We start from the raw sequence: 63,630 nt of genomic DNA, 5'->3' as shown, positions 1-63,630 counted from the left end.
TCAATTCTGTATCCAGGGCAGCTGTCTACCAACTCCACCTGGTACGCAGGCTGAGACCCTACTTGCCCGCTGACTGTCTGGCCAGAGTGGTGCATGCTCTAGTTATCTCCCGCTTGGACTACTGCAATGCGCTCTACGTGGGGCTACCTTTGAAGGTGACTCGGAAACTACAACTAATCCAGAATGCGGCAGCTAGACTGGTGACTGGGGGCGGCCGCCGAGACCACATAACACCGGTCTTGAAAGACCTACATTGGCTCCCAGTACGTTTCCGAGCACAATTCAAAGTGTTGGTGTTGACCTTTAAAGCCCTAAACGGCTTCGGCCCAGTATACCTGAAGGAGCGTCTCCACCCCCATCGTTCTGCCCGGACACTGAGGTCCAGCGCCGAGGGCCTTCTGGCGGTTCCCTCATTGCGAGAAGCGAAGCTACAGGGAACCAGGCAGAGGGCCTTTTCGGTGGTGGCGCCCGCCCTGTGGAATGCCCTCCCATCGGATGTCAAGGTGATGGAAAACTACCTGACATTCAGAAAACATCTTAAGGCGGCCCTATTCAGGGAAGCTTTTAATGTATGATATTTTAGTGTTTTTTGGTTTCTGTGGAAGCCGCCCAGAGTGGCTGGGGAGACCCAGCCAGATGGGCGGGGTATAAATAATAAATTATTATTATTATTATTATTATTATTTAATAACCTGCTGGTCACACAGTTGGACCATTGTAAGGTGCATTACAGGCTAGTTTGCGCAGGTGAACACCCACCCTCCTGGAGATCCAGGCCTTTGAACGTATCACACGTTGTACTCCTAGCTCATGCCTTTTGGGCACACCTGTCTTGTGTAATGACTTCAGGATTGCCAAGGCAAGAAGGTGGCTTGCCTCTCCTAGCTTGGTACACATTGAAATGCTGACATGGCAAGCAGACTTACAAAGGCAGTTTTGATTTTGGGGATCTTTCTCAAGGGCTGTTGGCATGCTGCCCAAGAAATAAGCAGCAAGCAGGATCACTAGCGACACGATGTGCATCAGGCTTAGCATCCTTGCCACAAACTCGCTGCAGGGAAGGGAGCTGGTCGCTTCTGAAAAGAAGTTTATGATAAGCAGCCAGGCAGTAGGAGGGTGGCTAACAACCAGTCATCTGAGTTATGAGGCTGGTTTGGGCACTAGCTCTGTCCTGCTAAAGGACACAAGTCATATTCGCCCCACACATTTAAAGCCCTCTTGTACCATTTAGGCTTCCCTCCAAAAAATCCTGGGAACTGTAGTTTGCCAAGGGTGCTGGGAATAATCCCAGGATTATTTAGGGGAAACCATGACTGTGACATAATTCCAGTTACAGATAGGTAGCCGTGTTGGTCTGCCATAGTCAAAATAAAAAAATTCCTTCCTGTAGCACCTTAAAGACCAACTAAGTTTGTTCTTGGTATGAGCTTTCGTGTGCATGCACACTTCTTCAGATACACTGAAACAGAAGTTGCCAGATCCTTCTATATAGTGAGAAGGTGGGGAGGGGTATTGCTCAGAAGGGTGGTGGGAATGGGAGATTGGCAGATAGCTGAGATGAGCCTGTTGACGACTCTTAACGACTGTAATAGGTCTTACAGGAAAAGGCAAGGGGGGAGAAGGTGAGAAATGGCTTAGTCATGTATAATGAGATAAGAATCCAATGTCTCTGTTCAGACCAGGTCTCTCCATTGTTTTAAGTTTGGTAATGAGTTGCAATTCAGCAGCTTCTCTTTCCAGTCTATTTCTGAAATTCCTTTGTAGTAAAACAGCTACTTTGAGATCTTGTATAGAATGTCCTGGGAGATTGAAGTGTTCTCCTACTGGTTTCTCTGTTTTGTGATTCTTGATGTCAGATCTATGTCCGTTTATTCTTTGGCGTAAGGTTTGGCCTGTTTGTCCAATATAGAGAGCTGAAGGACACTGTTGGCATTTGATGGCATACGCAATGTTAGACGATGAGCAATCTGGAGGGCCGAATTTGCCTATGCCTGCCATAGGCTGTTGCAAGGATGGGAATGGGTCGGGAAGAACCTTATGGAGTCCATGAGAAAGGGTGGTGGAGTTGCTGATGGACTGATGGGCACTGTGTTCCACTTATGGAGGAGGCATGATGGCAAGAAGATAAAAAGGGCTGCACCAATTATCAGTGAACATCTTGCCCTGGAAAGTACAGATAACCCCCTCTCTGGCCGTCTTTCGCTCACTGCTCTCATTTTGAAAAGAAATCTATCCATATTCTGCAAATAAAAGAATTAGTTTGATACTATACTATATTACACTGAAATATGTTTAGTTGTTTATCTGATGGCCCTTGAACCTTCCTGCCACACTTGCCATCCTCTCCTGCCCCCAGGCCCTTTGAGAACTGCTGAATTAAGATGGAGAGGAGAGAGAGATTTGTGTGTTGTCGGTAGGTTGGCGATTCCATTCTGAATCAGTCTGATATCTGTAATGGAAAAGCTATAAGGCTAAACCAGTCTTTAGACTATGGCATGTCTAAAGTGAGGGAGCGGCTTAAGCACATGCAGGGCTTTTCCATGGCAATGGGAATCCTGGCCAATCAGGGCTCTTGCCCTCATGGAGGTAACTCGGCAGGTGCAGAAGCTGCTCCCTTCAGACAGAGCCAACCATATGGGAGCACAGGGGACTGCCTGGCACTGAGTCAGTCCATTGGTCTCTCTAGCTTAGCACTGTCGGCACTGACTGGCAGCAGCTCTCCAGGGTTTCAGGCCAGGGACATTGCTGCCATATGCAGCAATACCATGGGATAGGGCTAGCCCTATATGTTACTGATGGCCTCTTTACACATTCAGTGCCTAGGGGTTCTGGAAGCTGGAATAGGGTGATAGTGTACTTGTGAGCCTGGGAATTTCCTGGGTATTCCTCCAACATTTCACCAATGAATATAGGGATATCCTAAGGAAAAGCAGGACATTCCGGGATCAAATCAGAAATTGGGACAGCTTCTGTAAATCCGGGACTGTCCCTGGAAAATAGGAACATTTGGGGAGTCTGTTTTCCATGCCTTTACACCTTCAAGATAGCAACAAAGGAAGCTGCCTTATACTGACTCAGACTATAGGCCCATCTAGTTCAGTACCATCTCTACTGACAGTGGCTCTCTAGGGATTCAGACAGGAAATTTACCCAGCTGCACCTGGGGATGTCAGGAATTGAACTCGGGACCTTCTGCATGAAAGGCAAGTGCTGTACCACTAAGCTACAACCCTTCCCTGCGGAAATGTTACTGATAGACTAAAATATCCACTTTGGGCTGCCATCTTACACATACCTAATACAGTGTAGACTCCACTGAGCACAGTGGGTCTTATTTCCAAGTAAAAATGAATAGGATCGGTCTGTTGGAAGTCAAGATGATGCCAACATGCAGGGATGCCAACTTGAATAGAATATTGAGGGGGGGAGAGAGAGAAGAAGAAGAGGAGGAGTTTGGATTTGATATTCCACTTTATCACTACCCGAAGGAGTCTCAAAGCGGCTAACATTCTCCTTTCCCTTCCTCCCCCACAACAAACACTCTGTGAGGTGAGTGGGGCTGAGAGACTTCAAAGAAGTGTGACTAGCCCAAGGTCACCCAGCAGCTGCATGTGGAGGAGCGGGGAAGTGAACCCAGTTCACCAGATTACGAGTCTACTGCTCTTAACCACTACACCACACTAGCAGGTAATCCCTGCCCTGCATAATTGATCATGAGACATGGCACATGCGTACCATTTGAGTGGCAATGCCCATCAACTTTAGGGCCCCCCAGGCCCCTCAAATATTTTATTGGGGAGCCGAAAGGACCTCGGCCCCTAGGAGTTGACTCCTATGCTAACATGTTGCTGAGAGCAAGATAGCATGGTAGTTGTGTCATATTGACATGGATTCTAATGGATTCTGATGTCATGAATTCTAATATAATGAAAGAGGGGGCAAAAACAAAACAAAAAACAAAAGCTAAATACTTAAGCATTTATTTTTATTTTTGCTAACCCTATTATGTACAGTAGCCAGTTAAGCTCCAAATATTTCAAACATTCCCTAGAAACCAACAGTTAGATTGGAGCATAAAATGGCACATATGTTAATTTATCAGCTTTTACCATTTGCTCTTGAAAATCAGCAGCAGAAAAATAATAATTAACTGCTAACAGCCGCTTTGTCTCATCTAATTCAATCCAAATGCATACACGACATAATAATTATACCGTTCTAGTTTTACACAGAATAAGCAAAGTCATTGTTACACTAATCCTTTACCAAATTCTCCCACCTATCAAAATAGCAAAATATTATTTTATACATTTTTTAAAAAGTTAATATGTCCATTCAGGGTAGTTTTACATATTTACACAAAAGCAGCACTTCATCAAAGAAGGTATCCAATTTTCTTAAAGGGAGCATTTGCAATGAAAGTTATGGCTGCAAGTCCTCATCCAGCCATTTTCACACACAAATTCCATTGATTCCTGTAAGATGTATGCATGCATACGCACATGCAGAACCTTAAAATCCCACATACAGCCCCAAATCTTAATAGTAGATAATTCCTAATATTGCAATACTTAATTCCTAAAAGTCAAGTCATAAAAATGTTTAAAGGCTAAAAGTACAAATCCTTGTAATTGAATCCCTAGGTTTATGAACAATTGTTGTAATATCTAGAACAGATTTTTAAAAATTGGGTCACATCTATTGCCCCAGTCCATCTCTGTTTGCAGCCAATGAGAAGAAGGATCCGGCCCTTAATTTGAGGACACATGTGCCAAGAACAAGTGCTTTGATCATTAAGAAATATTTCGTACATTTCAACTAATCATAACATAGAATGCTACCTTGCATAAGGCAATACATGAACCTAACGATATAAATATGCTTAAAGGCTTGCATAAACTGACAATGAACGTTCCCTGGTATCTGTACCTGCAATAACAGTGCCACATCAAAATGCAGTAATAAGACGTCTTCAGCAAATGCAGTTTCTTTGTCTGCAGTTTCCTGAGTCTGATCCAAACAGGCTTTCGGTCAGGTGCTTTGTAAGCAGATTTAAAGAGCTCTGATGAGGACGCTCTATAAAATGCATAGACCCACACCGTGGGGATCGTTCTGTGAAATGAATGATGTGCAGCTTCTGGATCTGCTGAAGCTTACCTTTACAATTATTATACAGATATTGATTCAGCTGATCTAAGAAAACAGCCGTGGTGACTATTCAGGCATTGAGGGAAGCACAGCATATGCTATCCCGAACTGAGAAAAGGGTTGTTGATTTTTGCACTAGTGACTCAAATGCCTCAGATTAATGCAGATGTGTTCTCTAACATGTAACATCTGGTATTCAGAGAAGCTTTTTCAGTACAGATGTAGGAAAAGATGCTCCTACACAGAATATCCTAGGCTTGTTGCTATGTGAGCATTCTGTCAGTGCAATGATTTCTGCTTACACCATTGAATATTCTCCCCCCCCCCCGAAATCTGCTCTAGGCGTTCCTCCAACCCTGTGGAGCAGATTTGAAAAAGGGTGTGGTATGAAAGGGGGCAGGAGGAGAGGGAGGGGGAAAGCAGAAAATCTTGCACTAACAGGACCTGTTAGTTGAAGCCTCCTAGATGCTGATGAGCACATCGGTACACAGCCAACATGTGTACAGAGTCAGTCTGAAGGGGTCCCTACCAGTGGCGTAGCGTGGGGGGTGCAGGGGGGGCCAGCCACACCGGGCGCAACATCTGGGGGGGTGCGCTTGCACTCTCAGCTCTCTGCCCCTACCTGGCTCGCTCACTCACTCTCTCTCACTGCAGTGCTGGCTGTGCGAATCTGATCCGAGCCGTCGGGTCGCTGTCCACTGTGTGTGTGGGGGGGGTGCCAGGCGTGCGGGGAGGAGAGAGAGCGAGGGACTATCTGGGGGAGGGGCAGTGCAGCAGCCACCCAGCGCAGCGCTGAGCGCGGGAGAGAACCACACCAGACCAGATCAGGCAGCAGCAAGAAGAAGCTGGCAGCGGTGGCAGGTTAGGGGTTAGGGGGCGCAAATTACTTGCCTTGCCCCGGGTTAGGGGGCGCAAATTACTTGCCTTGCCCCGGGTGCTGACAACCCACGCTACGCCACTGGTCCCTACACATGTGTGGATGTCCACATAGAGGACTCCCTCCCTGGAAGAAGAATCTCTGCTGAGCAGGAATTGAGTCCCTGAGGGAACCACCCACCCATCCACACATAGTCCGATGATGATTGTGCATCACCCGGGTACATGGCTAACCTATGTGTCAGCATTTGCCAAAGAGCCCATTTGCATAGACGTGCTGAATTTTAGGGAGATATGGCTTCATTATTTATACTTGGATTATATTTTTGTGTTTCTAAAGGCAGGTTTTAGTGTTGTTATTTTTTTCTAACATCAAACTCTTCCCTCCCCACCCAAAAAATTCTTGCTTTTGCGGAAAGATGCAGCTATCTAAAACCCGAATGAATACATCACACTATGATTTGCATGAAATCTATTTACAAAACATGCTAGCCACAATGCAAGCTGCTCATAATAAATGTTAAAATCGCACTCAAATAAACAGTTTATTTTGTTGCAGCTTTTACTAACATCTCCTGTGGATTTCAATAGCGTATACATTTATTGATAAACAGATCGTAAGAAGATTGTATCCAACATTAGTCCTACTTTGAGTAGACACAGTGAAATTAATGGACTTGACCAACTTATTTTGGGTCAATGGGTCTACTCTGTCAATGGGTCTACTCTGAGCAAAATGCAGTTGGCTCCAATCCGTAGTTTGTGTTGATCTCAGACATGCTCCAAGAACCAGAATTAAGGAAGAACAGACATTCTAGTTTTTGACAAGACCAGTTTGTAGTTCATCTGGTTTTTTTTCTATTTGGTTTTGCGAAAGCATACTATTGCACATCATTTCCGTAAGAAAGACAGAGGTTAAAAATGGAATAAACTAGATCATCATAGCTAATCCTACTTACAGATGACTACTGTAATGACTCTGAGCATAGCATGGTACTGTAATGTGTTTCTTATTGAATTTCAATATTTACATGCAGCCACTGGGAGAGATCATCAGGAGGTTTGGGCTGGGTGTTCATCAGTATGCGGATGATACCCAGCTCTACCTCTCTTTTAAATCAGAACCAGTGAAGGCGGTGAAGGTCCTGTGTGAGTGTCTGGAGGTGGTTGGAGGATGGATGGCAGCTAACAGATTGAGGTTGAATCCTGACAAGACAGAAGTACTGTTTTTGGGGGACAGGAGGCGGGCAGGTGTGGAGAATTCCCTGGTCCTGAATGGGGTAACTGTGCCCCTGAAGGACCAGGTACACAGCCTGGAAGTCATTTTGGACTCACAGCTGTCCATAGAGGCACAGGTCAAATCTGTATCCAGGGCAGCTGTTTACCAGCTCCATCTGGTACGTAGGCTGAGACCCTATCTGCCTGCAGACTGTCTTGCCAGAGTGGTGCATGCTCTGGTTATCTCCCGCTTGGACTACTGCAATGCGCTCTATGTGGGGCTACCTTTGAAGGTGACCTGGAAACTACAACTAATCCAGAACGCGGCAGCTAGACTGGTGACTGGGAGCGGCCGCCGAGACCATATAACACCGGTCTTGAAAGACCTACATTGGCTCCCAGTACGTTTCCAAGCACAAGTCAAAGTGTCGGTGCTGACCTTTAAAGCCCTAAACGGCCTCGGTCCAGTATATCTGAAGGAGCGTCTCCTCCCCCATCGTTCTGCCTGGACACTGAGGTCCAGCTCCGAGGGCCTTCTGGCGGTTCCCTCACTGCGAGAGGCCAAGTTACAGGAAACCAGGCAGAGGGCCTTCTCGGTAGTGGCGCCCGCCCTGTGGAACGCCCTTCCAGCAGATGTCAAAGCGATAAACAACTAGCTGACATTCAGAAGACATCTGAAGGCAGCCCTGTTCAGGGAAGTTTTTGATATGTGACATTTTAGTGTATTTTTCATCTTTGTTGGAAGCCGCCCAGAGTGGCTGGGGAAACCCAGCCAGATGGGCGGGGTACAAATAAATAATAATAATAATAATAATAATAATAATAATAATAATAATTATTATTATTATTATTATTATTATTATTATTATTATTATTATTATTATTGCAACTACTGGTAAACCAGTCCCAGGGATGCTTTGTCATCAATTGCAGCTACCTGAAGCAGTTTATTCATTCAATATGCATGGTCTATGGATAATGGGGCTACATTCAGCATTATAACATCTGCTCTTATTCATGCCACCAAGTGTGTTTGCAATCCTGCAAATGGTTGCTGTTGATGTGTGATACTGTTCATGCATGTGTAGCCAGTAGACCACTTCATAAAAATGAGTCACAGCATGCAAAGGCACTGGTTCATTTGGAGGAATGAAGCCTTGCTAGAATAAATAAACTAAAATGCTTGAGATAAGCAATGGAGTCTCACATTATTCACCACCCCTTTAGTATCCTTTGCAAAAATGACATTCGTTTATCCTTTGAATTAACTGCTGCGCCATACAGTGTGGCAAATCAAGGACAATCTCCCCATCACATGTAACTGCTCAGTTACTAGAAACCTGCCACACACACAAACCAGCTGCATTTCTGCGTTTTGTGGAGACAAGAAAGCAAGTATAGACTCAGCAACACTCCATTGCTCTGAAATAGGTAAGTTTTAGCTACCTGAAAATCAGAAACATTTTTTGCTTATGATTTCTGACAAGCAAATTTACAAAGATGATTTATATCTCAAAACAACTCTGGAAAATCTATTTCCTGATGTTTGTATTTGACATACCATATATTCAAAATATTGTTTCGTGCAATCAGCCAGTATCAAATCTCCCCCTACCCCGCCAAATTGTAACATGCCAAAATCCAAGCTGGGGAATGCAAGCCCAACATGCATTAACTTAGCTGTCTACGCAGGACGTTTGATTTAAGAAAAGTACAAGATTAAAGGCCAGTTGGAAAGTGCTATTGGCATATCTCGGCTCCATCTTTCCCTTCCCCCACCACTGGAAAGGAGAAAGTGATGAGATGAGTTTCAGTAGAAATGACATCTATGGATGCAGTGCTAGATTTTTTTTTTAAGTTTTAAAAATAAAGTCTTTGAAATAGTTATGACTAAATGTTGAAATGCTTACGGAGATTTCTGTGGGCCCCATGACAATTACCTGCTTTGTGTACAAGGTTAAGACAAACCATGGTTTAGCATGAACAGGGAAAACATGCAGGTACATGGAGTGTTCCTCCTCAGTCCTGCTGCTACTGTACTTTCTAGGGTCAAGCCATGATTTGGTTTTGCGTCACGTCCAAACCTGGGCTTGCCTCACCCAACAAACCACAACAAAGCATGTGTCCGGGTTTGGCCATAATGCTAAGCCAAACCATGACTTAGTGTTGGATAGTGCAGCAGCAGCAGCAGCAGGACCAAGGGAGAAAAGCACTGCAGCTGCAGTTTCTACTCTGGGAACCTGAACATTTTACTTTGCATTATGTATGTACTGGGTGTGGATGTCTTTCAAAATGTTGCTGGTACCTATTAAAGATGTCTAGAAAAGGATACTGTAATCACCCCCAAAATGCACCATGATGACACAGCTCTACTTTCCCTTTACATTTGCAGGTGAGGCATTGTCTTGCCTTGGCAATGGACTGGATGATGATGAAGAAGAGTTTGGATTTGATATCCCGCCTTTCACTCCCCTTCAGGAGTCTCAAAGCGGCTAACAATCTCCTTTCCCTTCCTCCCCCACAACAAACACTCTGTGAGGTGAGTGGGGCTGAGAGACTTCAGAGAAGTGTGACTGGCCCAAGGTCACCCAGCAGCTGCATGTGGAGGAGCGGAGACGCGAACCCGGTTACCCAGATTACGAGACTACCGCTCTTAACCACTACACCACACTGGATATGAGCCAATGAACTGAAACTTAATCCAGATAAGACAGAGGCAGATGACTATTAGAGGGTGGTTCCCTCAACCAGATGGGTGGGGTGTGGCCTACTCTGGATGGGATTATACTTTCTCAGAAGGAGCAGGAACATAGCTTGCGGGTACTCCTGGATCAATTATTGCAGCTTCAGGCTCAAGTGGCCTTGGTTCTGCTGAGTCTTTTCCCCCAGTGCTTTCAACTTGTGGCCCAGTCGTGCCCCTATTTGGACAGAGACTATTTGGATTACTGAAATGTGTCACACAGGGGGCTGCATACTGTTTGGAAACTGCAGCTGGTCCAAAATTCAGCAGCCTGATTGCTGACAGCCCAAATATATAAACACTCATTCTGGCGCAGCTGCACTGGCTACCAATTAGTTTCTGGGCTCAATTTCTGGTTTTGACCTATAAAGCCTCAGGACCCCAATGACCTCAAGGACTGCCTCACCTCACACAAACTGACCTTGACCCTGTGGTCATCATGTGAGCCTTTCTCCACGCAGCTCCTCCATGGGAGGTGCAGAGGGTGGCAATACGAGAACAAGCCTTTTCAGTGGTGCCTCTCCACTTGTGGAATGCTCTACCCAGGGAGGCTTGCCATCTTTATCTATGTTTAGGTACCAGGCAGAAACCTTTTTTAGCCCTGGATTTTGGCCCCTCTTTTGAGGGGTTTCAGGTCTATCTGATCTCTGTTAATGTGGCCTGTCTTTTTTACTTGTATAGATGTGTTTTAAAACTTTTATTTGTTGGGTTTATATTTTTTTGTAAGTTATTTCAAGTCACTTTTGTGATAAAAGAGACTAACGAACAGATAAACATGATTTTAATTAAACCAGATCTGCCACATAGTCAAGCATGCCAGGATCTGTATCTTATTGTGGTGCAATTTGCATTGTCATCAGTGCCAACAAGTGCTTTGTTTACAAGCTCCGCAGGATTTGGGTTTCCAGCAGAAATATCCTGGTGGAATTGCACCATAGGATTAGTGTATGTTCTCATGGATATGAATCTACAATACACAAAGACCTAGGAGACTGTGGTATGCAAAAAAATCAAACCAAATGAAATCAAAGTCAAAAGCCACACCACCCTGGAAGACAATATTCTCAGTACGACTGGCAAAGTCAATTATGTTGTCTGAAATAGGTGTTTTCCCCCTCCACCTGGATGATGACAGAACACCACCCCATGCTGAAATCCCATTAGATTATAAAAAGGACAAAAGATCTGCAAACATCTTTTACTTTTTATTTCTATACATTAAGGGAATAATCCAGACAAGGTTGAGCACATGCAAGTCCCATTGATTTCAATGAAAAAGTTAAGCCCATGCTTAATTCTCCCCCAATAAAATCAACAGCCCTTTAGCGTATCATGTCCCAAGATGTTTGTTGCCTGCAGGAGCAGCTGGCGGGGTTGAGCTGCATTGCGTACTTGGCTTCCCAACATGGAGTTCGCTGCCAGTAACAGAGGCAGTTGAGTAACAGTTGAGGTTGTGGGGAGTTCAGCAGGTTGTTGGTACTGGAGCCAACCCACTACTTGTGCTACTGTGCCTGCTGAAAACCAAGCTACCTGCAGTCACCCCCTCCCTATTAACAGCAGTGACCCCCACATTCAGAAGCCAGGTGAGCAAGGTCACCCCACCCTACTCTGCCAGCTGCCTACAACAACACCCACCTTTCGGCTCCATTTTGAAAAGCACAAAAGAAACAACCCTAATCAGAGAAGCTACTTGATGGTCCCAGACCAGTTAAGATTTAAGAGATCTGCTGTGTATTTCCACAGTGTCATCCTTAACAGGTTTATTCAGAAGTAAGTCTCACTGTGTTCCATGGGCCTACACCCTAGTTAGGGCTGCAGCCCACGTCAGTATTTTCATACCCAGTTTGGGTTACTTTGGGAGACCAGCCTGCCAAATTAACCTGTAAAGATGATCTGTGTCCAGACATTTATAACCTTTCCAATTATACTTTTGGATTGCTTTGGGAGTGTTTTGGGCAAAACCAATAAGCCAGAGACATAGTAAATATTAGGAAATACGGGGGGGTTTGTTCTCCTATCGTTTTTACAGACAATACAAGATGGGTAAAAGTAAAAACAGAATGTCCTGCGAGCTTCTGTCTCAACTAAATAGCTTTATTTTCATGATATAAAATACATTACTAGAGAGAAATCTCTTTCTCATAAATATATGAGGATGGCTCTGGTATTCAGAGCAGAGAAATCTAACGACCTCCTCAGTTCTAGTTCCAGATGTGCCTCAAACTCAATCCAAGCTGGAGCAAACCATGACTTCTCTCCACATCCATTTCCAGGGCTGTGCAAATGGAGGATCCTTACTGTACTTTCTTCACAGTTGTGCAATAAAATGTATCCAGTCCATAGTGGAGTCGAACTTGAGGTACTCTGACAATAAGCGTTAGAGGCAAGCCATAATGGTGCAGCAGAAGGAATGATGAGCAGAACAGCCATGGAAATTAGACTTAGAGAAGCTGATATGGAAGGGATGGAATCTTAACCAGCCAATATTGCTCTTGCAGTGACATGACTGCAAGAAGGATCAATTACGAGTCTATTTGTACAGTACCTGTAAAAAGATCATGAGCCCGCAAGTATTACAGTACTAGAGGCAAGACCACCTTGTGAGTAAACAGTTCACAACAATATTATCTACAGTGCATTTGCTCATGACATTTAAGCACTTGGGCCCCAATTTAACTAAATTTAATCATGACTTAAGTCCCGCTGAACCCAATGGAACAAGCTGGTCGTGGCTAACTTGAGTTCTATTGCTGGGTGGAGGCTTTCAGCTACAAGACTCTATGCTGATGAATTTCTCCTCTTTATATTTAACATGCCCAGTACTAAATAAGTAGGCCATTAGCAAAATAAAAACTTGAGTTCTGTCCTCCCCTCTACCACAATATAACATCCAACCATTTTAAGCATTAGCACCATGGGTTTCATGCAACTGGAGACAACAAACAATAGTTTCATGACATCTTAGAAACAAGGATTGTCTTAGACTTAGACCATGGTTTGTCATTTGTTTCAGATACAGACCTTTCAAATATGTCCTCTTCATTAATGAGAAAATACATTTTAAAAAATAATAATGAAATACATTTTCCTAATTAGAATAGAACAAAATTTATATTGGCAGACTCTGTATTTCAAAAATTAGTATTTAATGTTAGGTGTTACTTTCAAAAAATGAAGAGGTAGGTGCATTTCCACACAAGAGAAGTTGTAACAGATATAGTGGACAAATTAGGGTAACATGTAGTTTAAGAGACTATAAAACAAAACTATGATAAAAGAGGGCAAGAATAAATCCATGTCCTAATTAGGGAATGATTTGGTCTTAAAACAAATGATAGGTTCAGAAAGATTTATACAATATTCGTATTTTCAAAGAAATGTCTGCTCCAACAAGTCAACTGTACCCTTGGTTAATTGTAGTATTAACCATTGGATTGACAGGATATGCTTCAGCAATTCTTTCTTACATTACCAACACCAGCAGTCTAAAAGTTTACATAGAGATCATGAGAGTCTTAATAATTACATAATTACAATAGAATTTTTTAAGTTGAAGGGTTGTTGTTAAAACGATCTTCATAAATAATGTTTTCTATCTCTTCAATAACCTAAAGGTCAATTGGTATAGATAGGATAACGTTTCTTTCTCTTTTACAACCAATTTGGAGACTCCTCACTGCCAACAATGGTTAAGGCCTGGATCGAGTTACTCTCCTTTTGCTTTTTTCTGCTTTTTTCCATTTTCCACAACTAGACCATTTTCTGGTTTGCTTATACCATTTGCCACAACACCATTGGTAATCTTGCCATTCTTTACAGGCTGCTTGGGCATCTTGTATGTCCGATAGTAGAAGTTACCAAACAAGATAATGAAAGTGCTGGCATAGAAAATGACGCCCCAGTGCATCCATTTAGGAAAGGGACAATCAATATAAATAGACATGGCCGTGTGGCCAATTGTCACGTGGAACTGAATCTGAAAAGGTAGAAAAACAGAATGTCAAAGATCCTGATCAATAAGCTTCTGCTCAATTGCATTTTATAATGTTTTTTTTGGGGAAATCTGAATACTAGACAGATATTGAAAAGAATTAACAGGCAAATTGCAAAACTGAAGGTATACTTTTAAAAAATGATTCACCAACACGTCACAGAGAAATGATAATCGCTATTAGGTGGAAACGGAAAAAGAAGACATGTTTCTCCTATTCTGCTATTCATAATATTCATGACCAACTAGGCTTTACTGTACTTTTCGGAACTGTTCTGCAGTGTCTCTTCAAGCTCTGCTGAGTGACAACCACCACAATCCCTGGTCATTGCCCATGCTGCCTGATGGGAGATGGAACCCTGAAGCTGGAGAGCCACAGGTTCCCAATGCCTGATCTACAGCCATGTATTTCGGAGAAGGGGGTGGTGGTCCATAAATCATCTCCCCTAATCTGGGTTGTTCCTCTGCCAGCAATATGGAGGGATTAATCTGGTCTTTAAAATCCAGAAAAGACTTGCATAAGATAATAACATAAGAATAGCCTGCTGGATTAAGCCAATGGCCTAGCATCCTGCTCCCCCAGTGGCCAACTTTTCATGTGTAAGACAACTATTTCATGGAGCCAAACCCTTTGTGCACAGTGTTATCACTGGATTCAGTGTGAACAGATTTCGATGAATTACCGTGTACTTTCCATTCTACAGTTATTTCTAAGAAATTCTGCATGCAAATAGGTATGTAAGATACTGTTTTGGTTCATACTCATTACCTGGAGCTATTTCTACACATTTCATTTCATTGTATTCAATTCTATTCTTTCATCTGGCTAGAATACCAATCTCATTCTTGGTTGCTCTTTCATGTCTATGGTGTGATCTGAGTACAGAGCATCTTGCTTCAAGAGGTACATGGGGTGTGTGGATGCATGACATCCACCTAGCTTTAAAGTTCTAGCATTCAAGGTTCTAAGTATCCTAGGTAATAGGTGTTTTTTTTTGAAAAAAAATTACTTACCAGCTGCATTATGGTCAAGTATCGTTTCCACCAAAGGTACTTGTGAAATTTTGGGCCACAGGCAGCTAGTCCATAGTACATGTACATAATAACATGGATAAAAGCATTGATTTGTGCTCCAAAAAAAGCTGTCGAGAGGAAGAAACAAAGAACGATGTTATCTGAAAGTTGCAAGAGGTGTAACCTCATATTCTCCTTATTTCTATTATTCCCGTTACACATTAAAGTAAAAGCTTAGATAATTTGGTTTCATAGTACATTATAATAATTACAGCCTAGTATTCACAGTGGAAAGGTATTTTCTGTTCTAAATATAAACTATGGGAAACATTTGCAATATACATCATATATCAGCTCATGGGGGGCAACCTCAGTGGCCGACAGAGATCTGTTCTCCCTCCTTCCGTGTGAGTGCACCTGCACATAGGCAATAAGCTGAACCATCGTGGACAACACCCCATATTGACACTCAGTCCTCGCCTTTTACCCTTCTCCTCCATTTGCAGGCACTGTACCCAGTCTAGCAGAATGTCCAAATTCTTATTCTTAGTTGTATGACATCATAAATATACATGGGGCTTTATAGAGTATAATATAAACAGGAAAAGGCGGAGGTTCCTGTCTTGAGGATCTTACCATCTAAATTAGCCTCTGTTGCATTACAACCCTGCTCTGACCTTTTACTCCCTTGCATGACACCCTGTGGCTCGTCTTGAGCCACACATCACCTGTAGGTAATAAAATGAGTGTTCTGGGATGGGGGGGAGGTAAGGGCTGGTGTGTAAGCTGCAAAAGGTTGCCAAGTTCATTCAGTCATGCTTGCCAGGTCATAATGTGTCAGCAAAGCACCAATGTTGGATGCAGCTCCACTGCTGTAAGTTGTCCCCTCCCTTTTGGGTTCTCATACCAGTCTCAAAGTAGACCCAATGAAACCACTGGACTTAATTAATGTCAGTGAGTCCACTCTGAGGATGACTTATTCAGTTATCACCTGAAATATTTTAACCACAGTGTATTTGCGATGTGCTGACTGTTAAATAATACCAACTGTTTTAAAAATACAGGGGGCATAAACAGAAATCACTCTTATTAGTTTACAGTGAACTCAGTAAGGAATGATGCCCAGGGAAGTCTGCACAGGATTACAAACTGTTCTCAAAATTCCAATATAGTTGCAAAATCAAATTGCATACTCTGAAAAACAACAAAAACCAGAAAAAGCCCCAAACCAAAACTATTTTGCAAAGGGCATTTTTCTATCTGGATCCAGAAGGAAGAAGTCATTCCTGTGCTCTCCTAATTAATGATGGTTATCAAGCTGTATGACATGATTAGCATGAATATTCTTTGAAGAACTTATAATTTAAGAAAGGCAAAGCAAACCAAGGCCAGAACTACGGTATTACAGGAAATGAAGATGTTCCAAAGGAGTTGATGTGAATATAAGATGAGCAAAATGTCTGGGAAATAATTACAGGGTTCTGCATTGTGTGTTTGCAAACAATTTCTGTGTTTAGAGTATAATTTATAGCTGTTGCCTGCTATATATACTAGGCTTGCTAACAGACACACATACATATATATATATACTTATGCATATATAAAATGTAGTGAATCTGCTGATCATACTTTTCTGGAAGTAAATCCCATTGAAATGAACAGGACTTAATTCTGAATAAACATGAATAAGCTTGGGCCTTACATCCTTTAATCACCATGGAAATATTCTGGAATAAGCAAGGCAGAATAAAATAATCTCTTCTTTTTCATGGTTGCTGAATTTTAGATTGAGCAAGCCAGATGTATGTGTTGCTTCGCACAGCAAGTTTACTTAAATGCAAAAAAGAAGAATTTGCATGCAAAATCCGAATCATGCATTCATGCCCATGTGAAGTGTTTCCTAATTCCTAGTAGTGCAATCATATACTGTATTTTTCGCCCTATAGGACGCACTTTTTCCCCTCCAAAAATGAAGGGGAAATCTGGGTGCGTACTATGGGGCGAATGCAGGCTTTCGCTGAAGCTTGGAGAAGCTTGGAGTTCCCGCAGGGCTGTCTAGGCTGCGGGTAGCAGTTTGCCTCCCGCAGCGCCGGGCGCACTGGAAGCAGAGCGCCCAGCGCTTAGGGGACACATCCGCAGCCTAGGCAACTCTGTGGGAGTTCCCGCAGGGCTGTCTAGGCTGCGGATAGCAGCCTGCCGCCCGGCGCGATGGGCGTCCTGAAGCAGAGCGCCCCTCGCGCCAGGCAGAAATCCGCAGCATGGGGAGCCCTGCAGGAGTTCCCCGCAGGGCTCCCCACGCTGCGGATAGCAGCCTGCCGCCCAGCGCGCGGGGCACCCTGAAACAGAGCGCCCTGCGCGCCGGGCAGACATCGGCCAGCCCCACAAGCTCGGGGGACAGCAGGGAGGCGCAGCGCCGCCATCCTGCTGTTCCTCAACCTGGTTCGGTTTCCCCGACCTGGTTTTGGGGGGGAAATAAAGGGGAAAAAATTTCCCTTTATTTCCCCCCCAAAAAAACTAGGTGCGTCCTATGGGACGAAAAATACGGTACTTCTTTCCTCCCCCTCATTTCCCAGAGAAGGAAGGAATCTACCCTTTAACTTTAGCATTCCAGAATTGAAAGGACATTCCATTACTCCAGAAGGAAACAATATTTACAAGCTACTGTCAAAATGAATATTCGCTTCCAGGTAGAGTCCCCACTTTGTACTCCTTATTTGGGAAGATAAACAAGACTACTCACCTTGCCCTCCTGCAACCCATTTTATGCCAATCCACCACAAAGTAAACATAGTGTAATGGTGATAGACATGAAGAAAACTGATTTGGTTAAATTTTTTTCTTAGGATGAAGAATACTGTATCCAGATACTCAATTCCTTTTGATACGAAGTACCACCATAAAGCCCCAGCTATCTGTAATACAGAAAGAAGAGCGTAAGAATTCATATACCAATTTGGAGTTCAGATACACGGACCATGTAGCCCAGTGTCTGCCATTACATAGATCTCTAGAGCTGAAGTCACTTAACTGAGGTTCTCCAAATATTGTACTACAATTCTCATCAGCCCTCACCAGCACAGACAATTGGTCCCCAAAGGGATGCTGAAATTCAGTAACATCTGGAGGGCCAAAGATTCCCCACGTTTGTCTAGAATCTTGTTCACTACTACCTGATTCTTTGTTTAGAGTTTCTACAAGTTTATTTGTGGCTTCATTTCAAAGAGGTAAATAAAAAAGAAATCGTTTTTGTGCATTCTCTTTCTCTTAGGGGGGAAAAGGGCTTTTATAAACAAGATTGTGTTCTGTGAAGCCATTCATTGTGTGCTGTTCACTCCTTGAAATTAATAGACATTAATATATACACACCCCATCCAGCCCCCTCATCTCACAACAACAAAGATAAAACTGTAGCTTCAGAGACATGAATAGGACTTCAACTTACAAAACAAAACAAAACAAAACAGAAAAACCCTCTCAAAACGTATTGTAGTAATCTGACTATGAAAGAGCTAAATGTAGAACACAGTTTATTATTATGAGCTGGAACAAGACTCCAGTCAGTTTCTCCCCAGTTTCTCTAGAAAATAAACAGCCAATGTTGTTAATCTACAAATAAAGTGAATTTTATTCATACTGCAGTCTTTAGCTACTGCTGGAAGCAAGCCCTATTTAATTCAATGGGGCTTATTTCTGAGTAGACATGTATAAAATCATGCTGTTAAACGGTGTTCCTATAACAAACAGCTGAAGCCTTGACTGATATTAATGTATTAGGAAAATGGACTTTGAAAAGACAACCTTCTCCATATGCCCACCAAAATGGCTGCAGAGGGTGGGGCTCTTACGCAGATGGAGGCAAAAAGGAAGGAGAGGGAGGGGGAAATTGATTGTGAGAATGGATGCTTCATTTGACAATGGATTTCACCCTTTACATTTTGTTATTTATTTTATTTTAATTCTTTAGAAGCTGAGTGTACCACAGCTGCAGCACTGAAACCACAAGACACTAATGCAGATCTTTTAAAAAGGCCATTTTGTGACTCTTTTGCTTTTTTAATCTTTTAAAAATTCTTTTATGGCTATAAATAAATAGGTAAACAAAGGGCCCATGATTCCAGATTTCACTCCTCCCCAGTTTTATTTTTCAAAAGCAGCAAGCATGTCGTCTTGGAACAAGGCAACCTCCCTCTACAAAAGAAAATATTGTTACAGTTCACTTTGACTGTCCAAATAACCTGTGGCACACTTTTAATTTAACCCCTTTAGGGTAAAACACCTTAGATTTAAAGTACTCATAACAAAATAAATGCACACTTACAGGTGTTCTAAGTCTGTAAACTGTTAATGGCACAACCTTATGTATGTTTATTCAGAAGTAACTGCTACTGAGCTCAGTAAGGTTTCTTCCCAAATAAGTGTGCATAGGAATTGAGCTTAAAGCACTTAAACTGGGCTGGGGTGACCCTATACACTATGCATGAAGTTACATCCTTTGAGTATATTGGATTAATAGATTATTAATAGGACAAGCAACAGGATAGTAATTATAGTAGGTAACTCCTTCCTGGCTGTTCAGTCTTTCAACACTGCAATACTAATAATAGGTAGTTATTCTACTTGGTGACCGTTAGTTCTTTTGTTACAGGAAAAGTTTTTTGTAACGGTCCCTTATTTGATCTGTCTTACACATGAAGAAGGCTGCAGGATCTAGTCAAGATTCTATAATCTACCATGGAAACCCGATGGATCCATACCTTTATTTGTTTTTTAGAGCTCCACTCATCTTTACATTTAAAACAGCATTTTACAAATAATAGTGTATTACCACTCTGCCATTTTTTCAACTCGAAAGAGTGAAACAGTTTTTTCTTTTCTCCATATTTTGAACATTTCTTCCTTGGGCATTTCTAATTAACACTGAAGAACCAAAAAGACCAACTACTTTGGATAAGGTTTAGGAAGAAAGAACATGTCAAAGAAGCATTAAAGAGTTTAGCTAATTCTGCACTGGTGATCTGGCAAATCAGATGAAAGCACTTTTTGCTTTTGGTTGACTATATTTATCACATTCTGAATTCTTGCCTCTTTCCCTAGACACTTTTGATATCAATGGTCCTCAAAATTGAGTGGGATATAAATAAAACCAGTTTCCTTCCTTCCCTGCTTGTTGCCAGACTTGCTCTGAGTCTTATAAGGCAAACTATTTGGGATACATGCGGGTGTAATGGGAAAGGAGAGGGAAGATGAAGGGAGACTCCTACAGAGCTAGGAGTTCCCAGATATAAAGGTTATTCAAAAGTGGTTTTAAAATGCACATTGCTCAAGAAGTAGCATTGTTTGCCCTGAGCCAGATAGTCATGTATTTAACTCCCACATCAAAGCCTGTGCTAACACCCACTAATGATAGCTATAGTAGCTCTGAAGAGCGCTGCATGGATTAAGACACCACCTTTTGGGAGAAGATAAAAAACAGAATGCTACATTCATTTTCATTAACTGATCAAATAAAGTTGTGACACTTACAAAGAATATTCAAGATTCTTACTTAACATATATACAGCAAGTACTAAGGGTTGTTTCCAATGTTAGTCTTATTCAGAGTATACCCATTTAAATTGATAGGCATGACTACTAACATAGGTCCATTTATTTCAATGGGTCTACCTGGAGTATGACTTAGTTGCATACAACCCTAGGAACTTTAACATGCTGCTTCTCTTACAGGAACTTGAGTGACACAACCTGTGCTTGAAAGATGGATGTTTAGGAGACTTGCAACTTCTGGATAAAAGTTTGTAACTTTTATATTACAAACGTTTACTATTACTATATGATCCTAACTAACCTAAAAGGAATGATCAATGCTTCTCTTACCTACGAAAAGTACTATTGTGGGTGATTGTGCAGTCATTTCCAGAAATGCATACCTTTCCCTTCTCTGTTATGCGGAGTGCTTGCATTCAAAGTACATCTATATTAGGTTTGCCATATGTAAAAAAAACAACACCAGAAATGTACAGAAATTGGACGCTGGGGAAACTTTTTTAAATGTTAGAGATCTCCGGAATTTCCTGAACGTATGGCAACTCGGGTGTTTTCGGTTTTCTGGTTTTTTAAAAAAAAATCCAGGGGAGGTTGTGACCCAGCAGCAGTGGAAGTGATGAGAGCTCATTTCCCTTAGCCAGGGAGGGGGGGGGCAGAGTGAGGAGATGTGGGACAGAGGAAGGCGATGCAGAGGCCTAGCCGCCCCTAGCGTGTTGAAAAAGGGACCCTGTGCCAGGGGTGTCCCGCAGGTGGCTCAGTCGCAGCAGCAGAGGCCGTGAGAGAAGGTCTGCAGATGGGCACTCGGGAGCTGCTAGAATGGCCACCTCACCCAAGAGGGCTGAGGTGGCCATGTTGGTTTGGCTCACCAGCCAGGCACCTCCTTGTTTTGCCGGGGAGGATGCACCATCTCCTTCCAGCTGCAGCACCGTCAAGGCGGAGATGGGGGCCGGGCAGGTAATGGTGTGTGTGCGTGTGCAGGAAGCAGTTTAAATGAGACATGGATAGGCCTCGAAAGCGAGGGTAGCAAACTGTGTGGAAGAGGAACAAAACCGGCTGTGGTAAGTTCAAGGTTGGGGGGGGGGAGGTGGCAGTGCCTCACTACACATTTCTGAGGGTTGTTGGGGGCCTGAGCAGCTGGGTGGGGTATAGTAAAGGGGAAAGTAAGGTGAGGGGCTGTGTCAGAGAAAGGGGTGCATTGGGGCCTGGCCAAAGCTCAACAACTTTGGCCAAAAAGAAAAAGAACAACAATTTCGGTGGTGTCAGGAATTTTACTTTTTGAAATATGGCAAGCCTAATCTATATATCAAGGTGTATTTGATGGTGTGCACCACGTGGATGGCCAAATAGCTGCCCCTGTTGTTTTTTTACATAGCAATCTCCGCCCCTTCAATATACAATATAGCTGTGTTTTTAATTAGGTGACTTTGCTAAGGTAAATATGCTGGCTTCTTTGCATTAATTTTTTTCCCGCAGTCACTTCTGCTGTGGACTGAAGGTGCAATTATCACCACTGTAATATGCTTCAGAAACCTAACTCTGGAAATGTCAAGGGGACAAGTAGAATCCACATTATTTTTAATATGTATATAAGTTGAAAATATACTATTAAATCTGGAAACGTTTGCCCTTCTGGATCTGGAGTAAAAATGTGTGACAAGGTATAGACTAGACTCTCTTCAAGGGTATGTACATATCTTAAATAAAATTATAAACAAATACCACTTGGGTAGAAAACTTTAATTGCTATGGTCTGGGTTCACATGTCATCTAAACTATAATTTAAATAAACAATTTAATTTCATTTCCCCAAAGCAAACTATGAGCAGTAAATGAAGACCAAACCTTGGCTTCTGCGTATGATTTGTTTAAAGAAAAACAAACTGTGAGCCTGGGTTCAGAGAACATGGCAAGGCACACCATGGCTTTCTTCCCACCTGCAAAGTAACAGCAGAAGGAGAGGAGGAGCAAAGCACCCACCATTTCAGCAGCATGCGCCAACACACTAATGGTTCACATTAAACCATGGTTTATTTTAACTATGATTTAATGTGACATGTAAACCATGGCCATATGAGAAATCGCACTGTGTTTTAGCAGAAATGACTAAAATTTAAGTGCATTTAGGAACAGAGAATAACAATTCAATCAGAAGGATGTCCTGATTGGTTCAGGTAGGACTGCAGTCTTAATATCCTAGAGGAATTATCCAGAGAAAGTTAAGTGTGCCTAAGGCTGCCATTCATGCACCATGGGATTAATATCCATTGAGCACACTGAGCTTATTTCCAAATCAACTGATCAGGCCGCATGCCTGATGGGGATCAAAAGAACATTGTTAACTGCTTCAGTCATAAACCTATCAATCATTCTCTGTATTAGCAAACTCACTATGGTTTTGCTCTGACCAGAATGAAATGCCAAACCAAAACTGAAGAGCAGGTATTCCTAACTGTGGAAGAGTGATTAAAAAGAAATGAGATGCACAACATTCTATCTGCCTCTGTTGCATTCCATAAGGACTTTGCAGCTAGGAGACAGAAATGGTGAGTGAAATCAAACAGGCACTGTTCTCTAAAAGGGTCTTCATGATCTGTAGCATTTGGTTCCTTTGTTTGATAGTCAATAAGCTCAGGACTGTACAAAGTCTAGAACTCTGCCATTCAGATGCACAATTATTCTCCTGACATGGGAACGCAACTGACCACATACTTCCAAACTCCTTTTAATTTTCCAGCTCCAAATAATTTAAATTCCCCATGACTGCTTATGCCTAGATTTCCCACAGCTCTACAAATACACCTTGTGACCTTTCAGTCCAAGAACATTAAATAAATGCAGATTTTATTTTACTACCCCGTTGTAAGTCGTCTGCTTTACTTTTTTTTGTGGGGCTTTTTTTTTTGCTGAGATCCAAAGTGCAATAAAAACTGTAATTTAGCCAGCATTATACCTGAGGATATATGTAACTATTATTATCTCAGTTTTCATATGAGCAAGAGAAGAGGGGGCAGGGGAGATAAAGTATTTAGCAAGATTGCCCAAGGCCAGAGACGCAATCACTGAGACAGATGAGAACATACAGTTTTACATGTATTATGCTTTCTGCACTGTGGTAATAGGTTAAGAGCAGGCAAGTTGCATTGTTGGAAACAGCAGCAAAAAAAGTAGGACACAATTGTTGAATTGTGCTATAAACTTATAATAAAAGCTAGTTTGACAGACAGTAATGACATAATAACACATTCTAAAATGCCTAAAATGTTCTAAATATCAGAATTATTTCAGAAATGTGTTTAACTATTCCCCTGTCCCAGCAAGCATTGATACATGTAAAATCTAAGTCTGTTAAGACACCAGATGGCATAGAAAGATTACATTAACAACTACGATTAAAGGGTCAGTGAGAGGTCCCTGATCTTCATACCTTGCACATCAGAGTCAACTTCACGTTTGTGATAACTGATTTCACTGGGAGTTCTTTTAACAGTAGGTTTTTGCTTCCTTTGTTCTATGCCTGAGTAGTGCCAGCACTAGCCTTTTTTGAATGGGTACTACATAGCTTGTGGTGGGGTTTGCTGGGAGGTGGGGGACTAATGACAAGAAGGGGGGAAATAATAAAGTACAATCTACCAGTAAGCAGAATTTGCAGAGCACAACTTCTTTTGCATTGTTTCATTTTAAGGAAAAGAGCTACACTTTGATCTAGATGAACACAGAGCACTTTTGTGCACAGAGAAGCACAGTTTTAGTAACTCACCTGTGTAAACTGGCTTCCTCCATTTAAATGGTTGGGAAAGTGTTCTCCGAAAGGTGAGCTTGTGTGCACATAGGCCTGGTTTGCACTTAATGCTAAGCCAAACTATAGCTTAGTGTGAATAAGCAAGTGTGTTGGCACCCTTAGCAAATTGTAGCCATCAACCCTCCCTTGCTTCTGCTGTTGCTGCGGTACCATGAGCTAAGCCATGGTTTGGCTTAGCATTACATGAAATCACGGGCTTGCGGTTTGTCTTGCTCCAAACAAACCATCAGTAGCAACCAAGGCATGTTCTTAGCTAACTGAATGTAGTTTAGGGAAGATAAATCACAAGCCTAGGTTTGCGTCTATGGGTTGGTTCCCAGTGACAGGGAGGCACTGGCGGGAGTAAAGGAGGAGCGATGTGGGTATGTTTTTCTAACTGTGCACCAGCACACTTGCTTATTCAAGCTTAGCTTTAGCATTATGTGCAAACCAGGCAATGAAACATTGCTGGGTTGTGGCAGGGCATTACAATACCACCCTTAATTATAAGGCAGGATGCTGAACTTTTAGAGTCAGAATGCCACACGACACAAACGTTAAAGAAGGATGATTATTTCCTAGTCTTTGCTTCCTAGTTATTTCAATATTTGCAAAATTTTAGTTAGAAAAATTAATCACACTTAGTCAATATTAAAAAAACAAACACAACACAGAGATCTGTAATATACAAGTAATATAGTCCTTGATCCAAGCATACATCTTCCTTGATCCAAATATTTAGCACCATAGAACATGTCGCACCATCACCAATATTGTGAACATTCTGCCTGAAAAGATGACACACACATCAAAGCATCATAAGTTCCTCAGCCTACAGTGTTCACAGAAGTCTTTGCTGTGAAGACAGTTCCATTATTGGTCTACTACTCCCTAAAACCCTTTCTAAAGTGTGAGCAAGGTCCATGGGAGACTATTCAATGCTGCAGAGAGATTCTTCATTTTAATTCTTAATGAATGTTGCATAGCAGCAGAGGCTACTTGATTGCGCCTATAGTATTTCTCAAGGATAGCTATCTGTGCTTGAGTGTAGGTGTTTTTCTGAACTGAGGCCAAGTGGAAATTCTGCTTCTGTGTATGACATACTAGAATTAACAGGAGAGAGGAAACTTCTAGTCATTCGTTTGTTTCAGGGAGGGAACTAAATTATTGTTGCTAAATCCCATGATTTTATCAGTAGATTCACGTAATAGCAACTAGAATTAAGGTCCGTCAAAACATGCTGAAACAAAACTCAAATGTTGCCTCCCTAAATGTAATACAATGCAGTTGGTAGAAGCTGATACAGTTAATTTATAAATAACTAAGTACTGGAACTCCTCATTTTGAATCTGTTTTCCAGCTTTCAGTCTCTCATGGATTCACACAAATAACTGGAAATCAGTTTACAAGAGGCTATGTACAGAAATTATTTGTACATCTACATCAAAAACACAGCTTGCTGTTACTGCAGAATTTTGGTTATTATTTTTAAAGATCAGATTCACACTTGTGTTCTGTGACTTAGTATTAAAGCCAACTGGCTGCCTACAGTGGTTCAGGAGATTTTCACCACGGCAACACAAACCCAAAGAGGAGTTGAAAACATGAGATTAAAAATGCCTGAATTATCAGCATCTGATCTTAGGTGTGAAACAATATTTGCATTTGAAGCTTTATCTGAATCTGCATCCCTGGGAGAGCTTCTTATGGAGCAACCTAAAGCGTCTTTCATTTTCTATGGAGTAACCTGCAGCAGCATCTTCATATCGCAACCAGGACATAAAAATTGTATAGAAATAAATGGTAATTGGGGCCCATTAACTGGTAACCCAGAAACAGTCACCATGGGGTCACTGACGAGCATGAGCTGGCACTTACTAGCAAGGAAATGTGTTTCAGCTAGGAGTGTACAACTGTCAATGAAGACAACTTACTATGAAGTAGTCATATGATTTTTATCTATAGTAGGTGTTATGGGTGTGCAGAAGACTGTGATGATGCCTTAGCCAAAAGGGAAGGATTCTGGCCTTGTCCAAGGTGAAGTTGGATTTGTACAAGGTGCCCTGAACTGAAGCAGGGACCCTACAAAGTGCTACATGGAGCCTTGGCAATTTGTGCATCCAAAAAGCAAGTGTCTGCTAAATGCAAGAACGATAGCTAAGCTTAGCATATTTGCACTCACTGTTATAAGCAACTAAGAGCCACATACTACACCTGTACAGTCATACCTCGGGATAAGTACGCTTCAGGTTGAGCGTTTTCGAGTTGTGCTCCGCGGTGACCCGGAAGTAACGGAGTGCGTTACTTCTGGGTTTCGCCGCTTGCGCATGCGCAGACGGTCAAAATGCTGTCACGCGCATGCGCAGAAGCGGTGAAACACGACCTGTGCACGCGCAGATGCGTCTTACGTTGTGTTCGGGATGTGAACGGGGCTCCGGAATGGATCCCGTTCGCATCCCGAGGTACCACTGTAATTTGTCACCATCGTTAACATCATACACAACCACACCCCTACAGGTAATAATAATCCATTATTGTGTTTGATCATATGTGGTGCCAACAGTAACTCAGAAGGAGGGGTGGGGAAATGGGCAGAGGTGTTGGCAGCAGCACTGGATGTTTTCAGTTTTCCCCTTGCCAAACTCAAACACACCTTTATTCCTGCAGGCAACAGCAGAGTTACATAGCAGCTACAGGTTTCCAGGAGATGTTGGGGACTGAACCTGCGACCTTTTTCATGCAAAGCAGATGCTCGGCCACTGAGCTACGGCCCTTCCATAGTGGGAGCAGCAGCAGAGCCATAGTCTGAGACGAGTTTGAGTTAGCAGGGATCCAGCTATGATATCGACCTGCACTGCAAGAGCTGAGCAGGGGGAAGGTTCCTGGGCACTAAGCCACTACCAGCCTCATCCTGCACCAGCATCAGAGCCTCTTGCTCAGAGAAGAGGCAGAGAAGCCAGGCAGGAAGGGGAACAAGTGTGCAGAGAGAGCAAGCGAGAAATCTCCCTCTCAAGAAGCAGAAGCAACTACAAAGGATTTCGGGGTGGCGGAGGTATAGGTCTACAAGACTGAAGTTTTTCAATGCCAGCACTGAGACACTCAAACATACTGCTCAGTGTCCGACCAAGAGGCACTTATCAAAACCACTGAATTGGTGCCCCAAAACAAAAACACAGTGGAGAAAGCAAATCCCATTTAGTTCATCTGTGAAAGGTGCCTAGCTGTATTTGAGTTTACCCATTTGGGATTTCCCCCTCCTAAGGATTTTTTGGAGGATCAGCTAACCTCAGACCTAACTTGAGTTTGCTGAATCTTTCTTCTTGTATGTAACTTGTGCATTTTTGGCTTTGTCTCTACAAGCATGGGATGACTTGAATTGGAAATATAGAGAATGACAGATATGCTTAAGACATTGTATCACGATTTTAAGCAAAACAAACCAACAAACCATGAATTTTTGGGTGAAACGACATGTTAGCATGCTTAAGCCAGACACTGTTATTCCCATGGAAGAGTAGCTGTGAGAGGTCCAGTCATCAAGGCCCACATCCAGGGCTCCACTGAAAATTGTCCCCTGAGTTGCTATTTCTCTCTTCAAAGTCACTGTTTACAGATGTGGGATATTATTTTTGGTGGGAAACTGGCACAGGGCCCCAGTCTAGATTTACTGCACTTTTTGTGTAAAACGTAACATGGTCCTTTAAAAAGTAAGTGTTTTGTGACAGCTTTGTATCAGTAATAGTTTGTTCTCAACAGAAAAAGAACTAGTAGCAGAAAACTGGCACAGTATGCTAATCATTCAAAAGCTGAGTTATAAATGGCAGACTTCACAATGGACGTAAGTTACTACTCACCCTGACTTCATATTCATTATCTGAATAATCCACACTCTGACAGATATAGCTGTATCCTCGAGCTTTTGATGCCAAAAGTAGCTGAAAATGTTAAATTCACAAATTAATGTTTCATAGGCTTGTTAACGATTATTCATAAAAGCAATCACTTCTTTAATTTAAATATTTCTTTGCAAAATGGCACAAAGAGGGGTCACAGTGCCTTGTAAAAGGCCTGCAGTTTAACCATATGTTCCTTCTTATTGCGAAGGACAGATGCACATTTAAATCCCCTTCAATGCACATTTAAACCCCCTGATTCTTCCAAGGAATCCTGGGAATTATTAGTTCCCCCTCACAGAACTACAGCTCCCAGCCCCCTTAACAAACGAGAGTTCCCAGGGTTCTTTGGAGAAAGCCATGAGCTTTAAATGTGTGGTATGGATCTGCCCAAAGCCTCATCTCCAGTGTGATGTGGCAATTCGCTTCCAACTGAGGCCCTCACACACCTCGCCTTACAGCCTCCAGCAGCCTGTTTCTTCTCCATGTCCCTAGCATCCATATTGCTCAACAAAAGCAGGACGAGAGAGCTGCTCACAGGGCCTAGGCAAGCCTAGGCAGCTTAGTGTCCCAAGGTGAGGTGCAGACTTGCCTTTAAGTGACTGGTTTGTCAAGCTGATGCACTAGGCATGAGGGTGGCATTGCAGGTGTTAAGGATCATTCATACTGGAGTCTCATAAGAAGCTACTCCACCCCTTCTTCAGAAGGGCAGGGTTCTGGCCTGTGGCCTTTATGTGCAAATCGAAAAGGCAAATTAAAAAAATTAACTTCTCATTTCATAGCGTCCCTCATTCAGGCATCAAACCACAGTCAACTAACTCTAAGCCTGCAAAACAACAAAACAAACTATAAAATAAATAGAAATTCTGAAGACACCTTCTTCCATTATTGGCTAGCTATTTAATATCTCCAATTCAAGTTTGCTTCAATAAAACTTTCACAAGTGGCTTATAGACTGCGCATAATTTAGAGTGCTCCCATACAGGGCCGGGTATAATCTTAACTTTGCTGGACCATAAAACCATTTGGCTTTTCTGTTGGAAGGATGAAGTGTTTGATTATGGTTCTGTACCCAATATTAACAGATGGGATTATATTTACAAAATTTCTCTGCTTCATCGTTGAACTGCAACAGCGTTGAATACAGTTTTGGGGAGGATTTGTAGAACTGACTTTTGAAAACTAGCCTAAAGAAGAATTTCTCCCAATTGAGATAATCTCCAAAATAATGATAATAGCTATTGAAATATTTCAATTTAATTTTCCGAAGGTACAGTATTACAATAATGATCTTGAGGAGAAGAAATGAAATTGGGATTCACAGTCCTATCAAATAGTTGTCTTGTTAATTTCAACTGTTACAAATTGCTTTAAAGTAAGTATGTCACCAATTCAGCCCATCATGTACCAGGTGTTAGGACAAGCATACAGAGCACTCAACTCAGCAGAGCAGCAAGATGGAAAGTCTAAGAAAGAGGGAGAGTCCCCCCAGAGTTAAATGGTGGGGTAGGAGAGCTGCAAACAATGGCAATATATTTCACACCTGGCAACCAATGCGCCCCTTTGGTTTTAGATAGTACATGGGTGGACAAGTCTAAAAAGCCTGGGACACAGGAGGCACTTGTTCTAGGAGGCTTAGTTTGATCAGAATTAAGTACTTCCAGAGTTAACACTAAATACATTACTTCTGGTAAATGAGCCACCATAGCCACTAAAGGGCTGTGAAAATTTATGTCCAGGGCTTTTTAGACTCATCTTCCCATTTTGAAAACAAAGGGCCACATTGATTGCCTGATAAGAATTTTTTTCAGCTCTCCTATCCTACTATAAAGGTTATTCTGCAAGTGCAACCTTTTACGGTGCTCAACATTCTCCAAATCAAAGCGAATCTCTCTCTGCATCTTAGATCATTATTAATGCATTCTTTATATTTTCTAAAACAATTATTTAGATTCAGGCAAGTCTGGTTTCAGACCTAGGACTGAGTCTGCCTTGGTTGCCCTGAAGGATACCCTTTACAGAGACCATGCAGCTTTCAGTACCATTCACCTGTTGGATAAAAGCAGCAATGCAAAAGCCAGCTCCAGATGGCTGGAATGCAAAACAGGATGTTGTGGTTTGCAACTGTACTGTTGGCAAAAAGGAGGAGTCTATTCTCTGTACTGAGCACCGGATGTTAGCTCAGAGTGTCATCTGACCTGTGCTGGAAGTACAGGGGAGGAGCTGTGACTCTTCTGATGGAGTCTGAAGGGTGCAGTCACGTTTCCTATGTACTGCTGAATGACAGGAATAAAACATGTAAATAGGACTCCTGTCTGTCTCATTTCCCCTCCCTGGGGAGGAATGCAGGGAGGGAGAGAAACAGTGAAGCAGAGGGTGTGTTCTCTTCACATCTAATGAGGAGAATCGCCGGTTTACGACCTAGCCTGCCGGGAGTAGCAGATGGAAGGTAAACAAGTATCCAGCTCAATTGCCCGGGGGAGGCCAGTTTACCTCTGACTGTGAGCTGAGATACTGACATCACCATGATATTCTCCTAGATCACCTCTATGAAATGGGAATTGGGGTCACTGTGCTACAGTGGTTTTGGTCTTACCTATGGGACTGAGTCCAGAGAATAGCATCGAGAGATTGCTTTGGCACTGGCATTGGAACTATTTTATCTCCAATGCTATTACAAATTTATATGTAGTGTAGCCACAGGCGTTTCGGTGTGCTGCTCTGGTTTCGGTGTTCCATTGAGCCAGAAGCGGCTTAGTTATGCTGGCCACATGACCCGGAAAAACTGTCTGCAGACAAACGCCGGCTCCCTCAGCCTGTAAAGCGAGATGAGTGCCCCAACCCCAGAGTCGTCTGTGACTGGACTTAATTGTCAGGGGTTCTTTACCTTTTTTAGTCACAGGGAACAGTAATTAGGAGTTTGGGGACAAGGTGTTAGCAAGTAGGCTGACAACACTCAACTCTATTTGAATCAGGAGAGGCCTTGCACCAGTGCCAAGACACATTGGTGGGATGGATGAGGGAAAATAAGCTGAAGTTGAATCATGGCAAAACAGAGGCTCTGTACAACAGCTATGTCCATTCCTGGACCAGGAGAGCTTGATCATAGTAGTTCAGGCACTGGTGACTTCAAATTTGGATTGCCACAATGCACTCTATGTAGGGCTTTCCTTGTGATTGACCTGGAAACTACAGTAAGTGCAGAACGCTACAGAACAATTGCTGACATAATTGAGACCCTGTCAGCATATAACATCTCTACTCAAGAGATACGCCCTGGTTGATGGTTTCTTACCAGGCAAACTCAAAGTGGCCCAAATCCGGCCCAGCAATCTGCCAAGGCTCCGTCTCCCAATCCTAGCACTGTTGTGCTCAATGCTGAGGACAAGAGATAAGTCCTCTGTCCACACCCTAGAGAGCCATCTTTAAAGAATTTGTAGAACTATTTATTCTCCTGATTTGACATTGTGGCATAGTTTGCCGCTCAGTTTCTTAGCTTTTATGAATGCAACCTTCAGCAGAACCTAATGTATACAAAGTCAAATCATTCCAGTGTTAAATCACACACAGAGACAAAAACAAAAGCCAATGTAATGACCCCAAAGGTATTTTGTGGCAAATTAAAGAATTTATGAAGAGTAAAACACATTAATCAACAGTTTGATTCAAATATACCTGAAGACACATTTGCTTTTCACAACAAATAAAAACCACTACAAAATTCTGAACTGTAAATAGCAAATCATATATGTAAAAAGAGTGGTACCTCTTTGAAAATATAGAAGTTAAGTAGAACCATTCCAAAGTTGTAAAAAATCAATAATGAGCGGAACTGGAAAGGCTCCCTTGTCTTCATCCATTTGGGACCAAGCCAAACAGTGAGGAGGTAAAGAGTACTTATAGCCAATGTGGGAAATGGAGACTGCATCAAGGGCCAGTCATCAACGCGTTTGTCTAGGAAAAAACAGACAAGAAATTATTGAGAACATGCTTTCTCATTTAAATTTGCAAAAAGCTTTCAGTTAAATAAGATTCATTGGTATAACTGCAGTGTTACACCTTGTATAACATTATGATAAAAATGTGCCTATATACAATTAAGCCAAACAAGTCGTTAAAACACTTTCTGTTTCTATTACCAGTTGTAAAGTAAATTACATTGTTTAAAGTTCCAGCTGGATAACATCAGCCTTGTGCTTCCCACAGTCAAAATAAACAGTAAGAATACTTGATATTTAGAATCAGTGCTAGTCAGCGTAAAGTATATTTTCACAACATGGGTCACACACATGGTAGGAAGCAAGAGTGTGCCTTCCTTCTTCACCCACAGATCCCTCCTCTGAAATCCTTGGCTGCTCACAGGGTGGTGGTGGGCAGTTACCTTTCACATCTTATTTCTTAACTTTGATTCTGCTGATAGTTGTTTTTTAATATAGCTGTGGTATCTGTAGCCTTTTAAAAATGTTTTATCGCTATCTGTAAGAACATTTAAATGAGACGTAGGTGTATAAAATCCAATATGTCAATCCACCACATGATTGAGGCCCTTGCACATTAGAATTTATGCATGTTGATCCTGTCAAGTATGCAATCCCCTCATGGGAACTGGGACAGTCTCACTGGGGCTGTGGGGGGGGGGAGGCGCATACTTGCTCCCCACCATGCCCCTAGGACAGATGAAGGGGCAGGCATCATTCAAACTGAATCAGCCCCAGATAGCTGAAGGCAGGCAGTGCCTTCTAAAAGTATGTACAGTCGTACCTTGGTTCTCAAATGACTTAGCTGCCGAACAAATTGGCTCCTGAACGCCGCAAACCCGCAAGTGAGTGTTCTGGTTTGTGAACGTTTTTTGGAAGCTGAACATTCTTGAACTTAATCCATTCCGGGAGTCCGTTCGACTCCCGAAATCGTTAGCAAACCAAAACGCAGCTTCCGATTGGCTGCAGGAGCTTCCTGCGCTCAAGGGGAAGCCACGTCTTGGTTTGCTAACGGTTTCGGGAGTCGAATAGACTCCTGGAATGGATTAAGTTCAAGAACCAAGGTACCACTGTATAGTAACTCTAGAGATATCTCAGTTGTGAACTAATAGCTGTTTCTTATCTGATTGCCATATATATGTGTGTGTGTGTGTGTTTATTTTATGAAAAACACGCAAACATAAACACCAAATGCCCTAGCTGTCTGCAGTACAAGCAGCGCTCTTTTCCTAGAAAGTGTAACCCCTGAAAAAACAACACTGAGTACAAGTAATTGACTAATTCAAAGCACAAACAATGTGCATTGCTTTCCCCATCCCCACCCCCAACCTATGGTCCATTGGGCTTTTCATAGAAGAGAGGAATCTATGGGGAAACATGAAAAACAGCTGAAAAGAACAAACAGAAAACTGATGTGGAACAACGCTTGGGCATTGGACTTGCTATAAAAATGACAAATTTTGTTAATAACTCTGAAACTAAAAGTAAAGAAAGGGACATTCATGCTGCCTGCATCCAGTAGGGATAAAGAAACACTGCTTTAATGAGGCAGCGCTGAGAGGTGGGGTGGGCATGGGTGGGAACCCAAGCAGCACAAAATGACATAAAATACTATTATTATTTATTAAATTTGCATACCGCCCTTCATCCAAAGATCCCAGAGCAGTTCACAACAGGAAAATACAAAATGAGAAAACAAAATACATAATAAAATGAAAGGAAAAACAAAAGGATATCAATACACCCCACCCCACCCCCCGGGCCACAGAAATGCAAAGCAATGGAAGCAACAAGAGTATGTCTGCTCCAGCAGTCCCTTGGGGCCTGAATGAATTAGTATTCACCTATTTCTGATATGCATCTGCTTCCGCCTTCTCAGAGTGATGCTTGAGTTAAATAGTTAAAGTTCTGTAATTGCACCTGTGTCAAGTGCAAGAAAATTGATGCACTATGCAAAGTTTCTTTTAAAAAAAGGACAGGCATTCAGAATGCCATGGAGACCTTGCAGCGAAGCTTTGGTTTTATTTTATTTTATTGGCTTCTGCAAGCAAATAAATGAGTGCCTTTCCTTTCTTTATTTTATTTATATTAGGGATCATGACAAAAACAGGAGCAGAAATTGCTAGTGATTGTTTATTTAGCCTGTGTCCAAAATGGAACTCAGTCCAGTGAACAACTGGCATAGTTGCTTTTAGCCTGCAAGCAATAGATAATTGATCATGCTTTCTCTCCATTTGCATTGTGTTTCCTTCACACTAAAATGAATGGGGTGGAATAACGCTATGACACAGATGACATAATATTGCTATGGTGAACAATGAAACAAATAGTGCAGTTTGTGTGGAAGACAAACTGCAGCGCAACAGAGGCAGTGCTGCATGTGGGGATCTGGGGCAGAATGGAAAGGGGTGCCTTCTTACCTCCCTAATTTATATACAGTGGTACCTTGGGTTACATACGCTTCAGGTTACTCCGCTAACCTGACTCCGCTAACCCAGAGACATTACCTCGGGTTAAGAACTTTGCTTCAGGATGAGAAAAGAAATTGAGCTCTGGCAGCGCAGCAGCAGTGGGAGGCCCCATTAGCTAAAGTGGTGCTTCAGCTTAAGAACAGTTTCAGGTTAAGAACAGACCTCTGGAACGAATTAAGTACTTAACCTGAGGTACCACTGTACTTTTTTTTCTGTTAAGGGTTCTAAGGTGGCCTAAAATTTATAATATTAACATATTTTAATTTTGTGTACACAAATTCAGCGATGTAAATTTATAGTGAACACGAAAGAGAGAGAGATACATATAAAAGGGCTCTGATAGGTTGCGAGTTAGAATGGTAAAATGGTCAGGAACAGGACAATTCAAGATTTCATCCAGATCTGTCTTGCAAAAGCTTGGATAGATCCATATTGAAATAAGGACTGCTAATGCACACTGAATGTGCTTTTGAACAGGCATATGTTTGTAGTACAGCAATCAAACTGAAAAGCAGTAAGACAGAGCACTGCTAACTCCTCCACTCCTTCCTCCTGTTGCAGAATAAATTGCCCCAGTGTTACCTGCCTGAGATGAGAGGAGACATTCCACACGCCCCAGCATTAACAGACAAGAGGCGGCAGTTGAGGGGGCAGGTGAACAGTGTTATGGCTGGAAGGCTGGTCTAGATGTTAGCTTTGGTTGTTTACAGCTTGTAAAACGGGATTATGTTTAATAATAGTAATAATAGTAAAAGAGGCTGCTGAAGTAGCGAAACCAGTCTCTTTGTCAAGTGAAGGTATCCAGCCAAGTCTGTTAAGTAGGTTTGTGATTGGTTGCCACCCAGAAACTACCAGTTGAAGAAGCTTCCAGAAGGTGGACTAAGGAGGGCATGCCTTGCCCCCTACACCAGCAGTGGGTGGCATCATCAGCAAGTGTCTCACCAAGAGAACAACAGACCAGACTTGTCTTGAAATGGGCTGGGAAGAGACACAGAGGCTTGGCTTGATCTCTGCGCTGAATTCAAAGCCATGGCTTTGGAGGGCCTCTGTGGGAGCGTTAATGTAGTGGGCTCTTCCAACTGATGCGCGGCTTGAATATATATGTGTAATACAGGGTGCCCCCCTGCACACTCTACTCACCAACCCTTTCTTCTTGCCTCAGTTTCCCTATCCACAACCACAATATCCCCCATTCGTCTGCCTTAGTTTCCCCTCAGGTCCATCTCCCTTCTCCATTTCTGTTTCCCTCTCCAAGACCACAGTATGTTCTTCATTCCTCAGCTTCTGAACCTATAAAAGAGTCACCACATATCCCCCCAACTTCCACATACCGTCTCCCCCATCCTCAGCTTCCCGCCAAAAGGACAATGATGCATCTCCCCATCAACCCCAAGACCACCCTCTCCCCCTGCAAAAGGACAACAAAATTTCTCCTCTCCCTTTTTCTCTTTCATTTTTTCTCTTTCTCTCTCTCCCCTGCCAAGAAAACCTCCCTTGGTGCCAGGGAGTAAGGGAGGGAGGGAGGGAGGGAGAAGAGTCCCCTCAGCAGGTAAATGACAGCACCTCCCCTTTCCCGTTCTTCTCCTAAGGAGACCCATTTGGGCTCTGAGGTGAATTCCTGCAAGTCAGATTCCAAGTTTTGGCAGGATTATGGAGAAAGCTAGAGAGTTCCAGAAAGACATCTACTTCTGCTTCATTGACTATGCAAAAGCCTTTGACTGTGTTGACCACAGCAAACTATGGCAAGTTCTTAAAGAAATGGGAGTGCCTGATCACCTCATCTGTCTCCTGCGAAATCTCTATGTGGGACAAGAAGCTACAGTTAGAACTGGATATGGAACAACTGATTGGTTCCAAATTGGGAAAGGAGTACGGCAAGGCTGTATATTGTCTCCCTGCTTATTTAACTTATATGCAGAATTCATCATGCGAAAGGCTGGGCTGGATGAATCCCAAGCCGGAATTAAGATTGCCGGAAGAAATATCAACAACCTCAGATATGCAGATGACACAACCTTGATGGCAGAAAGTGAAGAGGAATTAAAGAACCTTTTAATGAGGGTGAAAGAGGAGAGCGCAAAATATGGTCTGAAGCTCAACATCAAAAAAACGAAGATCATGGCCACTGGGCCCATCACCTCCTGGCAAATAGATGGGGAAGAAATGGAGGCAGTGAGAGATTTTACTTTCTTGGGCTCCATGATCAGTGCAGATGGTGACAGCAGTCACGAAATTAAAAGACGCCTGCTCCTTGGGAGAAAGGCGATGGCAAACCTAGACAACATCTTAAAAAGCAGAGACATCACCTTGCCAACAAAGGTCCGTATAGTAAAAGCCATGGTTTTCCCAGTAGTGATGTATGGAAGTGAGAGCTGGACCATAAAGAAGGCTGATCGCCGAAGAATTGATGCTTTTGAATTATGGTGCTGGAGGAGACTCTTGAGAGTCCCATGGACTGCAAGAAGATCAAACCTCTCCATTCTGAAGGAAATCAGCCCTGAGTGCTCACTGGAAGGACAGATCGTGAAGCTGAGGCTCCAATACTTTGGCCACCTCATGAGAAGAGAGGACTCCCTGGAAAAGACCCTGATGTTGGGAAAGATGGAGGGCACAAGGAGAAGGGGACGACAGAGAATGAGATGGTTGGATGGTGTTCTTGAAGCTACTAGCATGAGTTTGATCAAACTGCGGGAGGCAGTGGAGGACAGAAGTGCCTGGCGTGCTCTGGTCCATGGGGTCACGAAGAGTCGGACACGACTAAACGACTAAACAACAACATGTGCCTCATGTGCCCCCTAGCAGTAAAGACTGTCATTACAGCATGATACAAAGATGTAAAAAAGGTAAAGGTCCCCCTGACCGTTAGGTCCAGTTGCGGACGACTCTGGGGTTGCGTGCTCATCTTGCTCTAAAGGCCGAGGAAGCTGGTGTTTGTCTGCAGACAGCTTCCGGATCACGTGGCCAGCATGACTAAGCCGATTCTGGCGAACCAGAGCAGCGCATGGAAACGCCGTCTACCTTCCCACCGGATTGGTACCTATTCATCTACTTGCACTTGACGTGCTTTCGAACTGCTAGATGGGCAGGAGCTGGGACCAAACAACGGGCGCTCACCCCGTCACGGGGATTCGAACCGCCGACCTTCTGATCAGCAAGCCCTAGGCTCTGTGGTTTAGACCACAGCACCACCCGTGTCCCCTTGATACAAATATGTAGAAATAAATAAAAACATATTGCACAAAGACACCACCATCTTCAGAGACCATCATTCCAAGGAAACCAAGCCTGAGGTGTGTGCTGCCTCCCATGAATCTGCCACTGCCAGGGATTGGGGTATATGCAACAATACTTTTTGCCAGACCACAGGAGAGGAGGTGCCTTGCTAGACTGCTCCATGTGCTGCCTCTGCTACCTCCTTCCACGTCCTACTGCTGAGCAGGACAACCTCCTCCTGCCTCAGAGAAGTATCTGCAGGGCTCTTCAGTCCCCTACATGAGTAAAGAGAGGAAAATGTGGCTGTGGCCAAGAGGTCCCACAGTGTCTGAAGCATAGCAGTGTTTGATTCAAAGTTATGCTACTGACACACAAACATATTCTTTTTTTTAAAGAGAGGACAATGTGCATTCACAGTTCACAGTGCTGTACTGTGCTCCTCTTTTTGAATGCCTATCTCTCTTGTCCCATTAGACAAGGTTGAAGCTCTTTGCACACAAAAATCATAACGTGAAGTGCAAAGAGCAACAGATCTTATGCTGATCTTATCATAGAGTTAGAAGGGACCCTGAGGATCATCTAGTCCAACCCCCTGCAAAGACAGGCAAATGCAGTTGTCCCATACGGGGATCGAACCCGCAACCTTGGCATTACCAGCACCACGCTCTAACCAGCTGAGCTATCACCCTTCTCCTCACACAAACAGACTTGGGAGATTCCTTAACAAATTTCTGATTTTCAAGCCCTTGTCAGACCAGTTAAGCTTAAGTGTGGGGATATTTAGACATGCAAGACCAAGAGGCAACACCCAGCAAAGTGTACAAATTCCAAGTTAATTCCAAGTTTTAAATACGACTGTCGGGGGGGGGGGAATGGACCAAGAAACAAAACAAAGATAAATTAAAATTCAGTGGATATAAAGCTTTGAAAAACCCACATTACAAGGAAGTGTTCCATCATTATCCCAGACAATGAGCCAAAATGACTTAAGAAGAACCAGAAACTTACAAATTGTTCTGGTCCAGCAGAACCACAGCTGTAAAAATGATAGCACTACATAATTTCATATTTCTGTTCCATATCATATCAGCTACTATATCCAACACCTTTTATAAGTTTGATTGCAATGATTATATCTAGCATAGAAACATATCAAGACTTTAAAAAAAAGCTATTTTAAATTATGTTTATTACAGCGGTACCTCAGGTTACATACGCTTCAGGTTACAGACTCTGTTAACGCAGAAATAGTGCTTCAGGTTAAGAACTTCGCTTCAGGATGAGAACAGAAATCATGCTCTGGCGGCGCGGCAGCAGCAGGAGGCCCCTTTAGCTAAAGTGGTGCTTCAGGTTAAGAACAGTTTCAGGTTAAGAACAGACCTCCGGAACGAATTAAGTACTTAACCCGAGGTACCACTGTATATGTGAAAAAGCAATAAAACACCTCATATATATATATATATATAAAAAGAGAATTTGAAGATTTGGGGGATTCTACCTTATGCCTATGAATTGGATCACTTAATACAAAACCCTAAACATTCTCTGGTGCAAATGGAACAAAATAACTATGAAGAACCATTGGTAAGTGAATACCACCCCAAAAGACTGAAAAATATAGGATTGGTATCACGTAGGGATGTCAGAGTATTCTGACAAAAAATGGGGGGGGGGGGTTTTGAAAAAATGGCTGCAGTTTGCATGTTCATCTGTGGTCACACACATTCTTGTGGATTTTTGAAATGGTATGTGATGAATAACTATTTAAATTTTGTTTTGGCATTTCCTTTTTATTGAAATGAATGTAAATTACACAAAAGTTTACGTAAATTATGAAACTTACGTTAAATAGCAAACAATGAGATGAACAACCTAGTAGTTGGAAGAAACAAACTGTAGTGGAATAGAAAAAATGCTGACTTTGACAAATACAGGTCAGAATGGGAAACAGCTGCTTTCTTGCACCCCCAGTAGCAAGTTATCTCATAAAATCCACTCTTAGAAATCATAGAACAAATGTTATCACCCATTTCCCTCTTTCAGTACAAGTTTAAAACATCCCTCCCATGAGGAAATGAACTGAAAAATCCTATTTACATTCTGGAGGGGGGGGGGAGAAGCAGATCCCAGATATAATCTACAGTGGTACCTCAGGTTACAGACACTTCAGGTTACAGAAGCTTCAGGTTACAGACTCCGCTAACCCAGAAATAGTACCTCGGGTTAAGAACTTTGCTTCAGGATGAGAACAGAAATCGCGTGGCGGCAGTGGGAGGCCCTATTATTAGCTAAAGTGGTGCTTCAGGTTAAGAACAGTTTCAGGTTAAGAACGGACCTCCAGAATGAATTAAGTTCTTAACCCGAGGTACCACTGTATTAGGAATTAAGGTAAAAGTCTAGGTCCTTAGATGCTGGTATTTAATTCCATTGGGGATGCACTTAGTAGACCACTTTATTTCACAAAAGAGCCAATTGCAGGAGTTTGGGGGACACATGGAGAGAGGAGAGCCAGGGAAGCCTCACTGTGCAAGCAGAAGTCCTTGTACAGGCTTCCCTTGATGGGACTCATCAAATCCCACCCTACGTGTATAGCAGCTCCATCTGCTTTTGGCCCTACCTTTGCTATTGTGATGTGCCCCCAGAGGATTGTCCAAGACTAAATGTGCCCCTCAGTCCAGTAAAGGGTTAGCCATCCTTGACAAAGACTGACAAATTTATGGCAGTACAGGATAAACTGTAGAGAAACATTGAAACAACAGAGGCAAAAGGCTATAGTGAGAACTTTGAGGAACCTGCCAATACTTTTCCAAGTGTATAACACCCTTCCCTTTTTCTTTTTTTTGGCTTTGTTTCTTGCAATAGAACTTTTTTTCTAAATTTATTGGCTGTTATCTTACATCACTTTTAGTTTTAGAGAACAAATTGAGTAGATTCCTGCCCTGTTTTATATTAATATGCAAATTTTTGTTGTTGCAATCATAGTGCTGTTAACTCTGCGCTTGTAAGAAATGTATCACAAAAATCTTATCAAGAGGTACCGTATGTATTGTGCATGGCCAGTCTCTAAGAAAAAGATAAGCTTGATCAGTAACAGAAAATCCCCTCCTTGGGTGTGGTTCGCCATAAAACTCTGCAAGAACTAACTGGAAACTATGTAGCAAGTCCTAGTTGCGATTGCTGCTTTATGTTATTAAGGCAGATCTGTTGCAAGGTTTCCTCATAAAATAAGCAACCTTCCCTGTGGGATACATTGCAGATACTTTCTACTGAGAACATTGCTGCTAGGCTAAGAACATTCCTCTACCATTCTTCTGAGTCCTGTTCTCGACATGGCTGCAACCTCGCCACAGGAACATCACAAACTGTTTTCATTATTTAAATCAGTCCTAAGGATCCTGAAGTGAGGTGCAACCAACCACCTCCTTTTCTGTGGCTCAAAGTCTTTCTGCTTTACTCCTTTTCTCTCCAGAGGCAGATAAATACAGTGGTACCTTGGGTTACATATGCTTCAGGTTACACACTCAGCTAACCCAGAAACAGTGCTTCAGGTTAAGAACTTTGCTTCAGGATAAGAACAGAAATCGTGCTCTGGCGGCGCGGCGGCAGCAGGAGGACCCATTAGCTAAAGTGGTGCTTCAAGTTAAGCACAGTTTCAGGTTAAGAACGGACCTCCGGAACGAATTAAGTACTTAACCCAAGGTACCACTGTATAGGCTTCACTGCCTGTTGGAGCACAGCCTTGTGGCCTTGCCTCATTCTCTCTTCATACATAAAAATCCCCCCCCCCTTTTTTGATCCCATGATGGAAGAAAGGTAAGGTCTCCTTTGCTTATTCACATCAGGTAGGCGCCCTTACTATATCAACAAAATATATCAAAAATATAAACAAATATTTTTGTTTAGGCAAACCTATCCAGACACATGGAATGCTGACATGTGCTTTAATCTCTTCTTAGTTTTACTGTTGATTTTAACTATCTTTTGAATGTTTTCAAATATCTGTTGTTAGCTGTTTTTACTGATAATTTTAAGGTTTTACTTTTTTCTGGAAACCACTCAGAGGTTCTTTACAATCAAGCAGTATATAAATTTTGTTAAATAAAAACAAACAAACAAACAAACAAATAGAAAAAATAAGTTTCGAGAAGAAATGAGAGCTCGATGTGCAGTCTTAGTAGTATAAGTCCTTTAGGCTGCATACGGCAGCAAAAAGCCATAAGAAATAGCAGAGAATAATTGGGGAGAAGGATGGTGAAAAATGGCAGTCCCTATGGAAGTGCAACCCAATATATGTTTACTCAGAAGCAGGTTCCGTTTTATTTCCCAAGTGGGACATAACCCCATATAAGCATTTTAAGACTAAAGTCTTAAAGGTCAGTTTCACCTTTGATACCAATGCCTATTTTTTGTTTAGCACTTTGTAAAAGATTAACCATAAATGCCATCCAAAATGGGTGACAAAATGTCCCTGGGTTGGAAAGGAGTGGTGATGGGTTAATCTGCCTGATGTATCACTGAATACAACAAAAACGAGACTCTAAAGGTGCTTCAAGGCAGGTATTTATTGTGGGACAGGTGTTCCTTATGTATGCAAATTCATTGCAGCAGCCACATGACATCATCAGCATTAAAACGCCAGCCCATATTCAATCCTACCCCATTTAATCAGGATTTCCCCTTTCCCAGGAAAATCTGACATGCTGCAACAACACATTTTTTTAAATATCTCAATGACCTGCAATACAAAGCCCCTATTTGAAAGCACTCTGAGAAAGGACTTAGGGATGGTGTTATGAATTATCTATCTATCTATACAGGTGTTATGTTATTGTTCCTTTCTTTTCCTTTTCAAGACAGATTTTCCACAATCTCACAAAAGTCAGAAGAAGCGCAGTGAAAAACACAGGAGGACAACATCTTATGGATGCCCCATAAAACAAGAATGAACAAATCCCGTGTTCAGATACATGACGATGCCTTACAGCCACATACAGATTTCAGTTTTGCTTCCACAAGGTGTCATGTGAGCGTATCAAGTCAACACTGAAACTAAACAATGGCTCCCTTTCGCCTATCTATTTTGATAATCTGTTTTATTTCCATCACACAGATTAGGGATGCAACAGGTTAAATTGCAGAAACTGCCAATAGTCTATGTCTGGGTCTAAGCCCTTGTATCACACAGGACCGCTATTGCACCTTCCTAGGCACAAAAATAAATGATGCTTATTAATGGTGACCTTTGCTTCACCCCTGTCTAGTATCCTCTAGCAGATCATGTCACTGCATCATAGGAAAAAGTCCTATTAATGTAAAATTTCACATTTTTTCCAAGTCTTCAATTGGTGTTAAAAGAACCTAGTTGTCTTCCCTCCCAAAAGGGCAAGGAAAGACCCCCATTTATGGGTCTCTATTTTAGTTAATATTTCAATCTTAAAAGTGTCCAATGAAGAATAATATGTTCTGAAAGGGCCTTAGGATAGAACTACATACAGTGATATATATATTAAGCAATTTCTATGCATGAGAAAAGAAAGGAGTGGTTATGAATGCTGCTGCAGCCACTGAAAATGAGTTGAGAGTTCCTTTATTAACAAAAAATAGTCCTGTACATATTTACTAAGAAGTAAAGCCTACTCTGTACAATAAGGCTTACTGTCAGGAAAATGTGTACAGGATTGTAGACTTCTGACATATAATTGTCTTAATTTTTATGTAGCCTTTGAGGGTTCAAATATATACTTACATGCAAAGTACCTAAGAAATGCCAACAATGTTTCTTTCTTATAAAGCACCTTTGAAAGGGGTGAATTCAAGGGAGAAATCAGGAGAGGAGGGGGTTGCAAATGAGGGTGTCCACATTTGGTGGACTGCAATATGGAAGCTTTATTTAAGGCACAAATTGTTTCCAGCTTTTCTTACAACTCTTACAAGTCATACAAGTACAATTGTAAATTAGCTGATAATTGTTTTTCCTAATCATATGTTCTATAACAAAACAGATTTGGGAAAAACACTGCATTTTCATTTGTGGGTTGAAACACATGAGCAAAGTTTACAAAAAGCTATTGTGTTATGTGCATCTGTCTCTTTGTTTCATGTCTCGCCAGCCCAGTAAATTTGTTCTTAACCTAAATTATAGGAGATAAAATCAGAATTACTCTTACATCTTTATTTTCTGCTCTGCTGAATGGACAGAATACATGACTATAAATTTTACAAGACTGGCTGGATGACATATGAGCATTTGTAAAAGATCACACAGCTACAATATACTAATAAATTAGCAGCTTCCGATGTCAAATGCATATATTTGCTTCATTTGACAATTGCCTATGCCTTTTCCTGATTAGCACTGACGGAGTGACCGAGTGGTTCAGTGGATTAATGCATTTGTCTTTCAAAGCCTAAGACCCAGATACTAATTTGATCACAAGCAAAATGGCTGCGTTGTTAGGAAACAGTTCAAAACAAATCACACATGTAAGCCTAGAGATATATCAGCTCTCTTTATGTCGGTAGACTATGTGTATGTTGTATGGCTAATATACCAGCTACAATAAGTATCTTCCAGCATTAATTTTCACAATGTGTCGAAGGATGAATGGAAACTAACTCTTACAGTCAGTGTAATAATAACACATTGATAAATGTTCTATATATTTTGTATTTAATATATTAAAATTTAATTAAAATGCTTTAGGAACCCATAATCGTATTTTCAAAGCATTGTAAGTTTGGCCTGTGAGAAAACTGTATTTCACCTTCCAGTGCTCAATATAGTAAAAGTAAAAAATTCAGAAAAATTAGCACAATCAAGCCAAAATCCCACTCATCTCAGTGGGCGAGGTTTAAGTATGCATATAACTATCCAAGTTAAAATCAACAGGATATGGAAGTACTGGATCGTAAGTGTGAATTGCATCCTGAGTCTTTTTCATCTCTACTGCCATACTTAATTTGAAAAGCATTTTATGGTGGTTGTTTTTTTTTAAAGAAAGCTGTAATAGATCTTGGTAAATGCCCCTCATATATTACATCAGCATTTTTAAAAGTTAAATATTCATACAAAAAGCAAATTAATTCCTTAGCTATAAACCGCTACATGTTAATTCATCTGGGAAGCCTTACTAAGTATTAATAGCGATGGCTGCTATTTTCAGAGCAAAGGCACTTACAGGGCCAATCTAGCACATGCCTCCGTCCAATCAGCATGGCTCCTTATGATGTCTGCAATTGCATTACTAAGAGGGAAACATTCACTGTGAATAAATCTTTATAGCCCTTCCAGGATGCACTTTTCTCTGTAATGGCTTTTCAAAAAATCTTTGCGTATCCATTAGAACAATTTTAAATAACTTATCAGTCCAAAGTACATTCTGACCGATATTACTGAAACATCTGATCTTCTTGTTATGATAGTGAATAAAGAGTGTTTTGCGGATATTCTTCTGTCACTCTCCATTGGTTCTGTTATCTCACTGAGAGTCTATCACTAATTTTAAAAATGACAAAGAAATCCAGAGGCTTCGTGTTTGTTTGTTTGTTTGTTTGTTTGTTCATATATATTTTAAAACTCACACAAGCATTTGTATTTGACAGCGACAAAACATTTCACAAGGCTCCAGCTAGCATCCTGTAAGTAACTGGGCATACAATGTTTATAAGAATATGTTCTTAAACTTCCAAATAAATGGGAATGGCGCTATATTGAAGAACATGGATGAAGCTTCACTACAAATTTTCAACTCCTCTTAAATCAAATAACTTATTGTAGAAAGCATGCCTGTCATAAAAAATTGTAGAACTGCCTGTCAATCAAATGCAACGCAGATGCTCATCACTGCACCTAATTTAACAATATTCTCTTGGGCCATTCCCCTACCAGAATCAATTTTAGTACTACAATTCCAGCATACATATTTACTGAAAATGACTTTTGAACTTATTCAGTTTCTTTTCCTTTAGATATCAGTGTGCTGGTATCTAAAGGAAGTTTAATCTGAAGGGAGTTTAATCTGAAGGGTCACCATAAGGACTGGGGACCATGCTAAATGGTGTGGGCTGTGGTGGTGGGCAGAGGGAAAAGGGAAGTTTGTGAAAAAAATGGACAAAAGGGCCTTCTCTAAGAAAGAGGACGCATGAAGCTGCTGAGGAGAGCAGGAAAGTCATCTTCTGCTAGGAATGCTCAGGAATTTTGTTTGGTCTGCATTTCAAAGTAATTATTTGATCTGCACCTCCTGGATTAATGTGCAGATTGGAATAGAGTTATCTGTCATGGACTGGCTGGATGCAGAGGAGCGATAGGAGGAACACCCAGGGGGAGAAGGCTCAGAGCCCAGGGAGTGGTGGTAGGACAACAATGAGTGGTCAGAGGGAGATGAGGGAACACACTGGGAGGAGGAGGTGTCGGAAGCTGAAGAGAGAGCAAGGTTTAGTGAGCAGGAAGAGGTTGTGGCACAGAGCAGTCCAGAATCAGAGGCAGAAGTGGAGGCTGGAGAAGTGGAGGGGGGCCCAAGAGGCAGAGATTAGGCAGGCTGCTGAAGAATCCAGGGGGTCTCCGTCTCCTGCTGTGGCCAGTTTCCCTTCCCCTGGTTTCCCAGAACCCACAAAGGTATGAAGAGAGCAAAGCAGAGACTGACAAGGAGTCAGAGTCTCAGATTGCTTGGGAAGGACCCAGGGAACAGGAGCCTTAGATTGCTGTGGAAAGGTGAAAACCTTCTGTGCTCACAACTGCTTCATTGGGGTAAGATCTTCTGGAAAGAGTTGCTGTGCTCACTAGGCCTGAGCTGTTTTGTTTCTTTGAATAAAAAATTAACTTCACTGACACCTTGTGAGTTATTGCTGACTTGCTTCTGACAGCCACCCTGACATTATCCTTCAGATTTTGTACTTCTTAACTCAAAGAAATCCCAAAATGTGTATTTTAATTTTCAATATGTTTCATAATGTATACACCAGGGTTTCCCAAACTTTGGTTTCCAACTCTTTTTGGACTACAATTCCCATCATCCCTCACCACTGGTCCTGCTAGCTAGGGGTGATGGGAGTTATAGTCCAACAACAGCTGTAGACCCAAGTTTGGAAAACCCTGGTGTACAGTAAGAGAAAATACATTTAGAATGGCATAGTTTGTTAGAAAATGTGTTCCAATTTATGTATTTAAACTGCCAATTTCTGTGCCAAGCTTTAAAAATAAAGTTGCAGATTAATGTGGAAGTGGAACAAAACAGACCTATAAATGAACACATTCAAAACTGGCATGGATAGGAAATGGTGATCAATCCATTTCTAGCTTCCATCCACCCCCTTCTGCAGGTGCATTCAACATTATCTTCATCTGGCATAAGCATGTATATGTCTCTGCACATGTATGTACACACACTTTTGGTTTGGCATTAGAGGGTGAGCCCAGCCTTCCTTCCACCTCACACTATGCTCCTCCCCATTCCTTCTCTGGCACAACAGCAAGGAGACTGGAAGCTTCTGCTTCTGTTGTAGTGTGTCATTCAAACCATAAACTGTGGTTAATCTTAGCTATGACTAGTGAAAACAAGCCAGCTCCAAGTGAAGCACAACGAACATTCAAAACAACACTCACTGGCAAAATCAACAGCTTCCTAGCTTTAATGTACCGTACCAAGTTAACAATTGTATTGGAACAACAACCAAAATGTGGTTCCAACTAAATCCTGAGCAAACACAGTCAAAATGAAACCCGCTGACACACACTACCACAAATGGGGTCATAAAGTTGAATACAGATATCTGCCCTTTAATTATAGTGACATTCCCGGAATAACTCCGCCTTAATGAACTTGAGGCCAATTGGAGGAAAATTCCAGCCACATGGCTTCTGATGCCACCACAAACCTGGATATGGTAACTACTGAATGCAGAATTCCTACAAATGCAGTTTCAGCAAGACCCTACTTAAGTTTGACACACTGGGTGAATGAAAACTGCTGCTACAATTTAAGGCACTCTCTCCAAACATTTGCTCGCAGAATGTGAAAAACAATAGAAAAATTAATACTATTGCTGTGGATACTTCCCCCTCCATACTTCTGCCACTGTAGAATTAGGGGGCGCGGGCACTAAAACTCAAAATGCATCATTTCAGAAATACCTGGTAGTAATGGCAATAATGGAAATGCAAAGGATAATATAGGGAAAGCATATTAGTTCTAGCTGAAAATATAATGAATATTTATTGCAAAAGCAATTAAATAAAAATTGTCAAGGACTGGCAGGACTCTGACAAGTGCATGACAGAGGTGGGGGAGCTGGAGGTGGACCGAGTAGAGGGGCTAGTGATTTATGGGGCTTGGTGCCAGCTGTGAAACAGGATACAGGATGGGGGAAAGGATCCATGCAGTCAAAGGTGGAGGTGGGGCTGCAGGATGGGTCACAGGCAGAGGAAGAGGTGAGGGGTGGGCCAGTCGAATTGTCACCATCCCTTTCCCCAATATCTCCTAAAACCAGAAGGGGCTTGAAGAGGGAATAAAAGCAATGACTTATATGCAGGAGAAATTATTGGGCGGTATTCAACACTAGTCCTCCTCTAAGTAAACCTGCTGAAGTTAATGGGGATGGTTAACTTAGGTTAATTGATGTCAATAGGTCTACTCTGAGTAGGACTTAGTTGACTACTGCTCTTTATTATATTAAGGAATCTAGATTTAGTTTCCGTAAAATAACTTAAGCTGCAAATACATTTTGTGGCATTTAAGAGATACTAGTGTCATTAAGAGATGCCTGTGTCATTAACTTGGACTCCTGCAGCAATAGCACCTCTGAACTGCAAACATTCTGATTTCCTTACGTAGGCTAGGAGGGAGGACCTTCTGTTTTTTATTTTCCTTCAGTTCCTTCAGTAATCATATACATGCTGTCAACTTGACCACACAACTGTTGCAATGGTCAGAGTAGGATTTTTGCAGGCACAGTAACTTGAAGGGGAGTTCTCCCTGCATTTCATTTTCAATTTGTATACCACCACCTTTCTACATCACTGTATTTAAGGCAGTTTAGAGACCACAGAAATGGCAAAATGTGCAACAGCAAAAATCATGCTGCCATCCTATCAATCCAAAAGACAGCAACAAATTAGGAAAACAAATTAGCAAAAGGCAAGAATCCAATTCACATGTGGCATTACAAGATAATGAAAATAATAATAAAACAAACAATAGAACTAAAGAATCACCATCAATTAAAACAAGTTAAATCATTATAAACAACTAAGACAAACATCTGGAAAAATGCAATGCAGTGTGGCTGACCCTGTTCTGTGGAACAACATCCCCACTGAACTGGTTAATTCAACAATACATGCTGTAGATTAAATCCTAGAAATTTTGCCAAGCTATGCTTCTCAAAACATATGAAAAACACAACACAGCATATGTCTGTCACTGAGATGAAAGGCAGTAATGAATTGTCAAACACACAAAAATCACATGCTATATCACAAACATGCATGTTACAGTCCTATGGTTTAAACTACATCAATCAAATCTTCAGATATCTTAAGGGCTGTCACATGGGAAAAGTTGCATGCTTGTTTTCTCCTGCTCTTGAGGGTAGGACTCGAGGCAATGGCTTCAAGTTACAAGAAAGGAGTTTCCAACCAACATTCAGAAAACTTTCTGACAATAAGAGCTCTTCGGCAGTGGAACAGACTCCCACGAGAGGTGGTGGACTCTCCTTCCTTGGAAGTTTTTAAGCAGAGGTTGGATGGCCATCTGTCATGGATGCTTTAGCTGAAATTCCTGCATTGCAGGGGATTGGCCTAGATGACCCCTTGGGTCCCTTCCAACTCTAAGATTCTAGGAAACCACTCAGTTACCTTTCCTTGTTTACAGTAGCAATCCGCTGCATGCTGATGCATACGAGCATCACCTTTACCAAAGATGACTAGTGCTGCTACCTCTGATTTGTTTATTCACCATGTTTATATTGCATTTCTCTTCCATAAAGCTCAGATAATCCAAAAGAGAAATTGTATTTTAAGTTCACAATAACCCATATGACTAAAGCAAGGCTAAGAGATTGTGACTTGTCTAATGACCACTCTGCGAACTTCTTGACTGGTGTTGGCTGACTGCCATTTGTCCCTTAGTAGGACAATAGGAAGCTGCCTTATACTTGGTCCATCTAGCTCTACCCTTGGTTCGTCTAGCTCAGAACTGCTGAAACTGATGGACAGCGGCTCTCCAGGACTTCATAGAGGACTTCATCTTCCTTGGGATGTTCCATATGCAAAGCTGATGCTTAAGCACTGAGCTACATTCCTTCCCCTGTGTTCCACTACACACACACACACACAATGGGGTGTTGATTTGGAATTTCCACTCTTTAGTGTTACTCTTGCAAAGATGATCCACATATGGAGGAGCCTATTATTGAAACACTATCCTTGCTAGACTACGGCAACAAAGTAAGGATACCAGCAACTTGAAATGAATGTGAGTTGTACAAAAGAGCAATTGCACAAAACCTACTGGTGTCCTAGGCATTGTTACATTAAAAGTTTCTGCCTTTCTGAAGCTTCCATGCATTTCAATAGAAATGTTACACAGAAGAAACTCCCAGGTAAACTACAATCATAATATCCAGCCAAGGGTGGCATTAGAAACACCCACATACCTCCTGCCAAGTGTGCTTAAAAATCTAATTGTGACCATTTGATTGCTAGGCAAAGGTAATTTCCACAGATTGAGCTATTTCTTTATCCACTGGTAATGCTGTAGCCAAACAGCCCACAAAATACATAGAATATGGATGCTTTAGTTAGGATTCCTGCATTGCAGGGGGTTGGACAACATATCACTCGGGGTCCCTTCAAACTCTACGATTCTATGATAATACAAAATATATAAGCCTTCTGTATTAAAATGGGGTTGATGTTATAAGAATGAGGCTTTAACTCGTCATATACATAAGAACATATCCACCATGACTGCCAATTTGTTTCTGGGTCCCAATTCAAGGTGCTTATACTGGCATTTAAACCCCTAACCAAGCTGGTCCTCAAATATCCTTCCCTACAGACTCTCTAGGATCAGATCAGCAGAGGGTGGTGACTTGGTAGTTTCACTGTACTCAGAAGTTCATGGTGGTGGTGGCGGCCCAGAAGAGGGCATTCTCTGTGGCAGTAACAAGTAGATATCCCTGAAATAGCATGTTTGGGAGGTGAGGAGAAGGCAGGGCTGGTACAGCACAGAATCCACCGCAACCTGAGACAGCCTTCTAACATCATGTGATTGCAACAGCTCTGTCTCCTCTCCACCCCTTTGTGTGGTGGCAATATAGTGTTTGTCCATTGGGGCAGGTGCACTGGGCTGCTCAGCAGCTGGTCTCCCCTGGTGGTTCAGGCCAATGAAATCAGGCACAGTTGGGCAGAGGGACACATTTGCCTCATCCAAATCAGGGGTCTGGATCACTCTTCCCAATCTTACCTGAAACTGCTATGGGGAGAATGTTATTTGTTGTTTCTTGTTATCTGAATGGTAAAAATTTGCTTAGGATCAATGCAAGCTGTCTGTCCACTTGGTCTTAGATATAGCTTTGGTAAGCACAGGGTGGGGAGGGAATTTATAGTGAAGTCTGAAGCACCTCAAAATGCCTCTGGCAAGTAAAAGAACATGATCCTATGCACACTTACTTAAAAGTAAACTCCAGTGATCAGTAAGGGACTTCTGCGTAAAAAGGCCCAATAAACGTGAAATCTAATGGATCATTTTGTGTAGTGTAACACCACCAGAATTTGTTTTTTAACATTCTGTGTGGCACCTTCACTAATAACTTCTATGAAAAGAGGAAAGGGCGGTCACTATTTCTTCTGTCAGCACACTCCCTAGGCTAGGTCACGTGTGAAAATGTATTGCCACAGGGCAAGAAATTTGCAAAGCACAATGAACTGTATCTCAGGATTAGATTTCCTGGAAAAATATATAACTGAATAATACTTCTTTAATCACCTGCAGACCTGTAGTCCTTTGAAGTGTGCACTGAGTTTCTGATGAGAAACATCTCTCCACCCCATTCCTATCCCAGCACTATAAGCTAGGAAGGATATTGAAATGCACAGAGATCAAACTGAAGGGATGTATGAATACTGCCTCTGCAGCAATTGCTCAAAATCATGGGTGGGGAACCTGTGGCCCTCAAAATGCTGTTGGGCTCTAGCTCCCACTATTCCTGATCACTGGCAATGCTGGCCAGGACTGATAAGAGCTGGAGTCCAATAATACCTGCAAGGCCACAGGTTTCTCCTCCTTGATTTTAGTAAAATGCTGAGGAGCAAAACAGTTCCATTTGTTCTGCTCATACAGCCATTAGCCTCCTGAGAGAACGTCCCTGCAAAACTAGAAGGAACATGGAGCAAAGTTACATTGGAGTCAAAATGCATAGCTATTCAATTACTCTACTGGCTGTAATATTAACTATTATGCGTTGGACCTATCTAGGTTAAGTCACGCTTAGAGTAAGCCCATCAAAATCAATGTGACTTGATATTTGTGATGAAACTTCAGCCTCAGTGATTTCAATGGCTCTATGCAAAGCACAACTGAGTTGGGATCCAAACCTATATTTTATCCCCGCAAATTACCACAATAAATGAGACTACGAGACAATGTGTTGTGGAAATAAGAACTCTGATTTACCCATCATACCCAATGAATGCTCAGCCAAAAACAATATAGCAGTGGCAGAGAACAAAGAAGCAGGTACAGTTCTATATCACCTTGCTTGGGCATAAGACCCAATAAACTCAGGAGACTTATTCTGAGTGAACACGTGTAGGTATTCAGTATAGCTGCCTTCCTAAACCTGGTGACCTCCAAATATTGTGGACTACAACTTCTATCATCCGTAATTGATGGCTATCAAGGCTGGGGCTAATAGGGGTTGTATCTAAAACATCTGGAGGGTACCAGCTTGGGGAAGCCTGATGTATAGGATTTTGCTGTTGAGTTCAGTTCATTGTTCTATCATAAAACAGGATCTCCCCACCCTACTGATGGTGCAATTCAGGTGTTAAACTTGAAATGTTTGAAATGTTGAAATGCAATTCTGGGCTGCATCAATAGGAGTATAGCATCTAGATCAAGGGAAGTAATAGTGCCACTGTATTCTGCTCTGGTCAGACCTCACCTGGAGTACTGTGTCCAGTTCTGGGCACCAAAAAGGTTCAAGAAGGACACTGACAAACTGGAACGTGTCCAGAGGAGGGCAACCAAAATGGTCAAAGGCCTGGAAACGATGCCTTATGAGGAACGGCTAAGGGAGCTGGGCATGTTTAGCCTGGAGAAGAGGAGGTTAAGGGGTGATATGATAGCCATGTTCAAATATATAAAAGGATGTCACATAGAGGAGGGAGAAAGGTTGTTTTCTGCTGCTCCAGAGAAGCGGACACGGAGCAATGGATCCAAACTACAAGAAAGAAGATTCCACCTAAACATTAGGAAGAACTTCCTGACAGTAAGAGCTGTTTGACAGTGGAATTTGCTGCCTGCCAAGGAGTGTGGTGGAGTCTCCTACTTTGGAGGTCTTTAAGCAGAGGCTTGACAACCATATGTCAGGAGTGTTCTGATGGTGTTTCCTGCTTGGCAGGGGGTTGGACTCAATGGCCCTTGTGGTCTCTTCCAACTCTATGATTCTATGATTCTATTCTATGTAGGAAGAGGTACAAGAGGTACATAAAACCTAAGTTTGCATAGCAATTCTGGGGAACCTGCCAGTTGGACTGCTTTTTCAAGCATCCCAGTTTATCTTTCTATCTGGAATAGGTCAGATTATCACTGAGACCAGAACAATCCCCTTGGTGAACTGAAACTATAAAAGGGATTTATCTGTAATCTGTAAACATGAGGTTTTCTCTTTACTTGGCAACCCTTCACACACAAGCCCAAATCTGCTTCTGAGCATCAAGGGACGCTCAGCATCAAGATGCTGAGCATCTGATGTTGCGCAAAGCTATTCATACTGTACACACCTGGAAGTGCTCTCCCGTTTGATCACTGCACTCAGATTTGCACATTGATCTCTTGCCCATATGGACCACCCCACAGATTTCAATGAAGGCACCTGATCCATACACAGAAGGTATGCATGTGTGGATTTGGTCCTTCCAATGAAATGAATGGAAAATGTTCTGGGGAGAGTTCTGTGTGCCCATTAACTTGTAGTCTATGGTTTTAGAAGTTCACTTCTCCCAGTATTATTATTAACTTACTATCATGCTCAAGTGCTTTGAAGTGAAGAGTCTACAGGTTAAAAACAAAAACAAAAAACAAGAGGCAAAAAATATTCTTGGACAAGGGCTCTCCTTAGCTGGAATAATGGCCGAGAATTCTTAGATTTTCTTCCACCACTACTTTTCATATTGCTTAATAACTGGGTGCAAATATATTTACTATAAAGCTATGTTCATTGAATATATTGGGTCATTTTACCACTTATTCAGAACTGCTAGTCAGAAATCTGCCTTTTCAGGACTAATGCCTTTTTTAAAATAAAGTGATCACATGGAACTAAAGCCATAAAGATGCTGTATAACATTGATAATAATAACTTGGTATATATCAGTATTACTAATAATCTTTCAGAAGACTTCAGATTTATATTAACCTCCGAGTCAAGCAATAGCTGCTCAATTTCTAATTTATAAACACACACACACACACACACACACACACACACACAATTTCACCCAACATTCTTTCTTATCTCTTACATCCTGCAGGTTCTCAACTTATAGAAAGCAAGAAATTAGAAACACAGCGAACAATTTTTGAACATTAAAGCAGCTAATTCACCTTCCGCTTTACCATGATGCAATTTCTGAGCAGTCAACTTGTGACAGAAATTCATGCTATACTCTGTGATTGATGAAATCTCTTCCAGAAAGCAACTTCCAGAAAATTATCACATTGTATGAGTGATACAGTTGCATGAGTTGGCCTCGAGGGACCTAATTAGAGTTGCGAAAGAACAATAAAAAATACTTAGGAATCTGATTTTAGAAATATGAGAATGCTGAGAACAATGAAGGGAAACTGTGTAGGTGTCTGAGGGAAAAAAAATTATTCATTCCTTGTGCAATGTTGCTGTATAGTGATGTTTCCAACATGGTGAAATGTCTTATTCATTGAGCAATATTAACACATGGCAAAAGCCTTTACAATATGACTGTTGGGCAAGGCCACAGCATGGTATAATTTCAAGATGATGTGGATTGAGAAATGATGCTGCGGAGCAACAGATGATCTGATTCATCTGTTGAGTAGCATCACTGCTATTATCAAGGAGCTCTACAATCTGATAGACAAACCCACATTTTTGAAACAACAAACACAGTATTTGCATGCATCAGGGATTAGTATTCAGGAAATATTACAACAAGCATGAGAATGTGGCCAGGAAAATATGGAGTAAAGAGTAAAGGAGTGCCCATCCCATTGAAAGCATCATCCAACACCTCAAGCTTTCCTGACTCTCTCAGTAGCATAGACAGTGACACAGAGTTATAGCATATAATCATATCACAGAATTGTAGAGTTGGAAGGGACTACAAGGGTTATCTAGTCCAACCCCCTGCAATGCAGGAATCCTTCGCCCATTGGGGGGCTTCAACGCGTGACCCTGAGATTAAGAGTCTCATGCTCTACCAACTGAGCCAAAATTTGCTCCATCCTTGTTCTAAAATAAAGCTTCGGAAAAGGAAGGCAACAGTTAACACTGGGTGGTAGTTAAATGCATGCTGGAAGCCCACAGATCAATGTTGTCTTCAGCCATTAAGGATGGGGAGGGGGCATTAGCCACCCAGATGTTGGGACTCCAACTCCCATCAGTCCTAGCAGCATGGCCAGTAGTCAGGGATGATGGGAACTGATGTCCAAAAACATCTGGAGGAGCACAAGCTACCCACCCCTGTAGTAAATAAATAGCTGTACGGTTATAAATTTAAAAACGTTGGCGCTGTATAACCAAATGATCCAGCACATTGCACTGTAATAATGTTACTTGGTGAAAGAGAAATCAATCTGCCCTAGCAGTACCGCTACATTTATTTCAAACAGCGTTGGTGTGTGGCTTCTTCAAGAACCAATTAAATGAATGGAGAGATGCAGCTGCAGTGCTTGGAGGACTCCTCCTACAGTACTGTGACATCAGGATACAAATATTATTTTGATTCTAAAAAACTGCATGCGCCGATAAGGGCTGCAAGAGCACACTCTCAGAGCTTGCTTACAAGTAATTTTGATGGATTTGGAGGCCAGTATGTTTAGGAAAGCAGCTGAAATCTCATATAGTTCCTCACCCACAGCTACACTATGTCCCCACAATCTCATGGTTCTCCAAAGAGCCCAAAAATGAATAAACTAAAATGTCCTACTTTAACATTTTTAACTGGGGTGTGTGTTCTTTTGTCACAGAGGCATCTCAGATTATGCCATACAATTGACACCTATGTATGACAATGTCAAACAGTTGACTAAGCAAGATAAGTTAGGCACTATTTTCTCAGCAGTCTAAATGATAATTAGTATTCCCTCAAAGAGAGGAAGAGTCCATATCATAGCATTCTGGTTTGCTGCCAAATTCTTCCACACTAATAGTCTACCTTCTTCTATAAGAGCTGATATTTTGGCTGTTGCTGATTTGTGCAATGTAAACTCTAACAATTCTGAGGCAAAGTAGTTATTAATTAGGACCATAAAACTACTTTGCTATTAAAACCTTGTCTTTAAAAGTTTCTTAGAGATGACTAGCGCAGCAGTTTGCTTTTATGTTAAATGAGAATCAGATAAAAGCACTGTAGGAATGAAAATGGCTCATTGAAAACATACAACTACAGCATTTTACTCAATCTTTTACATTTTGGGGAAATGCAGATGTTGGTTAATATATCTGAAGTATGTCTGAAAGTGAGATGAGATGAAGTGCAATAATGCAGATCAAGCAAGAATGTGGCAACTGAAAACATAAGATTAATTTACAATCCAACAGATGGCAGAAAGGGATGGGAATAGGAATGAAGGCAGCTCATGCAATAATGAGTTACTGGGATCTATAACCAAGGCCACTTGGATTCCATAGCAGTGAAATTCATCATAGGTTCATTGTAGAGCCATCTTGGCATTCAATAAGTACCTGACAATCTTTACAGCTGTGCAGAAATGATACTTAAGAGTAAAACGTGTACATAAAAGACAGTCCTGCCTTCTTTAAGATAAATGCAGTCATACACATTCATTAAGTGCACCTCTGCCCTTTAATGAGTATGTATTAAAAATATTGTTTAGTGTACTGTTCAGGTATGCCCTTCATAAACCAGAATTGTATGTACAAATACTGACAAATACTGCCCAACATCCTTGCCACTGCATATGTGAAGCCACTCAAAGACTGCAATCCTATGCCCATTTACCTGGGAGTAAATCTCACTGACCTAAGTGGGACTGACTTCTAAGCAAACATGCACAGGATTGCACAGTACCTTTCTGACTCTTTGGCCTTGTTCCAAATTCCAGCTGTAGCTATTTTATTACTGATCCTACTTGATGGATATTGATCTATCCAGCATCAATTCTGCAATAACATCTCATCTTGAAAACGGGGAAGGGAAGGGAAGGGAAGGGAAGGGGGGGGGGGAAGAGCCTACACCTTATAAAATGAAATGTGAGACCAGGCCTTGAACTCCATTTCATTTAAATTAAACCACACATAGCCATCTCACGAAACTCTGCTATAGCATTCAGATTACAATGCAAACCAGTCTATCTTACCAAAATGGGATCTGCCTTAAGCCTAATATCTAATGTGTCATGATGTTATGATGGCAAATGACCCCAGGGCTGTTTTCCCAGTGTGTCCTCCACATGTTCCCAAAGCTAACCCTGTAACAATGGGAGGTGGGGAGAGACACTTTGCAAACATCTCCATTTCTCATTGTGGGCCTGGGCCCAAGAGCAGCAACGTGACTGGCACGTTCCCAGTTTGCTCGGAAAGCTCTGCTATGCAGTGATGGAACACAGTGACCAGCAATTAACATGGTTACCATCGAAGCCAAGTCTCCAGTAACAAAGGATTTGGAATCAGTCACAATGGGGTGGGGAATCTTTTTACATTTAATATATACAGTATCTGTATATGTATGCATATTTGCAGTTTCCGCCCAATATTCAGGCAGCTGCGTGGGAGCTGCTGGAAGAAAACCTTATGCAGCAAACTTAAACGGAGCCTGCTCCTCCTGCTGCACTTTTAGCTGGCGGTCCCCCTAAGGGGAATGACGGTGAAGTGAAAAGAAAAAGAAGACAGACCGCACCGAAAACATCCACTTTCAGAGCTATTGGCTGCTGGGGGTGGGGTGGGGGAGAGAGCGCTTAAACAGGCCCCATCTAAAGCCAGATCCAGATCCGCGTCGCAACCTTCCTTCCCAGACCCCCCGCTTTCCCAGAAGCCACGGAGCCATTTTGACCGCTGTGTGACAGTGACAGCAGGCGAGGAATTGGAGACGGGGCGCGGGTGGGGGCTGCTGCTGCTGCTGCCTGGCCGTCTCTTTGCGGCCTGGACGAGGGAAGGGGATGGAGGGAGACGGGGATGGAGCTGAGGCGGCGGCGGGAGCAGCAAGAGATGGCAGAGGAGGAGGAGGCGGCGGCGGCAGGTGCCTTGTGGCCAGCCAGGCGCGCTAAGAGGATGCAACTTGGCCTGGGATCAGGGGCCTGCAGGAAGCGCGGCTGCGGAGAAGGAGGCTGCGGGGAGCTTAACAAAGGCTTGGCAGCGCGTCGCTTGGCCGGCCGGCCGGCGGGCGGGCGCGCACACAGGCTCGGTTACCTCGGATGGTCCAGGTCCAGCGGTAGAACTCCAAGGTGTCGTTCACCACGTTGGCGATGAGGCCCGGCTCCCCTGCGGCGGAGTGGCCCATGGCTGCTTGGCTGGCTGGCTGGCAGGCAGGGCAAGCGAGCGAGCGAGCAGCGGCGGCGGCGGCGGCGGCAGAGGAGTCGGCGGGACTGGTCGGGGCGCGCGCGCGTCTGTCGCTGTGCGCCGGAGCTGCTGCTGCTGCTGCTGCCGCTACTGCTGCTGTTCTTGCTGAGAATGAAATTTAAATCTCTGTCTCTGGGTATCTATCTGCAGGCCCCGCCTCGCTTCAGACGACTCCCGTGCCCGGGGCCAGGGAGGGAGGGAAAAGGCAGAAGAACAGGAGCCGAGGCTGGAGGCACCTTGGGATGGAGAGGAGCGCTTAGCTCGGCTTGCGTCACGTGGCCGTCGCCTTTCCCGGGGGCAGCGCACAAAAGCGCCTGTCCAGGCGCACGCGCACAGACCCGGGGCGGGGGCGCGCGCGCTCAGAGCTGAACCACCTGCTTTATTGATCACGGCGGGGGCGGGATTGCTTGGTCTCTTCGCTCGATCCCAGTGTGGGGCGTCCATAAGGTCAGACGCATAAGGCCCCCATTGCAGCGCCTGGCGTGGGTGGGTTTCCCCCGTTGCCATGTCTTGACCAGCTGCCACGGAGGAGCGCTGGCACTGGGGGACCCTTCAGGCGGTGTGACCCCCCCCCACACCCCAAAAGAGACCGTGTCGCCCCACTCCTTTGCCTGTTTATTTATATTCCTTTCCACCAAGCCACTCCGAGTGGCATGCACCCTCCTTCCGCCCTTGGTCCGCATGTGTTGAATCCTCACAACAGCCCTGCGAGATAGGTTGCGCCGAGAGACCTAAATGGGGATGTGTTGCCTTTTCGCAGTAGCAACTCGAAGCCACTAAATGTAGAAACAAACGTTTAAAACTACAGTACTGGTAGAAGAAGAAATAAGGACCTTTTGTGGGGGCTTTTGACTCCAGAGTGATCTTGATTCTGCACTTGTGGCAGCTCCAGCTGAAGAAGCGAGTGCCACTGTTGAGAATGTGTAGTGGGATCAGGTTCCGCTTGCGCAATCCGCTGCTGTGGGCACGGTGCTGGCAGCTTTTAGCCACATGCCCTCTAGACATTTAGCCACATGCCCTCTATTTCTCCCTAACATAATTATCAGGTGAGGGCCACCTTTCCTGGCTTATTAAATCTAGCAGACTTGGTGGGCTGACTTGGTTGGGTCCACACTGTAGTTAAACACTTCATTACCTGTGGGTGTGGTGCAACAGTTCCCAAACAAACCAACTCTGGACCCCTTAGACTACCAGTCCATGACACAGATTAGTTTGACCCATTCCAATTTGGGTTCAGGCCTGGCCGCAGGACTGTGTCGGGCTTGGTCACCCTGATGGATGGCCTTTGCAGAGAGTGGGACAGGAAGAGTGAGACCTTGCTGCTACTGCTTCTTGATCTCTTATTGGAATTTGATACCACCCATCGACCATGGCGTCTTCCTGGACTGGCTCCAAGGAAATGGGAATTGGGGGCACTGTACTACAGTGGTTCCAATCCCACCTTTGAGACCGTGTCCAGAAAGTAGCATCTGGAGAGTGCTTTTCAGCAGTGGCGTAGCGTGGGTTGTCAGCACCCGGGGCAAGGCAAGTAATTTGCACCCCCTAACCCGTGGATTTGCGCCCCTAACCCTAACCCCCAGATGTTACGCCCGGTGCGGCCGGCCCCCCTGCACCCCCCACGCTACGCCACTGCTTTTCAGCCCCCTGGTGTCACAGGCAGGGGCAATGTGTTGTGTTTTGCCACCTGGGGCGAAATAGGAAGCTGCGACCCCACCCTGCCGCCACTGGGATGCATGGCAGCGCCCACAAAGCTGTGACGATAATGGTGGGTTCCAGCGAGATCTCACAGAGTATACCGATTGTGACATGTCTTTGGAAGCTGCCGCACCTCATAGGCAGCTCGGCCCTGGCTGCAGGACATGATTTTATCTCCAAGGCTATTTAATATGAACATGAAGGTCACTGGTTGGCTTGGGGGCAAGGTGCCGCCAGAATGCAAATGCACCCCGCTCTATCTCTCCTTGACATAATTATCAGGCGAGGCCATACAATCCCTGGGTCAGCGCCTGAATGCAATGGGACAACAGATGAAGCAAAACAAGCTGAGCTGCCAAGACAGAGGTATTGTGGGTAGGCAGTTCCCATATCTAAGAAATGGGTCAACTCCCTTCCCTGGACTCCCCTGAAGGAGCAGGTGCGCAGCTTGGGGTGCTTCTGTATCCAGCTCTGCCACAGGAGTCTCAGGTAGCCTCAGTGGCCAGAAGCACTTGGTACGACAGCTATGACCATTCCTGAACTGGAAAAACTTGGCCACAGGATTTCATGAATTGGTTACTTCAAGACTGGGTTACTGTAATGCACTGTGGGGGGGGGGCTTCCCTTGCGCTGGAGCCACAAACTGCAGTTAGTGAAGAATACCGCAGCATGACTGCTGACAGGAGCAAGGCCTTGTCAGCATATAAAACGTGTGCTGAGAGATCTGCACTGGCTGCTAATCTGCGACTGGGCCACGCTCAAGGTGTTCCTATTGGTATACAAAGCCCTTAAGGACTTGGGATCAGTTTACCTGTGAGATCACCTTATCCCCATATATTCCCTCTTGACCACTTTGTTCTGTGGAAGTAGCACTGCTACAAGTGCCACATAATATCATCCCCAAATCTGTAAGAAATCGATCTTTTAGTGTGACGGCATCTACACTTCGGAATTCCCTGCCTATTGACATCAAGCAGGCGCCATCACTGTACTTTTTTTTTAGGCACCTGATAATTTTTATTAAAAAATTCTTTAGACAAGCCTACCCAGATATCTAGAATGCGGATATGTTTTTAGGTTTTTTGCTGGAAATTTAAAATTGTTTTTACTGATAATTATTATTGTTAATTCTTTTTGTAGTCCACTGAGCTTCTTCTTCTTCTTACAATCAAGCAGTATATACAGGTGAAACTCGTAAAATTAGAATATTGTGGAAAAGTTCATTTATTTCAGTAATTCAACTTAAAAGGTGAAACTAATATATGAGATAGGCTCATGACATGCAAAGCGAGATATGTCAAGCCTTTATTTGTTATAATTGTGATGATCATGGCGTACAGCTGATGAAAACCCCAAATTAACAATCTCAGAAAATTAGAATATTAAATGAAATAAGCAAAACAAGGACTGCAAATAGAGCAATATTGGACCTCTGAGAAGTAGAAGCATGCACATGTACTCAGTACTTGGTTTGGGCCCCTTTTGCATCAATCAAGGTCTGATGTCTCTCATCTTTCTCTTGGCAATGCCGCATAGATTCTCTATGGGGTTCAGGTCAGGCGAGTTTGCTGGCCGATCAAGCACAGTAATCCCATGGGCACTGAACCAGGTTTTGGTACTTTTGGCAGTGTGGGCAGGTGACAAAGTCCTGCTGGAAAATGAAATCAGCATCCCCATAAAGCTCGTCTGTGGAAGGAAGCATGAAGTGCTCCAAAATCTCCTGGTAGACGGCTGCGTTGACCCTGGACTTAGTGAAGCACAGTAGACCAACACCAGCTGATGACATGGCTCCCCAAATCTCTTTTCTGATGAGAGCAGCTTTTGCATCTCATTTGGAAACCAAGGACCCAGAGTCTGGAGGAAGAATGGGGAGGCACACAATGCCAGATGCTTGAAGTCCAATGTGAAGTTTCCACAGTCTGTGCTGATTTGGGGAGCCATGTCATCATCTGGTGTTGGTCTACTGTGCTTCATTAAGTCCAGGGTCAACACAGCCATCTACCAGGAGATTTTGAAGCACTTCATGCTTCCTTCCGCAGACGAGCTTTATGGGGAAGCTGGCCATGGGTTGGCCACATTCTCTTACGGTCAATCTCTGGGGTGGGGTGGGGGTGAATGTCAGTAGTGATTGGGGCCAGAGGCAAATGTGGGTGGAGGGAATGGTGCAATTCCCAACCTTGAAGAGTAGGAATATACATTCCATCCATGGAGAAGAACGCCTACTCAACTGATAAACATGGAGATGCCACACCAGTCCATCTATACTCTGGACAATCCACTTCACAGCGTCCTTTGTTGTTTGCATCATCCATTGAACTTGGCCATTTGCTTGAGGATAATGAGGTGCAATGGCGACAGCTTGGATAAGGTGGTCCACAAATTCACTGAACTCCATTGATATGAACACAGACCCATTGTCAGAGGCTACAGCATCTGGCAATCCATGTGTTGCAAATAATTGTTGCAAGGTTGTGATGGTTGCAGCAGATGTTTGAGATGGGACTAAGAGCCCTTCAAGCCTTTTTGAGAAGGAATTCACCACAGTCAAGAAGTTAGTCCCTTGAAATGGTCCTGCAAAATCAATATTGTCTTGACCATCTCATGGGAACATAGATGTCTTTGGTACTTTGGCTACTTTGTTATGCCAAGTAGCCTGCCAAGTAGTCATTGACAATCTTTACAAAGTTAGAGTCAATTTCAGGTCACCAGACATAGCTATTATCCAATGCTTTCATGCATATGATTCATGCATATGCTGCACAAAGTGTGGGCAAGATGGTTTGACAATTACATTCTAGGATAACAACATGTTTTATCCATAAAATACATCCTTTATGAGCAGACAGCTCATGTTGGTGGCTAGTGAATAACTTGAATTCATCAGACAGTTTTGCAACTGACCACCCACACCACCCCCAGAAAGACACGAAGTACTAGAAGATCTGAAGAAGTTACTACTGCAGCTTGATCAGGTTGCAGAGGTGCACATGGAAGGGCTTCCAACATCAAAACTTCCATTGGAGGTAGAACATCACAATCTGGTTTCCATAATGGCATATGGCTCAGGGCATCAGC

General features: G+C 42.8%; 1 protein-coding gene across 1 annotated transcript; it reads right to left on the bottom strand.

The window, feature by feature from the left end:
* Nucleotides 1-11,168: 11,168 nt before the first annotated feature.
* Nucleotides 11,169-58,869, bottom strand: ELOVL4 (ELOVL fatty acid elongase 4). Its single transcript, XM_082216975.1, has 6 exons — nucleotides 58,711-58,869; nucleotides 31,969-32,156; nucleotides 28,164-28,244; nucleotides 17,728-17,899; nucleotides 14,988-15,115; nucleotides 11,169-13,958 (listed from the first exon to the last, which is right to left on the bottom strand). Exons 1-6 carry the CDS (start codon nucleotides 58,799-58,801, stop codon nucleotides 13,689-13,691), a joined length of 930 nt encoding a protein of 309 aa, XP_082073101.1. The 5' UTR covers nucleotides 58,802-58,869; the 3' UTR covers nucleotides 11,169-13,688.
* Nucleotides 58,870-63,630: the final 4,761 nt, after the last annotated feature.

The sequence above is a fragment of the Podarcis vaucheri genome (genome assembly GCF_965113315.1).
Source record: "Podarcis vaucheri genome assembly, chromosome: 3".
Classification (NCBI taxonomy): Eukaryota; Metazoa; Chordata; class Lepidosauria; order Squamata; family Lacertidae; genus Podarcis; species Podarcis vaucheri.
Note: the sequence above shows the minus strand (reverse complement) of the source record. Positions and strands in the feature narration are given on the sequence as shown.

What these genes read in the sequence shown, in the direction of transcription:
- ELOVL4 (XM_082216975.1), bottom strand. Translation starts at nt 58,801, where the DNA reads ATGGGCCACTCCGCCGCAGGGGAGCCGGGCCTCATCGCCAACGTGGTG. An exon ending in CTGGACCTGGACCATCCGAG is followed by an intron (nt 32,157 to 58,710) that starts GTAACCGAGCCT and finishes GTTTTTTCCTAG; the next exon opens with ACAAACGCGTTGATGACTGG. An exon ending in ACTTCTATATTTTCAAAGAG is followed by an intron (nt 28,245 to 31,968) that starts GTACCACTCTTT and finishes TAACATTTTCAG; the next exon opens with CTACTTTTGGCATCAAAAGC.